The sequence below is a fragment of the Pelodiscus sinensis genome, chromosome 30 (genome assembly GCF_052426305.1).
Source record: "Pelodiscus sinensis isolate ZL-2025 chromosome 30, ASM5242630v1, whole genome shotgun sequence".
Classification (NCBI taxonomy): Eukaryota; Metazoa; Chordata; order Testudines; family Trionychidae; genus Pelodiscus; species Pelodiscus sinensis.
In genome coordinates, this window is record NC_143081.1 from 10452731 (window position 1) to 10522324 (window position 69594).

A 69594-nucleotide genomic window follows, 5' to 3' on the forward strand; every position below is an offset into this window, starting at 1 on the left:
CAGTAAATGTCGGCGAACAGAGTATTCAATGAACACACACAAACTGATGGAAAAGTATTTCCACTGACAATCGCAATTTAAACATAGGCAAAGTTAGAAAAATGCAGCTTGAGAATTTCTTAGAGACCCACCTCAAGGGGCATAAAATGTGTTGGAATAAATGCTGCCTAATTATGGTTCAAGTATTAGTCTTTTACTGGTAAGTGTCAATTTCACCACAGAACACGCAAACCAATAGGGAAAAATTGCTATTGATAATAGAAATGTACAGATAGGCAAAGCAAAAAAAGTACTCCTTGAGAACTCAACGTTTGATGTAAGGTTAGTTACTTTGTATAATTTGGTGGGTGATGCCAGTGCCGGATTAAGACACGCTGATGCCTTAAGCTGTGTCAAGTTGAAGAGGCCCCACAGCATTAGCAAAAAATGAAATTTAGGAAATGTTTTTGTATTTAGAGGCCCCTCATAATCTGAGGCACTAAACTTTGACCCACCTTCCTGCAAGTATGAAAACTGAAATGGTGCCGTTTTAGAGAGGTTGCCATGTTAGTCAGTTTCAGTAAAAACCTTCAAGGCCAACAGATTTATTTGGGCACAAGCTTTCGTGGGCTGGATGCATCTGACGAAGCGGGCACCAGCCCACGAGAGCTTATGCCCAAATACGTTTGTAAATCTTCAAGGTGCCCCAGGACCTTTCCTTGTTTTTAAACGTATAAAACGTTTGCAAACAATCATTAATATTATCCATCGAAACCCAAACCTGAATTCTGCCAACCCTCACTACTCCGGATGTCAGACTAGATGACACTAATCATCCTGAATGGCCTTGAAATTCGCGAATCTGGTAAACCTATCACCAATGCGGTGCTTTCAAAGGCCTAGTCTAGAGGCCTACCTTACTTGTCAGGGTAATGTACGTGTTTCCAGAGCATTGGCTGTTAGGGCTTCTTGCCTTAGCAGAATTTGAAGCTTTTCAAAAGGAGCCTGCGGCAGTTTGAAAATCCTCCCCTTGCTGACTCTTGAAACAGGTCAGCCGTGGGCCGGGCTGGTCTTCATTGTCACAGGAACCACAACAATGACTGGAGCCAGTGGGCACTGAGGAGAAATAGCAGGACCCTCTGTTCAGAACAAAAGAGAGACACGAGCTCCTATGGACTTGAACTTCTGGACACCTGGGCTCAACCTGTGAAACAAATGAACCTTTTTATCACATTCACACCCTGAATTGTGGGTGGAAAATAATCTCCATTCTCTAGATGGCTCCTCTGGGGCAGAACTGCTGGCCCGCAGGAGAATACTGGCCTGAGCAAAACAAGCCACGGGCTCTCCGCAGGGAATAAAGTCGAGCTTTACTGTGCGGGCGGGAGCGTCTGAGAAAATAAATAAACAAAGCCGGGGGCCTAGGGAGTTAGACACTCGACTCCCAAGGAATGAATTTCAATATCCCAGGCTAAATAAATAAAACTCTGATCGGCAAATATTCCAGATTTTACTCATATATTTATTTTAATGGATTGAAAACCGCTGAGTTTGTTCCATCGTGATGCTGCATTTGATTCCTTGTGATTAATTGTTCCACTAGACCATGAGGGTTAGAAACTATTTAGCAAATTTGATGCAAGTTGGCCGGGGAGTAGGTGGTGGGTGGGGAGCTGTAGCACCAGGGAACAGACACAGAGCAACTCAGAGTATCAGTGTGTCAAAGAAGTGAGCAAATTGTCCCGGTCTACCCAGGCTTGGTAATGACTTGTGGCCAGAAATGACTTGTAGCCGGTAATGACTCGTAGCCGGGAGACCCTCCCCACTACAGACATGACTGAGAGTCTGAGGGAAACTTTTCGGATGAAAAGTGGAAAATGGCCTTTGTGCTGCCCGCACTGAAGTCGGCCAGAGTGCTTTTCAGGACTTCTCTGTGCAGCTGTGAACCACAGAGCTCCATGGCTTGTCCAAGGAGCCGAGAAAATTTCTAATGTGTTTCTGGCATGGTGATGACAGTCAGAGAACTTCATTGTGTTAGGAGATTTTGGCACCATGTTTGGGATTCCCTCCACCTCTCCTCATTTGACATGAAAATGCATTCCCAGCCATCTACAGAAAATGCTGAAACAACTTTACACTAGAGAATGTTTCAAGTAAAAATAATGTCACCTCCTCTACCAACCTGCGCTGCATCTCAGACACCTTGTTTCACAGTGTCCCATAGAAGAGTGGTTCCCAACCTTTTTTATACCGCAGACCAGCAAACTTATTCACAAACTTTTGGCAGGCTGGCAACATTTTTATTTGCATTTGTACATATTTGTTATGCAAATAATGAATATGCAAATGCAACGTTAGCCCCAACCCAGCCCCTTGATCCCCAGTGCCTAACAGTCTTTGACCCCACCCCTACGCCCTGTGCCCTTTGACCCTTTAACCTCTGACCCATATAGCCCATGCCAACACACTCTTGACCCATGACCCCATCACAGCCTAATACAACATGCTTTTGCCCTTTGACCCCACTCCTCTCTCATGCTCCCCAGAGCGAGGCTGCCCCCCTAGGAAGCGTGGTTGTTACTGTTGCGTGGGCGGGGGAGCAGCCTTTGGGGGTGCATTCACACCTGCTCCTTCATGCCCCCTCCATCCCCAAGTGTGTCCAACTCCCCCTCCAGTCAGTGGAAAGAGTCCCATGGATTCCCTGTCTTGCCACAGACTTCCTGAGTGTCCTCTGGCAAGTCACTTAAGATAACATTTTCACAAGTGATTGAGGCACTTAGGAGTCGCCGACCTACCGACTCTCAGTGACTCCTCGGTCACCTCCGTGCTTGTGCCTGTGTGCCCCTCTGCGGTACGGAGGGGTGGAGCCCCAGTGGGGCCGCCATCTTACCTGGGTAGGAGGGAGAGGTGGGAGGGAGGCACCTGCTGCTCCCCCTCCTCCTGCCACCTCAGCCCCAGCATCGCCACCGGGCAAAACCTCCGGCAGCCACTGCAGCCTGGCAGCCACGGTTCACGGACCAGCATTGGTCTGCGGACCAGCGGCTGGGAACCACAGCTATAGACTCTGGTCATCCCACTGAGGTGAGAAGTGCAGGTGGAAAAGGCCTTTTTCCTCCCAGTGGTGGAAGGGATTCTCAGATGGGGGTGAGGATACTGATGGAGGCTGGCAGTGTTAATGGAAACTGAGGCGCGTGGGGTTAGAGAAGAGGTCAGAAGACTAATCAGTGTGATCGAAGTACAGTTCCTTTGGGGCTGCTGGGAGTGAATTCGGACAGAAAGCGTATCTTTGTATGATGTAGCAAGCCTTTCCGCAAAGAGCAGGCTGCTAGCTGGAGAGAAAACCTGCCATTTATACAGGCTGCCCAGTGCAGGGCTTTGCATACCACAGGAGAGAGCACGGACAGAAGACAACATCTGGCAGCCATCAGGCCACCAACAGAAATATAATTGCATGGCCCCTAACAGAAACGGTCCTGTCCCCAGCCAGGAGACCGGCCAGCAGCCGGGGCAAGAGGGCAGAGCTGTAGCAGGTCTCCAGGCAGGATAAGTTGCCCAGGAAGAAGTACTTGGGGGTGTGACGGTGCCGATCGACCACAACTAGCGCAGCGAAGAGGGTGTTCCCAGGTTTGGTTACAGTGTAGAAACAGCAGGCAGAGAACACTTGCAATTCAGGAAAATTCCTGAGTCCCCAGAGGATCAATTATATAATGATTATTTCCTCATCCCCTTCTCCTTTTTTTAGTAGATGCATCTAGGTAAAGATCAAACAAGCACATCTCAGAAGTGGAATTGCAAAGACACAGATAGGAGACATTAAGCTTCAGTTGACTTACTTAATTGTTGAAGATATTAAGGAACCTACTGCAAAAACAGCTAGATGCCTAATGCTAATATAGCTCTGAAAATCTGACTCTTAACTAGTTACAGATAGGTGCCCAGGGGGACTTTGAAAGGCACTGAGATGCCTGTAAAAATCTTACTAGACATCTATCTTCAGGCACCTACATCCCTTCACAAGTCTGGCCCCATGTGTCTTGCTGAATGAGCGCCTTAAGCTATGAAAATCATTATTGTTCCTTTGTTTCACATAAAATGTTGACTTTTTGTGAAACCATGGGCAAATTATTTTATCATCCAAACTGAAAATGTTCTAGCCAAAGCTTAAAGTTTGGGGGTTTGACCATTTTTGCCCAGTTTTAGTCTGAAAATTCTTGATGATGAAAATGTGGCATTTTCCATACAAAGTTGACATTGGCTCCTGAAAGACTGTTTAAAATCCGCTTTTCCAGAAAAAAAGCAAAAACTGTTTTGATGGACAATCTTCAACCAGCTGCTGAAGAGCAGGGAAAGGGTCCAGAGTATCCTAGGCAAATTGGAGGGTTGGGCCAAAAGAAATCTGATGAGGTCAAACAAGGACAAGTGTAGAGTCCTGCACGTGGGATGGAAGAATCCCAAGCATTGTTACAGGCTGGGAACCTAATGGCTAAGTAGCTGTTCTGCAGAAAAGGACCTGGGGGTTACAGTGGATGAAAAGCTGTAGATGACTGAACAGGGCACCCTTGTAGCCAAGAAGGCTAATGGCAAATTAGGGTGCATTAGGAGGAGCATTGCCTGCAGATCTAGAGAAGTGATTATTCCCCATTTTTCAGCTCTGGTGAGGCCACATCTGGAGTATTGTGTCCAGTTCTGGGCCCCCCACCACAGAAAAGATGAAGGTCCAGCGGAGGGCAACCAAAATGATGAGGGGGATGGAGCACATGACCTATGAGGATAGGCTGAAAGATTTGTGTCTGTTTAATCTGCAGAAGAGAAGAGTGAGGGGGGATTTGAGAGCAGCCTTCAACTCCCTAAAGGGGGTTTCCAAAGAGGATAGGGAGAGGCTGTTCTCACTGGTGGCAGATGGCAGAACAAGGAGCAATGGGCTCAAGTTGCAGTGGAGAAGGTCTAGGTTGGAGTTTAGGAAAATCTATTTCCCTAGGCGGGTGGGGAAGCACTGGGATGGGTTCCCTAGGGAGGCGGTGGAATCTCCATCCCTAGAGGTGTTTAGGTCCCTGCTTGACAAAGGCATGGCTGGGATGATTGAGTCGGGGTTGGTCCTGCCTTGGGCAGGGGGCTGGTCTCGATGGCTCCTGAGGTCTCTGCCTGCCCTGGGATTCTGTGATTCTATGATTCTGTTGTCAGAGCATCAAGATAGATTAAATGACCCCCAAAACCACCCCCCAAAAAACAAATGTTGAGGTTTCCCTTCAGGGATGGTGCTGTAAGCAGACAGGAGGGATTTCTGATGTTGAGTTAGTTAACCCAATTCCCAGAGAGGTGGTGGTGCTGGTGGGAGAAGGGACGTAACTTAACAGAGGGACCACTACAGCTGTGCGGGGTAGACCACGTCTAAGTGAATGGCTAGGGACATCAGCAAGAAAAGAATGTGCAGATTAGGCAGGGAGCTGGGGGCCTGAGGGTGCAGGAATCAGGGCTGGAGTGAGGAAGGGCCCAGGGCAAGGGGCTGGGAGGTGTGTGGGGCTGAGGGCAGGGGGCTGGGAGGTGTGTGGGGCTGAGGACAAGGGGCTGGGAGGTGTGTGGGGCTGAGGGCAGAGGATGGTAGGTGTGTGGGGCAGAGGGCAGGGGGCTGGGAGGTGTGTGGGGCTGAGGGCAGAGGATGGTAGGTGTGTGGGGCAGAGGGCAGGGGGCTGGGAGGTAAGGTAAGGACCATTGACAATTGTCCTGGTTCAGGGACAGGGGTCTGTTCAGGGCATGATGCACAATTGGGAGGCTTTATTTTGTCCTTAAGGACCTGGTTAATAATACTCAAATGAGGGCAATTTAGAAATGGCCATTGTTGAACAAGTGACAGCCATGCCTTAGGGGTTACCTTTGTTTGGGTTTTAAGTGGTAAGCCCCAGTGGAAGTCAGTAGGTCTAACTTCAGTGGCCTGATGTCAGTGTTTAGCTTCTTTCCCACAATATTCCATACAAACTTTAACTCAGAGGACTGTGTATTCTTTGTCCTTGTAGTGTTCATGTTGTTACAATAAATAAAATAATTATGTGTGAATGAGGGGCGGCCCAAGGCCGTGTATTTCCCATTGCTATTAGTGTATTTTTGTTCTATGTATGTGACTCAAAGTCTGGTTTCATTGACTGGAATCACTGTTTCTTTTATAGGACTAAGCATGGTTTACAGATGTTTAATTGTTAATAGGAACCTATGCAATTCCATAATTCTTGAGGCCTGTTAAGGCATCAGGTACCAATGAGTAGCAGGGCAAGTAGCTGTTATTGCAATGGTGAGGTTACTAGTTTCCTCATTGTTGTGGGCATCTTTACTTAAACATGCTGATGTCCCACTTGCCCGTGTTGTTTCTTATAGATTTTTTATCATCTCTGGCTAAACCATTTTTATGGCTGGTGTGCAAATTTGCAGAAGCTAAATATTTCATTTGTGTAGCCATTAAAGCAAAACCAATCCCACTGGTGTCCCACTCCCAGTCCTTCTGTTCACATGATGCACTCCTTGCTTCCTTCCAGTTCCTTTTTTTTTTTACCTGTGGAGACATTGTTAACATTCTCCTAGCCTAAACAATTACTAGAGCCCATTTTTCCATAGGGAAGAGCTGATTCTTTTTAGTTATCTTTCGTGCCTCCTCTCTATCTATAATGATGTATAGCCCATATGGGGCTGGGCATAGAGAGGAGTGAAGGGGTAATGTGCCAAATTCCCCCCCTAAGCTTGGGAGAGGTGTCACGTTGCTGAAGTGGAGGGAAGCAGCCAGATCGCTGCTGCACCCCTGGGTGGGGGTGTTGGCCCCAGAAATTGGTATGGGGGGATTGAATGGGGATTGAATTGTTTGCTGATCTTATGTACGCTATTTATGTGAATGTATAATGTCTATGTGTGTAGGTAGGAATCTGTAATCTGTGGGGAAGCTGAATATTTCTGTGAATGTGGTTAAGCATGGCTATGGACAGGCTGGGTAGCAAAGCCCTGTGGAACAATGGCCCTTGATGGCCCAAAGACACACCTAAAGAGGAGGGCGGAGACCCAAGAGCTGCCAGCAGAGAGAGGCTGAGGACCAGGTGACCAGCTGAGACCAGAAGAGGCCAGGAAGGAGTATAAAGAGGCCATGTGGTCGAGGCCATTTTGGTTCTCAGCTCAGCACTTCATCCCAGAGGCAGCACTGCAGGGATTGAAGAGCCCGGAAGACCTGGGAACCCATCCTGATCGTAGGATGTGCAATAAGGACGTTTAACCAGCAGCTGCAACATCTCTGCTAGAGCCTGCATCGAGGACTGGGAGATTCGGTGCATGTAACGTACTGTACTTTAATAACCTTACTCTCAGGCTTTTCTTTCTTGTAATAATAAACCTTTAGATATAGATTCTAAAGGATTGGCCCAGCGTGATTTGTGGTAAGGTCCAGAGGGTAAATTGACCAGGTATCTGTGGCTGGTTTCTTGGAACCGGACAGAACTTGTTCGGGGTAGGTGGGATTGGGTGCTAGGACCCCCCACCTGTGTATAGGCCCGGGGCCATCTGGGGCACGGATATTGCTGGGGTGTCGGAGGGGTTTTGCTCGGGAGGCTTCAGGCAGGCTGCTGAAGCGCTCTGTGAGACTGGTTTGTGGCCTGTTTGGAGAGGTCGCCAGTCAGGGGGACTGTAAAGAGCCCCGGATTTGAGCAATTCGCCCTGAGCGGACGCCCTAAGCTGTGCCCAGACACGGCCCGGTCCGTCACAAGAGGCGGCACAGTTGATATGGGTGCGCCAGCTGAGAAATCTTTTCCTCTTACTTCTCGTGCATTCTTTTGGCACAGAGGCACTGCTGCTTGTAAGTTACATTTCTTACCATAGGGAGGATTTCTTTTTGCTTTTCTGAGCTTCAATTTCATCCTTCAGGGCTTTAATTTCTTTTCTGTCAATCTGTTAAATGCTTACAGGTCCTTGGACCATGATGCACGTACATGTAGTGGGTGCCTTTCTGCGGTGTGGGGGTATGCTTAGACTGATCCCCATTCATTTTAGTCATTCAGGGGAGTATCCTGTCCACTCCTTGTTCATTCAGTGGCTTATAGGAAACTAAACCTACACACTCCAAAGAAGGGGTCTGCTGGGTCTAGACCTTATCAGCAGCTTATGAAATAAGGGGAGTCGTCACTCCCTCACATATCCGCTCGGTCTCGAGGTTCGGCTGACCTCCCCTTGCATTTAAGACCTTGTCAGCGGCATTCACTCCTCATACATCAATTTGCATTCATTCAGATGAGTGATTATAAATGTGGTTTTCAACATACTATCAGTAGGAGGAATAGGATTACCCCTAGCAGGAAAAGGAGCACTCCCTGGGATTGCTCCAAATCCCAGTAGTTATTTAAAACAGCCCACGGATTGGTGTATTCAGTCATTGGTTGCTGGCAATCCTAATCCCTAACAAATACTGACAGGGTATGACATACAAACACACAACACTCGGTCCAGAGAACGCAGAGGTTCAGCGGGTCACACTTTCCAGCTGTAACAGCTACAGCTCACTTCTAAACCTTCCCAGTCTCTCCGGACAGGTGCTGGGTTCCTTCTCCTCCAGCCCAGACTCGGGTGCTTTGGCTCCCGATCTGGCTAGGGCTTATCCTCCAGCCCGGGCTCGGGCACCTTGCTCTCGAACCGGCTGGGGCTTATGGAGGTTGCGCGCGGTTTTCTCCCTGCTTTTCTGCTACCTCCTCGGGGATTCCACACACGGCTTAACTGTCCCTCTTTAGCTACGTCTTTCGGACGCACTCTTAGGAATCAGCCTTTACCCCCGAGATTCCGTGTGTGGCTTATACCGTACGGTCTTTGCACCTTGTAGCACCTCTTGGTACCTTCTCAACTGCCGGTGGGGAGTTGCACTATGCGAGAGTGTGTACGTTAAGTGCCTGTTGGGGGGGCGTCCACCAGGTCTTACAATGTTATGTGCAATGAGAGAATGGGTCACTAGTTCGTGCTGCCTGCTGCCTTGTGTACTCAGCCAATCCCGAGCTTAACGTACGGTTCAATCACTCCCTGGTGATTTATCCAGTCTCTCTGTAACAAGCCCCTTAGTTTAAACAGTACACAACCCTCTTGTGCTTATTCCCTGGGGGGGTTAGATGTTCCTCCCCTCCTCTTTCAGGCCTGCCTCATATGCTTGGTTCACCTATGTCCAAGTATCTCATGCCTCAAATGGTAACGGAACCAGGATGTGTCTGAAGGAAACCAGAGACGTCGACCCCTAGACCTAATGAGGTGGTAAATTAAATATACTCACCTCTCTTGGGTTTTAGTCTCCGGCTCCCGATCAGCTCACAAGCCTGTATCCTGGACGAGCCCGCAATTTGTTGGAAATAAGCCAGGACAATCTGGATGCAGGTGAAAACAAGCGGAGGATTTATTATACACCAGCTAATGGAGTGACACGGAGGGTGAACACTTGTTAATTAACACAATACAATAGGACAATGTAGCACTTTAAAGACTAACAAGATGGTTTATTAGATGATGAGCTTTCGTGGGCCAGACCCACTTCCTCAGATCAAATAGTGGAAGAAAGTAGTCACAACCATATATACCAAAGGATACAATTAAAAAAAATGAACAAATATGAAAAGGACAAATCACATTGCAGAACAGAAGGGGGATGCGGGGGGGTGGGAAGGGGGAGGAAGGAAGGTAAGTGTCTGTGAATTGCTGATATTAAAGGTAGGGAGAGTGGGATGTTTGTGAGTTAATGGTATTACAGGTGATAATTGGGGAAACTGTCTTGGTAATGGGTGAGAAAGTTCAAAGTCTTGTTAAGTCCTTGTTGGTAAGTGTCGAATTTTAACATGAATGACAGTTCAGAGGATTCCCTTTCAAGTGCAGATGTAAAAGGTCTTTGTAGCAGAATGCAGGTGGCTAAGTCATTTAGAGAGTGTCCTTTCTGGTTAAAGTGGCAAGAAACTGTTTTCTCTTTGTGATCTTGTCTGATATCTGTTTTGTGGGCATTAATCCTTTGGCGAAGTGTCTGAGATGTTTGTCCAATGTACATAGCAGACGGACACTTTCGGCACATGATAGCATAGATTATATTTCTGGATGCGCAGGAATATGTGTTCTTGATCTTATAACTCACTTGGTTAGGTCCAATAATGGTATCAGCAGAATGAATATGTGGACAAAGCTGGCAACGGGGTTTGTTGCAAGGGAAGGTACCAGGGTTGGTATTAGTGTGGTATGTCCTGTGGTGGTTGGTAAGAATCATCTTGAGGTTAGGTGGTTGTCTATAGGAGACTATGGGTCTGTCTCCCAGAGCCTCTTTGAGTATGGTATCCTGTTCCAATATAGGCTGTAGTTTATTGATAATGTGTTGGACAGGTTTAAGTTGGGGGCTGTAGGTGATGACAAGTGGTGTTCTATTGTTGGTTTTCTTGGGTCTGTCTTGAAGTAGATGGTTTCTAGGTATTCGTCTGGCTCTTTCAATTTGCTTTTTTATTTCTCTGGGTGGGTAGTTGAGATTTATAAATGCTTGGTAGAGATCCTGAAGCTTCTGGTCTCTGTCAGTGGGGTTAGAGCAGATGCGGTTGTATCGAAGGGCTTGGCTATAGACGATGGATCGTGTGGTGTGTTCTGGATGGGAGCTGGATGCATGTAGGTAACTGTATGAGTCGGTGGGTTTTCTGTAGAGAGTGGTGTCTAATTTTCCATTGTTGATTTGTACGGTGGTGTCCAGGAAGTGGATCTCTCGTGTAGAATGGTCCAGGCTGAGGTTGATGGTGGGGTGTAGGTTGTTGAAATCTCTGTGGAATATCTCCAGTGTTTCTTGGCCATGTGTCCAGATCATAAAGATGTCATCGATGTACCGTAGGTAGAGGAGGGGTGAAAGGGGACGGGAGTTGAGGAAACGTTGTTCTAGGTCAGCCATAAAGATGTTAGCATACTGTGGGGCCATGCGTGTACCCATGGCTGTGCCGCTGATCTGGAGGTATAAGTTGTTCTCAAACTGGAAATAATTGTGGGTGAGAACAAAGTTACATAGGTCTGCTATCAGGTTGGCAGTAGTGTCCTCTGGGATAGTGTTTCTAATTGTTGTAATCCGTCTTCATGTGGGATGTTGGTATATAGAGCTTCTACATCCATGGTGGCAAGGATGGTATTATTGGGGAGGTTATCGACGTTTTGTAGTTTCCTTAGGAAGTCAGTAGTGTCTCGGAGATAGCTGGGGGTATTGGTTACGAAGGGTTTGAGAAGAGTGTCTACATAGCTGGATAGACCAGTAGTGAGCGTGCCAATACCAGAGATGATGGGACGTCCGGGGTGCCCAGGTTTATGGATCTTGGGAAGTAGATAGAACAATCCTGGTCGGGGGTCAGAAGGTGATTCTGTGAGGATTTGTTCCCGAGTAGCTGTGGGGAGGCTTTTAAGGAGACAGTGTAGTTTCTTTTGGTAGTCCAAGGTGGGGTCAGAGGAGAGAGGTTTGTAAAATGTGGTGTTCGAGAGTTGTCTGGTTGCCTCCTGGTTATAGTCAGCCTTATTCATAATGACCACAGCACCCCCTTTGTCAGCTGGTTTGATTACAATGTACAGGTTGTTTTTGAGACTCTGGATGGCATGGTGTTCAGCGCGGCTAAGATTGTGTGTCGCTTGTTGTCGTTTGCGAATAATGTCAGTCTGTGCGTTGTTGCGGAAGCTGGCTACGTCTACACTGGCCCCTTTTCCGGAAGGGGCATGTAAATTTCATGAGTCGTAGTAGGGAAATGCGCGGGGGATTTAAATATCCCCCGCGGCATTTAAATAAAAATGTCCGCCGCTTTTTTCCGGCTTTTAAAAAAGCCGGAAAAGAGCGTCTACACTGGCCCCGATCCTCCGGAAAAAGTGCCCTTTTCCGGAGGATCTTATTCCTACTTTGAAGTCAGCAGGTGGATGGAGGAAAAATGATTTGATAGGTCGAGCAGCAAGAGGAAATGAGCACATAAGCCAATAGAACTCCTAAAGATTACATAATATCTCTACCCATTGCAAAGTAACAACTCATTAATTAATACACAGGTGGTTATTGTTCAAATGCCAAAACGTGTCAGCAAAACAGTAATAACATTTTAGTCTGCATAGATGATGCTGTTTCTACAGCAGGTGGGTATGGCCTTGAGTTGGTGCAGAGCTTGGTTCTCAGGCTTATTATCTAGGGGTGTGTCTAGACTACATGCCTCCTTCGACGGAGGCATGTAGATTAGCCAGATCGGAAGAGGGAAATGAAGCCGCGATTAAAATAATCACGGCTTCATTTAAATTTAAATGGCTGCCCCGATCTGCCGATCAGCTGTTTGTCGGCAGATCGGGGCAGTCTGGACGCGACGCGCCGACAAAGAAGCCTTTCTTCATCGGCACAGGTAAGCCTCGTGAAACCAGGTTTACCTGTGCCGATGAAGAAAGGCTTCTTTGTCGGCGCATCGCGTCCAGACTGCCCCGATCTGTCGACAAACAGCTGATCGGCAGATCGGGGCAGCCATTTAAATTTAAATGAAGCCGCGATTATTTTAATCGCGGCTTCATTTCCCTCTTCCGATCTGGCTAATCTACATGCCTCCGTCGAAGGAGGCATGTAGTCTAGACACACCCTAGGAGTGAAGCAAGACAGGTTAAGCAAATTTTATGAATGTTATCTTAAGCAAAATGTGTTACGCTATGGTGCCCAGGGTCTTTTACTCCCTGCAGCTCTTATCCTGACTGTTGTGTTCCCAGGCTTGATCCCAGGATGGAGTCATGCTGTTTAGAGGCTCACTAGCACATTTAGGGCTGCCTCAGTTTACCCTACGTAGAGGACTTCTTAGCTGGTCTCAAAGGCTGTGTCCAGACTCAGGGGTTTTTTCGAAAAAAGTAGCCTTTTTTTGAAAAAACTTCACCTGCGTCTACACTGCAGCCGCGTTCTTTCGAAATTAAATCGAAAGAATGCGGCTTTTCTTTCGACGGTGGTAAACCTAATTCCACGAGGAAGAACGCCTTCTTTCGAAAGTGCTCTTTCGAAAGAAGGCGTTCTTGAAAGCAAACAGGCTTTTTAGAAAGAGAGCATCCAGACTCACTGGGTGCTTTCTTTTGAAAAAGCAGCTTGCTTTTTCGAAATTCCGCGTGCAGTCTAGACGCTCTCTTTCGAAAGAGGCTTGCAGTCTAGACATAGCCAAAGGTGCGCTAAATACCATCGACAGATACTGGAGGACTGCAAAATTCGATTCGAACATGAAATTTGCTTGTGACGTGTTCACATGCAGGAAAAAAAACGAATCGTTCATTAGGTATTTTTTTTACAAAATTGATACCTGTTCTCAATGACTCCGCCCAATCCCCGAACTTCACGTTTCTTTTGCAGAAAAGGGCAGCAATAGTTATGTGGTAGGTGCTTTAGAATGTGCTCGCGACTTGTACACCACTATGTCAGCATTGCCCCATGTCAGGATTCCTACCGAGGAATTAACTCGACACATTCTCATATGGCCTCAAAAATGGGCTAAAAACCTGCCACGCGTAGTCGAGGACTACTCAACTACTTTCGCACACGAGGTGTCTTTCCGACGTTCTTACCTGCATGGGGAAAAAAACCCCTAATCGTTCCCTAGTTCTATAAAGTCATCTTTACAACATTGAGCCCCGTTTCAATGACGCCTCAACAATCAAGTTTCCTTTAAAAAAACGCAGCGCAGTTTATGCTGTATGTGCGTCAGAATGCTAGGACGCTTCGGGCACCACATTGCCGAATGTAAGTATTACTAGCTGACATTGTTTCACACCAATTCTTATATGGCTTCAGAAATGCGCCTAAAACCGGGACACACGGACTGGACGACCGCAGAAGTACATTCGCACACCCCATTTACTTGGGACGTTCTTACATGAAGGAAAAGCACCTAATCCTTCATTAGCTCTCTAAAGACATGCTCTCCAAGCTTCATGCTTGTTTTCAATGCCCCCTCAAAGAGCACTTATCCTCTCAGGCGTTACGCAGCACTGTCCAAACTACATCTGCGTTACAATGCGATCCTACTTTTAAACCAATAGCTCAGCATTGCCCACTCTAAGGAGCAGAAGCAGCATAGAATGTGCTCCGTTCTGCTTCAAAAGAAACTTGATGTATACGGAGAGGTGGGGGCTTTGATAACAGGATTGCATTAGTAAATCATGTCTTTACAGTGCTAGTCGAACGATTCGGTGATTTTCGTGCATGTGAGAACGTCGCAAGGCAATCGCGTGTGCGAATGTAGTTCTGCAGTCTTCCAGCACCTGAGGCCGGTATGTAGCAAATGTCTGAAGCCATATAAGAATTTGTGAGAAACGGAGTCTGGCTAGTAATAGCTCTATTGGACAATGCTGAGTTAGTGGCGTTCATGTAGTTAGGATATTCGGAGGCAGAAACTGCGCTGCTAAGTTTTGGGACAGTAGAAGGCTCTTCTGTGAAGCTGCATAAGAATGGGCGTGCAACAGTGTCTAGCTAGGGTTAGCTACACTCGGTTATGCTGAGCTTACAGAATGCTGGGATTTGTAAATTGTTACCAATACTTGTAGGCCCGATCACCGTCTTGACCAATATCAGTAATCCTAGCAAAACACGGTTTTGGAGGACTTCTTATCTGGCCTCAGAGGTGCGCTAACTACCATCGAATGATACCGGAGGACTTTAAAATTCGAGTCGTACACTTGATTTGCTTGGGAAGTGATCACGTGCAGGAAAAAACCCCGAATCTGGAACCACAGTGAGGAGAAGCCGGTTTGAGCGAGGCAGAAACGTTTCCCTGCAGGGACCGGAGAAGCCGTTTGCCGCGGGGGGCGCCCAAGGCCCGGGAGTGAGAACTGGCTCGGGGATGAGAGACGCGCCGGCAGCAGCGAACCCTTCGAATTCTCACGTTCTGCCCCCGCCCCGGTGCGATTGTTGCGACAGAGGGACACGAGCCCCCCCAGGCCAGCGCGTTCCTATGTGAGCCCCTCCCCCTCCCCCGCTCTCCCGGAGACAATGGATGAGCGGGGGGAGGGGGCAGATCCAGAGATGGGGGGGGGGGGAAAGGAGCAGTGTGAGGATCTGGCCTGACTCCCTGTGTAACACCGGCCACAGATCCCCCACCGGCTTCACTGGGGTTCAGCGCAGGCCCCTCCTCCATTCCCCAGGCTGGGATCCCCCCTCCTGTCACCCGGCCAGACCCATCCCAGCAGAGACTCTGATCTCTCCGCTTTGGGCACTAACTCCCCGCTCCCCAAACGCCTTTGTTTGCTTCCCTGCGCTGCTTTGCTGCTTTGTCTGTTTCTCGGGTTGGCTGAATAATTCCCATCCGGACCGGCTTTCCCGGCAAAGAGCATTTTCCTAGGATCAAAAGATCGCGGTTTAAATGAATAAATTACCCCACCCAATAGTCATTCTCTTCTTTTAACATGAATGCGAAGGGAGCATCAGTGTGTGGGGGGTGGAGGGGGCTGCAGAGTCCTCCTCTCCAGTCCCCCAGTAGGGGGCGCCAGTGAGCGAACAGCCCCGCCCATCCTCGGGGACAGAATGAAAAGTAGCGAAGTGGGGCGGGTGGAAAACAACATTTTAACTCTCTGCCAATGGCCCCCCCCCCCCCCGGGCGCGGTAACAGCAGCCTAGAGGCTCCACGTCACCCACCGAGTGGAACGAAGCCTTCAGGCCCGGACGCGGGGGAAGACTGAAGAGCTGGGGTCAGGGCGTTAAAGGCCCAGGGCCCACTGAACTTGCCTGCCATCTGGGCTCTGAATCCCCCACCAAAGCCGCAGCAGAAGGCGGATAATTTTTCCCTTCCAAATTTTCCTTCGGCCCTAAGAAGGCGCGTCCCGCGCTGACATTTCACTGGGAGGGTTCAATGACCAAACGCTGTTTCTCTAAACTTAGTTCCCAGCGTCCATCTACCTGCCTCAGGCGGTTGCTCACTTCGCTGAGCTGCTCTCCCTGCCTGGGGGCGGGGCGGGTTGTGTCGCACGGAGCGATCCCCACGTGCAGGCAGAGCGCACGCGCTGTCCGCTTTTGTATCGATGCTGGGACCCGCCCATGCAAATCCCCGCCCGCCGGGTTCCTCTTCAAATACAAGCCCCGGATCGGAGGAGCCTCGGTGTGACGGCGCGTTGGGGGTCCCCCGTCTCCTGCACCCCCGAAATGGCACGAACAGACTGCACCAGCGGGTGGAATAGAGGAAGTTTATTGCCTCTCCAGGATACAGCACAGCACAGATGTAATCTGGTCACAGAGCTGGGCTAGGATGCCTCAGGCCCCCTTGAGATGGGGGAGACTGGGCCCCTAAACTCCAGCCCCTTTCCCTAGGCTGTCTCCTCCATGCTTCCAGCCAGCAACTCACTAACCCTCTTCCAGCCCTGCCCCCCAGCCAGGGCAGCATTCCCCCTTCCTTTGTTCCTCTCCATGGGGGGTGTCTGGCCATACTGGTTTGCATAGTGACTCACCCTGTTTTGCTGGGTTGTGGTACCCACGGCAGCCAGTGGGGGTTACCCCAGAGCCAGCAGCATAGAAACCAGTCAGGTACCCCCACTACGTCACAGTTCTCCCCCCTCCGAGAGCGAACTGAGCAGGGTCACTCCGCTCGTGACCTAGGGAAGTTCGGGTCCTCTGCGTGGGAACCCGCCCTGGAGACATGGGTGCTCCCCTTGACTCAGGCCGGCCGTGGCGAGGCCCCACATGAGCTGGCTTCCCTCTGTCCACTCGCCGCCCCGCTCCAGGGCGACTGGCACAGGCCTGTCCTCGGGGGTCACACCCACCCTTCCGCTGGCCTTGATCTCTGGCCAGGGTCTCTCGGGCCGGGGCCATGAGCCCAGTGAGCCTTCTCTGGACAGCCAGGGTGGCTTCCACCCCCGATGCTCCATCCAGGGAGGTCTTCCCCTCCCATAACTCTCTCAGCAAGCCCAGAGGGTCCTCTATCTGGGGTAGAGACCCCCAAGCCGCTTTCCTCCTGTCTTGGGCCTTCCCGCCCCTCTGGCAGGAGTCACAGGACCGGCAGTACTGCTGCACGGCTGTAAAGATTCCCGGCCAATAGAAGTGCTGGAGCAGCCTCAGCCGGGTGCTCCGGATCCCCCAGTGGCCCCCAACGGGGACGTCGTGGGCCAAATACAGCAGCTTGAGGCGATACTCTCAGGGGACGACCAGCTGCCGCTGGACCCCCCATGCTCTCGCCTTCCTGGGGGGAAGCCATTCCCGGAATAGGAATCCCTGCTCCCACAGGAATCTCTCCTGGCCACCTCTCCCCCGGGGCTGAGCTGCACGGAGGCCAGCCTGGTCCCTCAGCCTCTGCAAGGAGGGGTCTGCCTGCACCTCAGCCTGGAATTCAGCTGCTGAGGCAGGGATTGGGACCTGTTCCCCACCTCTGCCTAGGTCCGGAGTCCCAGCCTGGCTGGACCCCGTGTCCGCTGGGATGAGACCGTGAGGACTCTGCCGGGAGTCCTTCCCTGGACCCACGTTGTCAGCCCCCCGCTGGCTCTGGCTCCGGGTGGTGACTAGAGCCCGCTGGGATTCATGGGGCCACTCCTCTAGGTCATTCCCCATCAGCACCTCGGTGGGCAAGTGCGGGTGCACCCCCACTTCCTTGAGACATTCCTTGGTCCCCCATTTCAGATGCACCCTGGCTACAGGCACCTTAAACGGGGACCCGTCTATGCCCTTCAGGGTCAGCTGGGTGTGGGGTAGTATCCGCTCTGGGGCCACTATGTCGGATCGGGCCAGAGTCACCTCCACCCCTGTGTCCCAGAAGCCCGTCACCTTCCTACCATCCACCTCCAGGGGTATGAGGCACTCGCTCCGCAGGGGCCGTCCTGCCCCCACCTGGTACACGGAGAAATCCGCCTCCTGAGAATCAGACCTCCCAGGGGAGGTGCACTGAGCACCCTTCCCCTCTCTCTGAGCTGAGGTTTGCCTGCCAGCCCCTGACTCTGGGGCAGCCTGCCCTTCCTCCCGCCCCAGCCAGTTAACCCTGGAAAGTCCCCTGTCCTGGGACCTGGTGCACAGAGCCCTCTTGTGGACTTTTTGCCCACAGCGCTGGCAAGTTAGGCTTTGGGCTGTCTCTGTCCAGGCCCTGGCTGGTTCTCTGGGGCACAGACAACCTGTTCCTTGGTCTCGCCCCATAGTTGACTCCCTCCGTCGCTCAGCCAAGATCCGGTCTCTGTGCGGTTCCCTTTCTCTCCGGGACTCCCGTTCACACCCGGATCGGCTCTCCGTGAACTCGTCCGCCAGCCTCCCGGCCTCCTGGGGGTTCTCTGGTCTCCGGTCCTTGAGCCACAGCCTCAGTTTGGGTGGGCACGCTTCATAGAACTGCTCCATCAGGACCAGCTTGAGCAGCTCCTCTGCGGTCTGGGCTCCGACTCCAGACACCCACTTGCGGCCGTATTGCGACAGGCGGGAGGCCAGATCCACATAGTTCTCCTGTGGACCTTTCTGCACCCCCCGGAACTTCTTCCTGTACATCTCGAGAGTCAGCCCGAACTTGTGCAGCAGGGCCTCCTTGACTCGGTTGTAATCCCCTGGCTGTAGGTCCTCCAGCTGACTGAGCACTCCGGCCGCTTCCTGGTTCAGTGCAGGGATGAGCTCCTACAGCCAGTCGGCTGGGGGAACCCGTTGCAGTCCACAGGCCCTCTCAAAGGAGCTGAGGAACCCGTTTATGTCGCCCATGTCCTTCAATTGGGGGGCAGGGCTGGAAGAGGGTTAGTTAGTTGCTAGCTGGGAGAATGGAGGAGACAGCCTAGGGAAAGGGGCTGGAGTTTAGGGGCCCAGTCTCCCCCATCTCAAGGGGGCCTGAGGCATCCTAGCCCAGCTCTGTGACCAGATTACATCTGTGCTGTGCTGTATCCTGGAGAGGCAATAAACTTCCTCTATTCCACCCGCTGGTGCAGTCTGTTTGTGCCATTTCGGGGTGCAGGAGACGGGGAACCCCTAACGCGCCGTCACAGACAGGGCCTGACTCACTCTGTCATTTCCATATTTCTCTCTCAGGGGTCCTCTCCCAAGTGCAGCTGAAGGAAATGGGCCCAGGAGCGGCGAAGCCCAGGGAGTTCCTGACACTCGCACCATCTCTGGAGACTCGGTTTCCAGCACCAGCGCTGCCTGGGACTGGTTCCGGCAGCCCGCGGGGAAAGGGCTGGGATGGGTGGGAAGCACGTGGTACAGACCGAGCAGCTGGAATACAAATTACGCTCCCTCCCTCCAAGGCCAAGTCACAGTCTCTGCAGACACCGCCAGGAACCAGATCTCGCTGCAGTTCTGGTCTCTGACAGCCGCAGACACCGCCCCCTAGTGCTGCGCCAGATGCACAGCAACACAGAGCGCAGCGGGGCCCGTATAAAAAGGGGAAGCGATTTATCCGCAGGGCAGAGATGCCGGGTCCCGGGCCATAGGTCTATTCTAGTGGGATTTCTCTTTTCCCTTTACCAAGGTTATTGTGGACAGATACCAGCTTCCTGGTCCATGGCTGCAGCTACACCCGCACATCCTTGCCCGTGACAATGGCCCGGCTCAGAGACCCTCCAGCCTTTCTGTTCCCCCTGCAGCTCGGACACAGACACCAACCCCTCACATACCCTTTTTATACGCCAATACAAAGACATTACTTGTTCCTGCTCTGAAATGGTGCGTTACCGTCCGCTCCCTTGGGTGGGTTGGTTGGATCAAAACATCCTCACCCTCCCCCGCCCCCACCACTCTTATTTTCCTATCTCCAAGCCAGCTTCTGGCTTTTGCACCACAGCCCTGTATGTGTGTGTGTCGGGCACTGCCCTTATGGAATATGTTGGTGCCCAGGATACGCCCCCTCGGGCCACGGGATAAGCGTCGGGGAAGTGACGTCACCTCATTTCCCCAGTCGGTCAGAGCATCCCCAGGATCTGTGACATACCTTGCTGGTTGCTAGGCTGTGGGTGACCTCCACTGGCTGCTGGCTGCATCACGGCCCAGCAGGGCAGGGGATGAGTCATTATGAAAGGGGGCTTTGAACCTGTATGACGAGTTCTTCCCCAGGGAGCGGAATAATGGGAAGAAGGGGAGTGGAGCCCTGGCTGGTGGGCAGGGCTGGAAGAGAGTGAATTAGTTTCTGTCTGGGAGCATGAAGGAGACAGCCTAGGGAAAGGGGCTGGAATTTAGGGGCCCAGTCTCCCCCATCTCAAGGGGGGTTGAGGCATCCTAGGCCTGCCCTGTAACCAGATTATGTCTGTGCTGTATCCCGGAGAAGCAATAAACACCCTCTATTCTACTGGCTGGTGGAGTCTCTGTCCATGCCATTACGGGGGTGCAGGAGGTGGAAAACCCCAACACGCCATCACAACCTCCCCCCCAAGATTGTCTGTCTGTCTGTCCATTGCTCCTGCTCTACATTGCGTGGCCTGGATCAACCCTGAGCTGTAAAGCAGTGTGAACCCGCTTCTCTCCCCAGTGCTTCCCTCCTGTTGTTCCACAGCTCAGAGTCAATCTGTGGAACTCCTTGCCAGAGGAGGCTGTGAAGGCTAGAACTATAACAGAGTTTAAAAAGAGCTAGATAAATTCATAGAGGTTAGGTCCATAACAGGCTATTAGCCAGGGGGTAAGGAATGGTGCCCCTGGCCTCTGTTTGTCAGGGGCTGGAGACAGATGGCAGGAGACAAGTGGCTTCATCATTGTCTCCAGTCTACCCCCTCTGGGGCAGCTAGCACTGGCCACTGTCAGCAAACAGGATACTGGGTGGGATGGACCTTTGGTCTAACCCAGTAATGGCCACTCTTATGTTCTTATGGTGCCTCCCCCCAGCCCTAGCCAGGGAGCTCAGCGGGACATGCAATCCCAGCCCCGGGGCTACGCCTTAAGAGGGTGGGGATGCAAATCGAGTAAGGGCGTTTGCAGCTTAAAACCTGCGGCTCCCTTCGGGCTCAGAACGTGCCGCTCCGAGAGCTCCCGCGGTGCCCGGCAGAGTTCTCTAGAGACCTTCTCCCGCCAACGCGCCTCATGTTCTTGCTGCTTTTCCTCCTCACTGGGGCAGCTGCCCGAGGTCTGTGCTTCCTGGGGGGAAAGGGGAGGAGGGGATGCAGATCCTCTTGGTGTTTAATGGTCTGTGGGAGTGTCCCACTCAGCAGCTTTAGCAGCAGGAAGAGGGAAAGAAGCCGGAATCCGAGTAGCCGCAGCAGAGCTAATAAATTTCAGCCATGGCGTGAGCGGGGTTCCCTGAGTTGTACTTGCGCTTTTCTATCCCCAGGGGCTGCGGCTCAGGCCCAGCTGGTGGAGTCCGGAGGGGACACCAAGAAATCCGGAGAATCCCTGCGCCTCATCTGCAAAGGCTCCGGATTCGATTTCAGCCAGTTCGGTTTACACTGGTTCCGACAAGCTCCCCGGAAGGGGCTGGAGTGGGTCTCTGTGATAATCTACGATGGGAGTCAGGCATATTACGCGGAGTCTGTCAAGGGGCGATTCACCACCTCCAGGGACAACTCCCTGAGCCAGGCCTATTTAGACAGGAGCAGCCTGGAGCCAGAGGACACCGCCCGGTATTACTGTGCAGCCGCCACAGCGAGTGAAAACCAGCCACAGCTCAGACAAAAACCTTCCCCGGCAGCGGCACGAGGCTGCTCCGCCAGGTGGCGCCCCAGGCCCGCGAGTGAGAACGAGCCGTAAGAATCCAGCTGTTCAGACACTGACCGGCTTCTAAAGTCTCCTCCCCTCCCCCTCCACAGCCCCCAGTGCCTCCCCCCCTCACCCGTCCCTTCCCCGCCAAAACTCACCAATCCCGGGATGTTCTGTCCCAGGGAGCGGCCTCTCCCCTGCGCACCTGCAGGCCGTGCTGCCCCCTGTGTGACCTCTACCCTGACCCACACCCCGCTGCGGACACGCACACCGCGCCCGTAAGCTGCCAGCGATGGGAATGAGCCCCGGACTCAGTGCTCCGGCCGGCGTTGGTGCGCCGGGAATGGGGGCGGGAGTCTCCGCCCGCGCTGGAACAGGAATGGGATGGGAAGTGGGATCGGGAGTGTGCGGGGGATCAGGAAAGAGAATATGAACAGGAAGAGGAGTGTTAACATCAGCCGGGGTGTGGAGGGGACGGCGTGGGCTGGGGACGGGATGTGGAGTGGAACACGCGTGGCCGTGGGAATGGAATGTGGCTGCAGCGAGATGGTTCTAGTGCCTGGGAAGTGAAGTGTTTTATTGTTTGTTATTTTATTTTGTTTGTATTTAGTAGCACTAGCGCTATTGGAATCCCTCAGTGTTACTCCGCGGGGACGGGCTCTGAAAACCGCAGTTTTCCTGCCGCACAAGGACAAGGGGGGTTAACACGACAAGGAGAAAGCTTCTGTCTACACTTTGCTGCTTACTAACCATGAACTGAGGAAATTCCTTGATGTTGACGCTCACACGACCCCTCTTTCCCCTCCCCCTCCCCCCCTCCCCTCCCCCCCCCCCCCCCCGCAGCTGCTCCAAGGCAAGAGCCCGGCTCATTAAGGACACTTTCCGGCACAAAACCTCTTCGCGCGGCGGGAAATCTCCCCTCCCTTGCGGGGTCCTAGCCAGCTGGCTTCGTGGGCGCGGCCAGTCCTCGGTTAGTGAGCCACCGCCCGGCCCTACCAGGCCCCTCCGCGCATGGCAGGGGGGCTCAAGAGACCACTCCCCCCAATCACCCGAGAGGCACCAGCCCCTCAGTCCCTGTGTGAGGAAACACAGTCACTGCAGGGAGCTGTTCAGTCCTCCAGGTCCGAAAGTGTCAGGAGGATCCCAGCGCCCCATGCCCGGCTCTGCACAGACACCCAGGCCGGGGCAGTCTGACCCCTGCACCCGGAGCCCCGGGGCGAGTCAGTCAGATCTCTGGCAGGAGCAGCGCGTGTCTCTTATAAGGCGGGGTATGCAAATGAGGGAATCGGCGTCCTGTTTAAATCTGCCCCTCGCTCTGCCCAGGCTGCACCCGCAGGGACAATCCGCGTTTATCTCGCAGTCCCCTGAGAACTTTTCCCGCCCACACCCGGGACAATGAGAATTTGGCTCCTGTGTTTCCTCGCAGCAGCTTCGGAAGGTATTTTCTTGTTCTGAATCATTGGCCCAGTTGGAGGAATGGTGCGTTAGGGCTGATTTTACACCGATATTAAGAACCGGTCTGTATTTGCAGGTGTCCGGTGCCAAGTGCTGGTGGAGTCCGGAGGGGATGTGAAGAAGCCCGGAGACTCTCTGCGCCTCTCCTGCAAAGCCTCCGGCTTCACCTTCAGCAGCCTCTATATGGACTGGGTCCGGCAGGCTCCGGGGAAGGGGCTTGAATGGGTCGCTCATATAAACCCCAGTTTATGGACCGCATACGCGGATTCCGTGAAAGGCCGATTCACCATCTCCAGGGACAATTCCCAGAGCACGTTGTACCTGCCAATGACCGGCCTGAGGCCCGAGGACACCGCCCGCTATTACTGTGCGGGAGACACAGCGACACGAAACAGGTTTCTGATCATGCAAAGACTCAGGCTGAGGAATCGCCCTTCCCCCCGCCAGTGTGAACCCTCAGTTCCCGGCACTGACCCGCCTGCAGCCCGCGGACCCCGTCAGCTGCCGCGGCGCCGGACACCGGCAGGAGAAGCCGCTGGGAGCTCAGACACAAACCTGTGTCACAAAAACGGAGCGGTTTCACTTTTTGCCTATACACCTGAGGCCAGGTCAGAGGCAGGAGCACAAGCCACGGGAATCGCTCCCCCGTTTCTAGTAAAATCTCCTGGAGTGAACGTGCCGCGTGTTTATCAGCAGGTGGCGCTGTTGCTCCAAAGGGGCCGACTAGCCCAGAGAAGAGCCCCCTGCCGGTACAGAGATCGATGCGCTCCCGAAAGGCCTCGGGAATGTGAAGAAGCCCGGAGAGTCTCTGCGCCTCTTCTGCAAAACCTCCGGCTTCACCTTCAGCAGCTACTGGATGGGCTGGGTCCGGCAGGCTCCCGGGAAGGGTTTAGCCAGATTCACGGCTCGACCACATAGTATAGTGACTCGGTAAAAGGCCGATTCACCGTCTCCAGAGATGACCCCAACAGCCACCTGCAAATGACCGGCCTGAAGGCCGAGGACACCGCCCGCTATTACTGTGCGAGACACAGGCTGGTTGAAATACTCAGGCGGCAGAATCGTTCTTCCCTGCGCCGCGCGGGGGCAGCACTTCCACTGGGAATCCTGCGCCAGGCGCAGCAACAAAGTCACCAGGCTCCAGCTCCTTATAGTCTGTGTGATCAGGTCTGAACTTGCCAGTGCTGGGAGCGCAGATCTCTGCTGTATCCTCGCGGGCAGCAGGAAAACATGAGCAGAGAAGAGCAAAGGGCGTTTACAAGTGAAGTGCGGAAGCTTTGGGGGGATTGGAGCCAGTTCCCAGGTCCAGCTGACCCAATCTGGAAGCAAGCATTTCTGGAAAAGGGCTTTTGCCTGAACGGGAACATCAAAGCATTTCCGCAAGAAGCACTGATTTCCGGCAGTTGAAGGTCATGCTTTTGCGCAAAATCAAGCGGCCAGTGTAGACAGCTGGCAAGTTTTTCTGCAAAAGCAACCACTTTTGCGGAAAAACTTGCCAGTCTAGACGCAGCCCTGGCCAATATAGTTGCTCTCTCGTGCAAATACTTTATTGCAAGAACTCTTGAGTTAAAGAGTATTTGCGCAAGATCATGCCAATGTAGACGTAGCATTTCTGTTTGACATATATTATTTAAAAATAAATCCTGGCCAACAAACCCCCAGCTGGGGCCAAGCCTCCATCTGGCTGCAGCATCATAATGCTCTGGCACCCCTCCCCCAAACCTGAGCCTATCATACACTGGAGCTTCTCACATCCTCAAACTCCTGCACCCCCACATCCTCAGTTTTCTGTCACAACACTCCTCCACCATCTAAAACTGTGTCCTGAGCACATCATACTCCCCAGCCTCCCTGCCCTGAGCCCCTCATGCACCCCAGCCCAAACTCCTGCACCCTCACAGCTACAAGCCTGCATCTTGCTCACAACCTCAACCTTCCCCCTAATCCCCAAACTGTCCAGCCTGGGGACCCCTCGGCCAGCATCTTCTTCTATACTTCCTTCTGCATCCAGATTCCCTACCCGAGCTTGCACCTCTTACCCCTTCCTGGTGCATTTTTGTGAGGTACAACAGCAGTGGCGACAGCATGAAGAGCCAGGGCAAAGTCATTAAGCTCCCTTTCCCTCCCCTTTCCACCCTCCCCCGCAAAAAGGGGCCCGGGGAAAAGTTATTAACCAAAGCAAAACAACAACAAAAAACCCACAATCCGTGCCCTGGTACGGATATACTATCATCTATTTTCCACCCGAACGGTGATGGTTTATTTTTTTCCCAACAACTTTGTGTCAGCACTTCACACTGCTATTGTGGCTCCTTGTCTGGAATGGTTTGGCCACCCCGGTGTACTGTCTTCTTGGACTGGACACATGCATCCTGCTGGGTTGGCTCTCAGCGCAGAGCTGGCCCAAGGCACAGGTCGCACAACAAACACCTGCACCTCTTTCTGAGCTCAATCTTTCCAGATCTTTTCATTTTGTGTAGACACCAGTTCATGCCCCTGCAGCCTGTTGGTACGTCCCTGGGGCCATCGGCCACTGGTCCTAAATATCACGGAGCGAAGGTTTTGAAAAGGTCCCTGCACCCCCATTGCTCCCAGGGCTGTGACTCTGCAAGCACAGGGCAGGAAGGTCAGAGACACAAGTGGAAATAGAACCTTCTATTTGGTAGGCTTTGACTCTAGCCCTACCCTGGCCCATGCTGCAGCTATTCCATTTTCACCTAAGTAAGCCAATGGGCCAGTATATTGGAACTCTTAATTTCCTGCATCTTTTGCACAGGGTCTCCTGAACCTCCCTGTTTCTCAGGGCGTAGATGAGTGGATTGACCAGCGGTGTCAGGACGGTGTAGGAGACCGAGAGAACTTTCTTGAAGTCACTCAGGAGGTCGGTGGTCGGGAACATGTAGGCAGCCAGGATAGTTCCATAGTAAATGCTCACCACAATGAGGTGGGAGGAGCAGGTGGAAAAGGCCTTTTGCCTCCCGGTGCTGGAGGGGATTCTGAGGATGGTGCTGATGATGCAGATGTAGGATAGCAAGATGAGCAGGAAGGGGACCAGTATTAAAATCAAGCAGGCTGCGAATGCCAACGTGTCCATCAGCAGAGGGTCATTGCAGGAGAGTTTTACAAGGGGAATAAAGTCACAAAAGAAATGGTCGATACCGTTGGGGCCACAGAAGGTTAACTGGGATATTGACACTGTGACTATACCACAAGCAATGAAGCCACCTAGCCAAGATGCCCCAGCAAGCTGGAGGCAAGACCTGCCCCTCATCTGGGCTGCATAGTGCAGCGGGTTGCATATGGCAAGATACCGGTCATAGCACATCACTGATAGAAGAAGGCATTCTGTGGTGGCCAGAGCACAACAGAAATAATATTGTGAGAGACACCCGGTGAAGGAAATTGTCCAATCTCTAGCCAGGAGCCCGGCCAGCAGCTGGGGCAGGAGGGTGGAGCTGTAGCAGATCTCCAAGCAGGACAAGTTGCCCAGGAAGAAGTACATGGGGGTGTGAAGGTGCCGATCTGCCACAACCAGCACCAAGATAAGGCTATTCCCAGCCATGGTCACCAGGTAGATCATGAGGAATAGGAGGAAGAGAGGAAGCTGCAGGCCAGGAAGATCCCCAAATCCCAGAAGGATGAATTCTGTAACAGATGTTTGGTTTCCTTGTTCCTGGTTTTCCATGGGGTGTGTCTGTGAGACAGAAACAGGGTCACTGCGAGCAACATTCATTACAATATGGCAGCCTTGTCTTCATCGCCTGCCTCTGCCAGCCCCGGCACGGTAGCAGAGTGAGGAATGGAGGGCAGGGGAGGGAATCACCGTCTCTGGGCCCCAGGGACAGGTTGAGTACCTGAGAGAGGGTGGGTGAAACAGACAGTGTCTCTCCACACCGGGAATGTCTCAAGAGATAGCGCCGAGCACTCAAACCCTGCGGAGCTGGGCTTGAATAGGGGGTACAGATGCTGTGTCAGACAGTCACTGCCTGGTGGGTAAAAGCCAAGTGAGGGAGGGGCCGCTCCACTGGGGATCTAGGCCAGGAGGGGATATTTGACAGGGGACTCTAGCAGAGAAACCAACCAAGCAAATGGTCCTGGGACCTGTAAGGGCTGGTGTGAGGGGTTTTCCCGTCGGCCTGGTCCCTGATTCTGCTCCTTTAGGCAGAAAGCAGCAGGGCACAGTCTGAAGAGCAGACAGTGAGACTTGTATTGGGCCATCGTACAAACAGTGGGTTTTCCAAGCCCTGTGCACCAGTCAGGCACATCTCTGTGGGCTGATAGAGTTTTCCCTCTCCCCCAGCTACCACGATTCACCCAATAGACCCCTTCCTGTAACCCCCAGCCGCAGACACCAATGGGCTCCCCCGTCCCTCTGCTATGTTTCAAACTCCCATGCTGCAGAGCTCTGACTGGTTCCCTCTTCCTCATTTCCCTATTCCCAGTGCCCCATCCCCCCATTCCCAACTCCTTTCCCACTCCTTCTTCTTATTCACAGGCCCAGAAACACCCACCGTGCACCCCCCAGTCACACCTGCTAGACGCCATGTTCCATTCGGAGGGGCCATGAGTTAGGATCTGCATCCCACCGTGGGAAGGAGAAGGAGGGAGGCTGAGTGGGTCAGCATTTCTCTGGTCACTGAGTCTTTGAGCTCCCCGCCAACTTTGCCCCTCCCATGTGGCTGCAGGGCCTGAATCTGAGACACAGACGTGGGGCAGTCGGGCAGCGCCATCCCACCGGTCCCTGTCACACTGTGAGCTCTGTCCCAGGTCTGCCTCGTGGGCCAACAGGCTCCGCCTGGTGGTGGGAACGTGGCACCACATCACTTTTGCCTTTGTCCCGCACACATCTGGGGGGAGGGGGGGATGCGAGTGTCTCAAAAGTTAAACCCCCAAGAATCTCTCAGACTCACAAACTGGCTCAGATGCTAATGGGGGGGGGGGAGAAACCCCTCCTTGAACTAGGCAGCAAACAGCAGCTCCCAGTCCTCCCGCCCTTTGACATTTACAGTCTGTTCTAGGGTGCCGGGTATTGAAGACAGTCTAGTGGAGAACAACCAAAATGATCAAGGGGCTGGAGCTTCCTCCTCCTCCTCCTAGCCCTGGCTCTGGATGGACCCTGCCCTGGGCTAGATCAGCTGCCATCCCTGCACCTAGCCCACGATGTCGTGCCCTCCCCCTCGGTGTTGCAAGGGACTGCTATATCTCTGCTTTCACAGGTGGGGTCTCCTCACAGCCCCGTGTTGGCACTGACCTACCCATCCCCACAAAGGTAAACAATTAAACTGGTTACAAATGGGGAAAAGACATAAAATCAAAGATTAGTCCATAAGATTGCAGGAAATCCTTTCCGCCAGACTGGCCCTAGCCAACGTCTCCTCCCTGGCCTGAGACAGCAGCGATTCTCAGCTCTGCATTCCCTGCCTCATCCCACCCCCTCTTCATGGCCCTGCGAGGGCCACCAGGCAGGGAAGGACTGTCACTGTGCCGCAGGGAGGGGAGTGGAAAGCAGGCCCAGTGTTTGCAGGGCTGCCTTGGGCGCAGGATATCAGCTGGGAAACTAACACAGAGAGGCACAGACTAGCCAATAAGTTCTTGGACTGCACTGAAGATAACTTTTTATTTCAGAATGTTGAAAAAGCTACTGGGGAAGCTGCTCTAGATTTGATTTTAACAAATAGGGGGGAACTGGTTGAGAATTTGAAAGTAGAAGGTAGCATTGGTAAAAGTGGTCATGAAATCATAGAAATCATGAATCTCAGGAATGGTAGAAAGGAAAACAGCAAAATAGGGACAGTGAATTTCAGGAAAGCAGATTTTGGTAAGTTCAGAGTAGATAAGGTCCCATGAGAAGCAAAACTGAGGTGAAAAACAACTGAAGAGAGTTGGCAGTTTTTCAAATAGACATTATTAAGGGCCCAAAAGAAAGCTATTCCACTGCATAGGAAAGATAGAAATTACAGAAAAAAGACCACCTTGGCTTAATCAGGAGATCTTCCATGATCTAAAAATTAAAAAGGAGTCACATAAAAAGTGGAAAATAGGACAAATCAAATGATGAATATGAGTAAGCAATAGAGCTATGCAGGGGCAAGATTAGAAAGACAAAGGCACAAAATGAGCTCAAATTAGCTGCAGACACTGGCATGATTTTCCGAAAATGCTTTCAATGGAAAATTTTCCATTAAAAGAATTTTTGGAAATGCGCGTCTAGATTGGCAGGATGCTTTTCCGCAAAAGCACTTTTTGCAGAAAAGCGTCCGTGGCCAATCTAGATGCGGTTTTCCGCAAAAAAGCCCCGATCGCCATTTTCACGATCGGGGCTTTTTTGCAGAAAACAGTACTCTGCTGTCTACACTGGCCCTTTTGTGGAAAAGTCTTTCGGAAAAAGACTTTTGCCTGAATGGGAGCAGCATAGTATTTCCAGAAAAGCACTGACGATCTTACATGAGATCGTTAGTGCTTTTCCAGAAATTCAAGTGGCCAGTGTAGATAGCTGGCAAGTTTTTCTGCAAAATCATGCGATTTTGCGGAACAATTTGCCAGTCTCGACACAGCCAAAGGGAAATAAGAAGACTTTCTATAAATATATAAGAACCAAGAAGAAGACCAAGGACAGGGATGGCCCATTGTTCAGTGAGGAGGGAGAAACAGTAACAAGAAACTTAGAAATGGCAGAGGTGCTTAATGACTTCTTTGTTTGTCTTCACCGAGAAGTCTGATAATGAAGGAATGCCTGACATAGTGAATATTAGTGGGAATGGGGTAGGTTTAGAATAGTGTTTCACATCCAGTGGTATAAGTACCCTCAGGGGTACTTGAGAGAAGTCTGGGGTGTACATCAACACAACTGTAATCTGGAGAAAACCAAATACAAATTAGATGGGGCTACTCTAAGGTGGGTGCATAACTGTCTGGAAAACTGTTCTCAGAGAGTAGTTATTAATGGTTTACAATCCTGCTGGAAGGGCATAACAAGGAGGGGGCGTCTGTTTTGGGACTGGTTCTGTTCAATATCTTCATCAACAATTTAGATACTGACATAGACAGTATGATTATTAAGTTTGCAGATGATATGAAGCTGGGAGGCGTGGCAAGTGCTTTCGAGGATAGGGTCATAATTCTAAATTATCTGCATAACCTGGAGAAATGGTCTGAGGTAAATAGGACAAATGCAAAGTCCTCCTCTGAAGAAGGAACAATCCGTTTCACACACAGAGAATGGGAAGCGACTGTCCAGGAAGGACTCCTGCAGAAATAGATCTAGGGGCCATAGTGGACCATAAGCCAGTGTTGTCTTCAAATCGTCATTGTCAAGTCCACGTCGAGTCTCAAGTCACAAACAATGAACCCGAGTCAAGTTTCAAGTTGAGTCACCTAGGCAATTTAAGTCAGACTTGAGTCAACAACTCTGCCACGAGCTAAATATGAGTCAACACTATGACAGTGCTGCAAAAAAGCAAACATGATTCTGGGCTCATTAACAGGAGTATTGTGAGCAAGATAGGAGAAGTAATTCTTCCACTCTACTCTGCCGTGATTATGCAGTTCTGGGCACCACAGTTCAAGAAAGATGTGGAGAAACTGGAGAAGATCCAGAGAAGAGCAGCAAGAATGATTAAAGGCCTTGAGAACATGACCTATGAGGGAAGACTGAAATAACTGGGCTTGTTTAGTTTGGAAAGGAGAAGACTGAGAGGAGACATGATAGTGGTTTTGAGGTATCTAAATGGGTGTCACAAGGAAGAGGGAAAAATTGTTCTCCTTTCCTTTGAGGATAGGACAAGAAGCAATGGGCTTAAATGGCAGGGTGGTTAAACACTGGAATAAATTGCTTAGGGAGGTTGTGGAATCTCCGTATCTGGAGATATTTAAGAGCAGGTTACATAGGCATCTATCAGGGATGGTCTAGACAGTACTGGGTCCTGCCATGAGGGCAGGGGACTGGATTCGATGACCTCTTGAGGTCCCTTCCAGTTCTAGTGTTCTATGATTCAATTATTCCCATCCTGGCTTTGCCCCTAGCTCTCTCTGGGACTCATTGGGTCATTAGAAAGGCTCTGCCACTGCCCGAGAATGGGCTTGTTGGCAGTGTGGGATACTACAGCATTAGCTGCCCAGACACCTCCAGAGATCAGTCCCTCTGTGTGTGATACACCCTGCTGCCAAGCTGGGCTGGTGGCAATGCACTGGGGCGGCGGAGGAGAGACACGTTCCAGAGAGTGCGGTGCCCAGATACCAGGGTGACAGAAGCAAGGGAAGTTGTGAGCTGAAAGCTCTTGGCTGATCTGAAATCCTCTCCTTTTGGGTGGGAGGGTTGCTAGAAACCAGCGCCCCGCGCCCCATGAACATCCCCCCCCCCACTAGTGTCCTACCAAACCCACGTTGCTTCCCAACCCTGAAGCGCCAGGGAGCCGGGAGGAAACGGCCGATTTACCTCCAAGGCAGGTCAGGCAGCAACGGGATCCCGGCTCCCACCTCCGCACGCAGCGTCTCAGGGCCAGAGGCAGGTTCCTCCGTCCATCTGCTCTGCCCTGCGCATTCCCCTGCACCCCGGCCCAGTCAATGGAACGTCAGAGCCCAGAGCAGCGACCGAGGCTCCTTCGCTCTGTCCAGTGATGCGCCGCAAGCCTCAGCCCTGCGCCAATTGTGGAAAATCTTCTCCACTGCACTGTATAGCCTGCTGCGGGCAGGGGCCACCTCCCCAGGTGCCAGTCCCACGGGGAACATCACCGGTGAGGAAAGTTGGTGTTTGGTCTGTTTCTAGATGACATCAGCAGATGCAAACTTCTAGTCTCAGAGGCAAAATCCCAGGGAGGGGAGAAACTTTGAGCTCTAAAGCAGCAGAGCCATGGCAGACTCCAGGGATGGAGTCACCCGGGCGAGTCGCCTGTCCAAGCGGGACTGAGTCCCTTCCAAAGAGAAACCACGGCAGCCGAGCAAGTCCAAGGCTGCACAGGAAACCTCAGGAGCTGTGACTGGGGCTTAGTTGGTGCGGCCGTGCTTCCCAGGCGAGGCATGAGACAGGCCCAGAGGTTTGCGCAGCAAACAGGCCCGTAGGAGGGAGGCGGCTAAGAACCCGCGCGGCTCATGCGTTTCTCCCTCTCAGCCGGTGTCGCCTCCGCCCGGCTGGAGGTTTTGCGCTTGGTCTCGGGGCTTAAGCCCTGAGGCCGAGGCCGTGGCGCGGATGCTGGGAGACGGGCTCCTGTGACATGGCACGGCCCCTGAACCTTGCTGGCCACAAGGTGACCTCACTGAGGCCAAGAGGGATGGCTTGGAGGCGGCAAAAGGGAACCAGCTCACAAGCGCCAGCCAGCCAAGTGCAGTTATGTCCCTGGGTGGGTTTGAACCACCATCCTTTTAGTTAACAGCCAAACGCGCTGACCCATTGCGCCACAGAGACCTCACCTGTTTTTTCGAAATGCTGCCTAACAGCCTGCTCCTCTGCCTGCCCGTGTGTCAGCCGACGGTCAGGGCAGTGTGTGTGTGTGTATGTTTCCGAGAAAAGGTTTAACGTCCGTGTCTTTATTGCTAGGAACGGGGTCCCGTCGCAGAGGGTGGCCTGCAGGCTAACAGACGCCCCGTTATATAGGAAGAGCTTATTACACCTTAGATTTTAGCTGCTAGAACACAGGGGCTCCTTTGCAGCGGGCAGCCTAGGAAAGGCTGAAAAGTGCCCCAACGGATCTGTCACCTGGGAGTGACACAGATCCAAACGCCCAAGCTCTTCCTATGTCTGTCCCTTTATGACCGGCTGAAGTTCTTTTAAATTGTGCTTGGTTCTATTACAGCAACTGAAGGAGTCAGGTTAAAGCTTAAACAGTTACAGGTTTATTAAAGAAGCTTATAAATCATATGGTTACAATGGCTATTGCTCTATTTCTTAAATGCTAGCATATATATATATATATATAGGTCTTAAAAATGATTACAGGAAAAAGGTAAAGATAGAAAATAGAAAGAATGGTACCAAGTGACAGCTTAATCTTTAAAGAGCTCTGACACTATGTATATATATACTTAAACAAAGGACCACATCCAGGTACAATTTTTACCCCTTTCTGTGCCTCTCGACTCCAGCATATCAGGCCAGGGCCAGTCTCTCAATTCCTAGGAAAGACGAATACGAGGTGGGCGTCCCCTCTGGAACCTCAGGAGATCAAACACCTAACCCGACCAGCAGATAGATGGTAGATTGACACTCAGAGAAAATGTGCTGCTGGACCCATCTATATACCCCTGGGGGCCCGTATCCTCTTTCTTATCTAAGAGGCCAAATTGTACTGCTCCGTTTTGTGGCGCCAGTTCTTACAAGCAAGTTTCAAATTAATTGACACTTGCAAGAGAGAGAACTAAATTGTGAGTACTAGACATTTTTTTACTGGGCGAGAGATTCCTCCTCCCGCGGACGGCTGTGTGTTCGTATCAATATGGGTTAAGTCAAGGACACTCCTTGGCAGCCTCTTGGTCAGCAATTGGCGTATCTCTGTTTACAGCCATTCACGGTCACACAGCCTGGGCCTTCTGCTCTGTGTGCCCTGCATGCTCCAGGCAAGCAAAAATGGATGTTACACAGGGGTTCCTGTCAGGCTACACTGTGCCAGGGCAGCCCAAGTGCTAGAGTGGATTGCGGGCAGGGCAAGCCAAGCCAAGCCAAGGCAAGCCAAGCCAAAGGGAGCAGAGTGGCGCAGCAGAAGCGTGCTGGGCCCATAACCCAGAGGTCAATGGATTGAAACCATCGTCTGCTATGTGCGGGCCAACCTCTTTTGACTCTCACTCCAAGCTGCAAGTAGCTCAAGACCAGGGCAGGATGCTGCCTGCGGGGAAGCTCTTGGCAGCCCCCCCCCCCCCCCCCCCCGCTTTCTGCATGGGAGGCACGGAGGCCTCCTCTTCTGTCCTCAGGCAACAGGAATCCCTCCTGCCCTTTTCCCACCCACAAGGGCAGCTGGGACCTGCTCAGGGGGGCTCTCCAGACGCTCGTGGAACAAAGCAGTTCTGGACCACGCTACCCACAGCCTTTGTTCAGGCCAAAACGCCTAGACAAAGAGCTGCCACAGCTCCACGCTGGCCTTGCTGTACTACTCCGAGGCACGCCAAACCCCTCACAAAGAGAACTTCTGCCTTCCCCGTGCTGCTGAGCAACAGGACACGCCAGCAGTTCCCTCAGGCGCGCCGCTTCTCCCGGATCGCCAACACCAACGCTCTTTAGACACACGCCAGCTTGCCCAAACCCATCTCATCCCATCAAAAGCTTCTGCCCATCCCAAGAGGACCGGCTACATTCCCGGCTCAACACCTGCCCAGGGAGAGCGAAGCACGCGCTGCATTTTTACTAGGTGGGAGGGAAGGGGCAGCGCGCGGTTTCTGTTTCCACCTTCCCCCCCTTCCCCCAACAGGCTCCTGGGGTCGGTGCTAGACGCTCTTGGAACCTTGACACGGGACCTTCTGTGACTGGAACCTCTGCCCTGGGCCTGGAGCCCCGCAACCCCCGGGCAACGTCACCTCCCGCTGCGAGCTGGGCCCCGCGCAGACACGGCCCCGGTCCCGAGCAAACCCCCGTCAGCGACAGCTGGAGAGATGGGTCAGGGCTGGGATTTCCGAGCAGACCCACCAATCAAGGTGCCCCCCATCCGTGTGGAGATCCACACCCAGCCCCTCAGCTGTGGGGGATGCGGGAGGTTCAGCACAAGGCCCAAAACCCACGATGCGAAATTCTTCGCACAAGGATAAACAGCCCAGCTGCGGCCCCGCCTCACTCGACTCTCTCCGGGGCTGGCCCCGAGGCCGGTTGTGGGACCTAGAGGCAGAGACCAGCGCAGCGGGTTGGAAAAGCTCAGGGAGAGACCCCTGCGCATGCGGGATCCGATCCCATTGGTGAGGGGTCAGGGGTCCCTGGGCCGGAGCGGGCAGGGGTGGGGTCTTGCCTGCTGGCTGCTGCTCATTCTACTTTAGCGTCCCTAGCGGTGACCGGCCCGGGCCTCTGTCTCTAGCGAGGGCGGCCCGGCCTTTCTCACATTGGCTCCCACCTCACGGCCAACTCCCTGTGGGGCGATTGCGGCCTGAGAGCGGGAGACCGGTGTCCACAAACCCCTGACCGCGCAGGCCCGGACAGCCGCATCCTCATCTGCCTCAGTGATTGTTATGCAGAGAGAGAAAGCGCCTCCCCTTTGCTCAGACCTGTGACCGCTCGTCTCTGCCCGCTGCGGGGCTGTGTCGGTGTCTCAGCTGTGCCCGATACACGTCACAGGAGCCGCAGTTGGAAGGCTAAAGATTCACAGACCCCTTAGGCCGTGTACCGAGCCCCCCTCACACTCCGTGGAAAAGCGTCAAACGCGCCAGGGAGCGCTTCAACCCGGCCAGAATCCGGGCTGGTTTGCAGGGGAGGGAAAGGGGCTTCCGGCTCCCAGCTCTGTGGGAAATCTGCCCTCCCCAGCTGTTTCCCAGGCCAATGGCTCCCTGGGGCACAGCCCCTCCCCCACACTGAGCCAGGGACCGGCTCTTCCTGGCCCCTCAGAGCATGGCGGAGGGGGGGAGGGGAAGAGAGTCCACAAATGACTTTCCTCTCCCCTCCATCACTTGAGAGTCACCAGCCCCTCAGTCCCTGTGTGAGCGGACAGTCACTGCAGGGAGCTGCTCGTTCATGCAGGTCCCAAAGTGTCAGGAGGGTCCCAGCGCCCCGTGCCCGGCGCTGCACAGAGACCCAGGCTGGGGCAGTTTGACTCCTGCACCCGGAGCCCCGGGGCGAGTCTCTCAGATCCCTGGCAGGAGCAGCGAGGGGCTCTTGTAACGCGGGGTATGCAAATGAGGGAGTCAGTCTCCTGCTTAAATCTGTCCCTCCCTCTGCCCAGGCTGCACCTGCAGGGAGAATCCGCAGCTCCCTGGGTCTGGGCAGAGACCAGCCAGTCCCCGGAGAATTTTCCCTCCAGCACAGAGACAATGAGACTTTGGATCCTAGTAATGCTGCTGTAGCGGCTTTGGGAGGTATTTTCTTCCTCTGAATAACCGGCAGAGTTAACACAAATCTTGCTTTTTTTCTACTGGTATTTATAACCGGTCTGTGTTCCCAGGTGCCCGGTGCCAGGTGCAGCTGGTGGAGTCCGGAGGGGATGTGAAGAAGCCCGGAGACTCTCTGCGCCTCTCCTGCAAAGCCTCCGGCTTCGCTTTCTCTGACTATACAATGGAGTGGATCCGGGACGTTCCCGGGAAGGGGTTTCAGTGGGTCGGTGGTATAAACACCGGATTAGTTGCCGCATACCAGGATTCCGTGAAAGGCCAGTTCACTATCTCTAGGGAGAATTCCCAGAGCGCGCTGTACCTGCAAATGACCGGCCTGAAGCCTGAGGACACCGCCCGCTATCACTGTGCTAGACACAGATACACAGTGACAGGGAACCGGTCTGCGACCGTCCAAAAACCCAGGCAGCGGAGCCGCCCCTCCCCCGGCAGCCGCGAGGGGGCAGCATAAGGCCACTTCCCTCCCCCACCGCAGTGACAATGAGACTTCGGGCCGGTGACTCCCTGGAGGCGGCTCGGGGAGGGAATATCTCTCCGCAAACCCACCGCCCAAGCAGGAGCTTCTCGCGGGGTCGCTGCGGTGACGTCACACGTTTTGTGACCCTCCTTGATGGCTGTTACCCCCCCTCGTTCACTCCGCCGCTTGGCTTGCTCAGGGGCCGGGCACGGGCTGGTCTGACCCAGTCGGGTCCACATATGAAGACGCCCGGTGCCGGTGGCTCCACGCAGCTGAAGTGCCCTGAGCTGGTTCGCGGAACTGGTCATAGTCCGGCGCAGATCAGTACCGGCGGGGAAGAGGCTGGTGGGGCTGGTCAGCACCACACTCGGGGACAGCTACAATCGCTGTTGTGAGAGCAGCCAAGGCCGATCCGCAGCCTCCAAGGGCAGCTCCCATCGTTCCTTGCAGCAGTCCGAGCCGCCAAGCATTAGCATTTCTCTTGTACGCAGGCCCGAAGGCCCAAATTCAAAGGGGGCTGCACCCTACCACCCATCCAGACCTCCCATCCTCACCCTCTCCTACACCCCCACCTCCTGCCCAGATCCTGCATCCCCATCTCTATCCCACTCACTGGTAGCCCTGGCCCAGACACAGAACCCTGTATTTTTGTCCCCACCCAAGAGCCAAAGGGGGAGGGTCCACAAAATCTACCAGAACCACAGAAAAAGCAACTAGGACTGCATCTGAGGGAGTGGGGTCTTTGCCCACGAATACTTATGCTCCAATATACCTGTTCCTCTATAAGGTGCCACAGGACTCCTCCTCGCTTTTGCAGATCCAGACTAACAGACCCCTTAACAGACCCCTCTGATACTTAACCCCAGAAAAGTAATTCTGGCCTACTTTTATAAAGCCGTTGGCGAACGCAGTTTTTAACGGGGATTGGACGCTCAGGATCTATTCACCCTCCTTAATCCGGCCCCTGGCTTTCAGACCGGTGCGGGAAAGATTCATGGAACCAATCACTGGCATCGTGTGACTGTTCCATGTGCTTCTGTCATAGGGTGCGTGACAGGCAGACACAGACACACAGACCCCCTCCCTCTGTGTTTTCCAAGCAGAGTAAGACGGAGGGGGAGGAGATAGAGGAAACAGCAGCGGGACATTCTGTGTCCAGCCAGACTCTGGAACCCCCCTGCCAGGAGACAGAACAGCGCGATGCTGCGTCACACCCGCCTGGGTCCCCCCGTTCTACTGGCCCCGCCCCCGGCCCATTTCCTTTCAGCTCACAAACAAACAAACAAACAAAACCCTTCACCGCTGTAGGGAGGGTGACTGTGTGTATCCGATAGCGACGCTGAGCAATGGCTGGGAGGGGCTCAAAGAGAGGTTCTACCGTGGCCTCCCTGAGCAATTACAACATTTAAGAAAATTGTGGTTGAGAAGCAAAGCTTAACATCACTGTCAGGGTGCACGAGTGGTTTAAGAGGCCAGATACAAAAGCCTGTTATTCTCAGAAGTGGGTATTCTGGCCTCCGAAAGGATACGTGGGATCAATTCCTCCCTCCCCCCATATGGGCCCTGTTTTCCATGTGGAGAAGTGACCTCATTTCAGCGTCTCCCCATAGCACCTACTTAAGGCTTCCGAAGTGGCAACAGACGTTGGAGTGATTTCAAATATCTTCAGGAACTCCCCGTTCAGGGCGTGGGGGGTAGTTCTGGAAATCTTGAGGGAAATGGGGAATGTCTGCACTTTGGAAACAGAAGGGTTTGTCTTGGATCATAATCTAGAACAGTTGGATGCTGTTTTTCCAGCAGGGCGCTATGTCTTAGCTTGCCAAAGCGCTGCCTGGTAAGTAGGAGATTCAAATCCCACTGGTGCCTTTTTGTAGCCTTTGTTACCCTTTGCTCACCTTTTCCAATGCCCTTCTGGTTCGCTGTGGGGAGGCAAAATCCAGTGCCTGTCTCTGGGCATCCCGCCGGGGGTGGCTACTGCAGCCCAGGAGAAGACGGGGATTCCGGGGAGAAGGGAAACAGGCAAAGCTTTGTCCCGAATGGGCACGAGCCAGCGCTCTGTTTGGCCGAGCTGAGTGGACGATGTTGGGCTTGACGGGCTCCCTGTCAGCCTTTGCGGCTTCCCCGGGGTGTGATTCGTGGCTTTGAATGGGGGTGGGGATGGAACAGGCTGTGAGCAACAGGGATCCACGAAGCCCCCACCTGCCCTTCTGGTGCAGTCCGAGGAGCGCATCCTAGAATGGAATGTCTGGGACCTGACCCAGCGCTATTGGCTGCCCAGCTGTTCTCAGACTCTCCTGGACAGGCTGGTGCAGCCTTTCACCCGCAGGCGGCTCCCAGGCCCTCTGCCCTTATCGCTTCTCCACAGCTGCTGTGTCCCCGAGACTCCCTCTCTCTTCCCTTGGCTTCCTCAGCTCCCGGCCCCGCAGCGCTTCCCGCCAGTCGGAGACTGCACTTTCCAGGCCCGATCCTGTGGATCTGAGCTTCCCGGCAGCTTCCTAAGCCCCCACCCCCTCAGGAAAAAGAGAATTTCCTTCAGGCAGTGGCCCCACAGGCTGGGAATGGGGGTGTCGCTCCGGGCACAGCCAGGATTCATTGAGCTCCTAGTGCACAAGGAAAGTTAAAAGCCACCTGCCCGGACACCTGGGCTCCCGGGTTAACAGCCTGATGCTCTGCCAGCTGCGCTGGTGGGTGACCTCAGAAAAGGCTCCAGGCTACTGGTAGGAGAGCGAAATACTTCGCGCGCAGCAACGCGACAGAGCCACAAGGGGGCAGCAAAGTGTCACGTGGGAGCACGAGGCGTTTCTTCCCGCAGACTGACCCTGGGCACAGGCTCCGGGAATTCCCGCCCCAGCGCCCAGGGCTGGATTGTCCCAGGGAGGGTCCGACCGCTCCGCCCCCTTCCCCGTCAGCACAAGGGCAGCGCCCAGGGCCCCTCGGAGGGTTCGGCAGCCGCAGCGCTCGGGCCCGTTTCACCCGGGCGGGGGGAGCCCTCGGTTCTGTTCTGTCAGTTTCCTTCCTATCGCCTGTTACATTCTGAGTTCACAATAGGAGGAATCTTCCTGCTGAGTCCCCCAGTTAACTCCGAGCTCAGACCCATGTCCACGTGCGTCAGTGTCTGCCGGGATCGGGACCCGAATTTCATTCGTGTGTTTAGTGCCCGCCAGGACCGCGCCCCGCTCAGTTCTCCCGGCGGCTGTTTGTACAGGCGGGTGACGCTGAGGTTCAGGCAAGTGACGTAGCGGTGCCCACATGCAAATGAAGAAGGAAAGTGACTGATAAAGGCGAACACGCGGCCCTCCCTGAACAGCTGCTTCCCAGCCACGGGTCTGAGGCTGAAAATGCTCCGTCTGGGCGTCTTTTTCTTATTGGCAGCTTTCCCAGGTAGGTGGATGGATTCCCTGGCAGCTGCTCACTACAGATGGGCTTGGGGAGGGAAGATGGTTTTAAAGCTAAGCCAAAGCGGAAGCGATTCACGATTGTAAATTCTCTGCCTTTGAAGAAATCATGTAGCTTGGGATTTTGAAACAGCAAAGAGGATTTTAATACCTAAATTCATCATTTTGGGGGGGGGGGGGACTGAGTGTCTAAGGACTCAGGGCCAGCTCTGCAATACCTCTGGCTGAATCTATGCCTCAGTTTCCCTTCTGCAGAATGCGAACAACTGCACCGGCCCACTACGCAGGAGTGTGGGGCCTGTAAATTCCTTTCTACACACAAGCAGCTCCGCTTCCGCAGAGAGGAGGGCAACAGAGGGACTTGGATAATCCTGGGAAGGGGGGGAGAACGCAATTCACTGTATTTTTATGACTGACAGGTGCCAGCTCCCAGGTCCAGCTGACTCAATCTGGAGCAGAAGTCAAGAAGCCCGGAGAGTCCGTGAAGCTGACATGTAAAACCTCCGGCTACACTTTTACCAGCTATGGTATTAGCTGGGTCCGCCAGGCTCCCGGGAAAGGCCTGGAGTGGACAGGATACATCAACACAAATACTGGTGGCACTAGCTACGCCTCGGCCTTCGGGGGGCGAGTCACCATGACCAGGGACACCTCCATAAGCACGGTCTGGCTGCAGCTGGGCAGCCTGCGAGCCGATGACACCGCCACGTATTACTGCTCTCGGGACACAGTGACGGAAACCAGAGCCACAGCCCTTCACAAACCTCCAGTGAGAGAACCCAGGGCTCCTGCTAATTCCTCGCTCACCCTGGTCAATGGTTACCCGTGTGAACCCGGGTCATTACCCCCCCCCTCGCCCCCAGTGACTTAGAATCAGAGACAGCTAAAGGGGTTTAGAGCCCTAAGTGCCTAAATCACTTTTCAGGATAGGCCTGCGTTCGTAGGACACAGTCAGCTCCAGCTGCAGGAGACCGGAGCGGAGAAGCTGGCTGTGGCAGAAGCAAGCGGCAGGAAACGTGGGTCTTTCCCAGGACCGGACCCGCCCCAAGGGCGCTGCCAAAAGGGCTTTAGGAGTCAGGCCCTTGGCTCCCAGAACACTTGGCAACAGCCAGTGTCTCATCCCCTGTGCGAGGAAACAGTCACCGCCGGCTTCGTTCCTTCCAGGGGTCCAAACGTGCCAAGAGGTGCCCAGCCCGGGTCAGTCGCATTTCTGTGACCAGAGCCCTGGGGCGAGTCAAGCCCATCACTGGCAGGAGCAGCTCGGGGCTCTCACAAGCAGCGGGGTATGCAAATAAGGGAACCCGCGCGCTATTTACATGTGTCCCTCCCTCTGCCCACGCTGCACCAGCAGGGACAATCCGCAGCCCCCTGGGTCTGGGCAGTGACCAGCCACTTCCCTGAAAACTTTCCCTTCATCACCAGGGACAATGAGAATTTGGGTCGCAGCTGATTTTTTTTGCTCCTTGTGTGTATCGCTGCAGCGTCTCGAGAAGGTATTTTCGTCCTCTGAATAACGGCAGAAGAATATTAAATCCCCATTGTGTGGACATCAATAGAGATACTTTGTCTGTGTTCCCAGGTGCCCGGTGCCAGGTGCAGCTGGTGGAGTCCGGAGGGGATGTGAAGAAGCCCGGAGACTCTCTGCGCCTCTCCTGCAAAGCCTCCGGCTTCACCTTCAGCAACTACTACATGGGCTGGGTCCGGCAGCGAGGGGAATCCGGACAGGCTGATAGGAAATCTCGAGGCGGAATCGTCTTTCTCCCTTCCATGGAGGATCCCGCGCTAGGCGCAGCAACAGGGTGAAAAAAGGAAGATCCTAGCGGTGAGACGCCAACTCTTTCTGTCAGTCAACGATCATGTCTTTGCTAACATTTACTGGCATGCCCAGTGGGGGGTCTCGTCTGTTTCCAGTAAGGGGGCCGGAGAACCTGAGAAGAAGCTACAATGCACCACTAGGAGCCGAACTCGGACTCTTCAGTTCATAAGGCAGGCGCTTTAGCCAGTTAAGCTACGATCTGACGGTCAGGCCTTCCAGCTGTTCTACTTTATGGTCCAAGACAACACCTTCACTTTCCAAAGCAGAGAGGGGCCTCATTTTCCTCAGCACTTCCACACCTACGCTAAGAAAATTCCGAATTTACCCATCCAGGTGCCCGGACTGGGCAGTTTCGGAAGGTGTTTCAATCCCCTCCAGCTTCTCCTGCCACTCCTCGGAGGGAAGCCCTAAGCACCGGTTCTCGCAGTGTTAGGGGAGACGTGGAAATGAGGTCACTTCTCCACACAAAGACTGTGAAGGCCGTGTCCGGAGTGGGATCGACTACAGCGGCTAAATCAAACCCCTGCGGAGCTACAGGAGCGGCGTCAACCTTCCAGGGAGGTAAGTGCCGTTTGGAGAACGCGGTTCTAAGGGGGAATCGGACCTTCGGGTCTATTCACCCTCCTGAATCCGGCCCTGGCTCAGAAAATCAAACACTCGCACCGCGGGTCTGTTCCCATGAGCTTGTGTCACAGGGTGCGTGACAGACCCAGGCAGACCCCTCCCTCTGCGATTTCCCAGCTGCCCATTGGCCGGCGGGCAGGGGAACCAGCAGCGGGACATTCTGTGTCCAGCCGGACTCTGGAACCCCCCTGCCAGGAGACAGAACAGCGCGACGCTGCGTCACATCCGGCCTGGGACCCCCGTTCTATTGGCCCCGCCCCCGGCCCATTTCCTTGCAGCTCACCACAAACCACCTCACCGCTGTAGGGAGTGTGAGTGTGTGTGTCCATTGGCGGCGCTGAGCAATGGCTGGGAGGGGCTCAAAGAGAAAGACCCCCCCCTTCCTGAGCAACTCCAACATTTAAGAAAGGTGCGGCTGAGAGAAAGGCTTGTGTATCATTGTCAGGGTGGCCGAGTGGTCTAAGGCGCCAGACTCAAGAGCCTTTCTTCTCTCCAAGTGGGTGTTCTGGTCTCCTCAAGGAGGCGTGGGTTCAAATCCCACCCCTGACATGATTTTTATTCTCCACGTGGAGAAGCGGCCACATTTCAATGTGTCCCCTGAGCATCTGCTTAGGGATTCCCTTAGAGGAGCGGCAAGCCAAGTTGGGGAGACTTCAAATATCCTCAGCAGCTGTTCGTTCAGGGCATCCGCGTGCCTATATTTTGCTTTTTCTTAGAGTAGCTCTGGAAGTCCCGAGGGAAATGGGGAAAGTCTGCACTTCGGAAACGGAAGGGGTTGTCTTGAAGCATAAAGTAGCTTATGGAAGGGGTTGTCCTGGCTTAGGTGGGGAACAGAAGAGGCCTCCACTGGCCACCCAAGAAATGGCTTGTTGAGGAAAACGCAGATTGGAGAGGAGCACTGGGAAAAAATGAACCCACAAGCCCGGAGCTGGTGAAGGGGCTGCTGGGACTGGCATGGGCAAGGCAGGGCTCTGACTGCAAGTGCTGGGGTAGGAGAGCCAGAGCCCCACGCCCCTGTGACTCCCTTGGGCTGTCAGTGCCCAGAGACCCTGAAAGCGCAACCTCTGCAGATCGGGCAACGATGGGGAGTTACTCTCCTCTTGCCTCCCTTTGGATGGTCAATGGCAACACAGGAACGTTTGGGAGAAAAGTCCCAGAGGGCGGCACCAGGGCTAAGCTGCCAGGTGAGGTCGAGGGGGGGGGGGACGCAGCTCCCAGTGATGTCTGGGGAAACGTGTCTGCTCTTCCCACCATTTCCTCCACCTCTTGAGGAATCAGGCAGTTCTGCACGTGCCCAGCAAGGCAAATGTTGGCAAAAGATCCCGGCAGTTTCTCGTCGCAAGACTCAGAAGGAAATATGGAGAAGGAAAAGGCCCAGAAACCCATCTGGGGCCAGACGAGGCTTTTCTTAAGGCCTTTTGCTCTCTTGGTGCAGAGTTCCCATCTGCCAGCCTAGTGGTCTTGTGCTCGGTACCTCTCTGTGTTGTCTCAGGGAACATCTGCAGGGACTGTTCAAAGGCTGTGAGGGGATTCCCTCACATGCTACCTGATCTGTGGGGCCACTGAGCCCTGGCTCCCCCCAGCCTGGGCTCCTCTCACCCTGTGATGCCATGACAAACTGAAAATCTATGGCAGGTATTGTCCTTGAAGCGACACCTACAAGTGGGAACTCACCCAATTGAGTCACATGGATGCTTCTCCCTGCCACTCCCTTTGTCTCTCTCCCTGGGAGCCAACTGGTCGGACAGGTTGGGAGCCCCTTGGATAATGACTCATCTCCTGTTCTGCTGGGCTGTGTTACAAATAGCGGCCAGTGGAGGTCACCCACAGCCCAGCATAGCAACCAGCAAGGTACCAACACTACATCACACAGACGCGGTGCGAACTGGGGCGCCCCCGTCCTAAAGGGCGTAAAGGAAGAAGAATCGCACTGAGCGGCTGTGGGATCCAGGCACCGAATCGCATGAAATGACCTTGAACCTCCCGGCCTGGAGCTTCAATTCCCACCGAATCAGACCACACAGAAGCAGAGAGAAGAAATGTTCGCACCTCCGGGCTCACAACAAACACGAATCCCATCCCCCACCCCCATCATCGCACCACGGGAGCTGAACCCACTAGCGCTGGTTAAACTATTCCCCTGCCCCACAGCCGACTCCCAGGCAACCCCTAGACATGAATGGCGAGAATTAATGACGTCATTTCTCATTCTCTCCCCAGCGCTGTGAGAGCCCCATCGAGGAGGGGGCAGATGTGCTATGCAAGTAGCAACGAGGACTGGGAAAGAGACTTCGCCCCCTCCCTCCAGGGCCGAGTCACCGTCTCTGCAGACACCTCCAGGAACCAGGTCTTGCTGCAGCTCCGCTCGCTGACAAATTCAGACAGCGCCCCATAGTGCTGCGCCGGACACACACTGGCGCAGGGAAGAGCCGGGGCTGCACTAACATCGGGAAGCGGGTTTTCAACAGTGCGGAGACACTGGGGACTGGGCCACTGGTCACACTGGGGGCGGGGCTCTGGCTGTGACTCTCCATGGCCTGTACTCGGGGTTGTTGCTCACAACGCTCCCGTGTCTCTGCCTGGCTCAGTTTCCAGCCGGCCTGACGGGCCCACGAGAATGGCCCGGCTCAGAGACCCGTGAACGTTCCCAATCCCCTCCCACGGAGACAAGGCACCGCCTCTGCGCCCCGCTTGTGACACAAGCAAGTCACGTGTCACCCGAGAAGGGGGCTAGTTCCCTCCATCTGCCTTGTACAGGCTGGTTGGATCCAACCATCCCAACCCGCACCTGAGCAGTGCGAGGGGTCGGGGTGTCCTTGTGTTCTCCAGCGCGTGCAGTGGCACCTTAACCTCATACTGCGGTGTTCTGGCACCAGCGCACCTATGGGAGTTGGGAGCCTGGGTGCTTCAGAAAATCCCACCAGGCACCGCGATATCCGGAACAATCTGGCGCGTGGCGCCTTGTACCGGGTGACACGGGGAGTCTGGGACAGAGCAGGCTCTAGTCACTACCCGGAGCCAGAGCCAGTGGGGGGCTGACAACATGGGTCCAGGGAAGGACTCCTGGCAGCGTCCTCAGGGTCCCATCCCAGTGGACACGGGGTCCATCCAGGCTGGGACTCTGGACCTAGGTAAAGGTGGGGAACAGGCCCTGATACCTGCTTCAGCAGCTGAATTCCAGGCTGAGGTGCAGGCAGACCCCTCCTTGCAGAGGCTGAGGGACCAGGCTGGCCTCCGTGCAGCTCAGCCCCGGGGGAGAGGTGGCCAGGAGAGATTCCTGTGGGAGCGTGGATTCCTGTTCTGGGAATGGCTTCCCCCCAGGAAGGTGAGGGCATGGGGGGGTCCAGTGGCAGCTGGTCATCCCCCGAAAGTATCGCCTCAAGCTGCTGTATTTGGCCCACGATGTCCCCGTTGGGGGCCACCGGGGGATCCGGAGCACCCAGCTGAGGCTGCTCCAACACTTCTATTGGCCGGGAATCTTTACAGCCGTTCAGCGGTACTGCTGGTCCTGTGACTCCTGTCAGAGGTGCGGGAAGGCCCAAGACAGTAGGAAAGTGGCTTGGGGGTCTCTACCCCAGATAGAGGACCCTCTGGGCTCGCTGAGAGAGCTATGGGAGGGGAAGACCCCCCTGGATGGAGCGTTGGGTGTGGAAGCTGCCCTGGCTGTCCAGAGAAGGCTCGCTGGGCTCATTGTCCCAGCCTGAGAGACCCTGGCCAGAGATCAAGGCCAGCGGAAGGGTGGGTGTGACCCCCGAGGACAGGCCTGTGCCAGTTGCCCTGGAGCGGGGCGGCGAGTGGACAGAGGGAAGCCAGCCCATGTGGGGCCTCGCCACGGCCAGCCCGAGTCAAGGGGAGCATCCGTGTCCCCAGGGCGGGTTCCCACGCAGAGGACCCGAACCTCCCTAGGTCACGAGCGGAGTGACTCTGCTCAGTTCGCTCTCGGAGGGGGGAGAACTGTGACATAGTGGGGGTACCTGGCTGGTTTCTCTGCTGCTGGTTCTGGGGTAACCCCCACTGGCTGCCGTGGGTACCACGACCCAGCAAAACAGGATGAGTCACTATGCAAACCAGTATGGCCAGACACCTCCCATGGAGAGGAACAAAGGAAGGTGGAATGCTGCCCTGGCTGGGGGGCAGAGCTGGAAGAGGGTTAGTTAGTTGCTGGCTGGGAGCATGGAGGAGACAGCCTAGGGAAAGGGGCTGGAGTTTAGGGGCCCAGTCTTCCCCCACCTCAAGGGGGCCTGAGGCATCCTAGCCCAGCTCTGTGACCAGATTACATCTGTGCTGTGCTGTATCCTGGAGAGGCAATAAACTTCCTCTATTACACCGGCTGGTGCAGTCTGTTCGTGCCATTTCGGGGTGCAGGAGACGGGGGACCCCAATGCGCCGTCACCGCAGGGCCGGCTCTAAGTACCAGGAAAGCCCCCAGTCCCACTCCACTCATGCCTCTGTCAAAAAATAGGGGGGGGGGATTTTTTGCTTGGGGTACTAAAAAACCTAGAGCCGGCCCTGCCTCCTTGCTGCCCCCAGCTCGTCTGTTCGGCTCAGTTTGAACATTTCCTCTCGTACAAAAGTCCTGGGGATGGGAACCGTGTTCGCGGCAGAGAGACGCTGTCCCGTGGCTCAGTGTTAGCAAGTGGCCAATGCCAAGGTGGGAGCCGATGGGAAGGTTCCCGGGGCTCAGAGCAGAGCCAAGGCAGGTGCAGACAACATGCTGAGGACTAGCGCCTCTACAGCCACAGTGGCTGCGGGAAATGCATCTGTCAGAGCCTCTGTCTCTGGCCTGAAGCTTTCTGTGGCCTGGACACTGGAAGGGCGGGGGGAGATGGGGAAGGGCCGCACTTTGGAAGCTGGAGGTTTCTCTGGCACCATAAAGAAGAGTATTTTAAAATTGTTTCTACGGGAGGGCGCCTTGGCTCAGCGCCTGTCTAGTAAACAAGAGATCCTGGTTCAGCTCCCAGTGGTGCCTCTCTGTGGCCTTCCCTCTTCTCCATTCACCTTTTCTAATAACCTGCGAGGAAACAGAAGAGGCCTCCACTGGCCCCTCAAGTAATGGCTTGTCCAGGAAAAGGCTGATTGGAGAGGAGCATTGGGCAGAATGAACCCACGAGCCTGGAGCTGGTGAGGAGGCTGCTGGGACTGGCATTGACAAGGCAGATGCTCTGATTGCAAGTCCTGGGACAGGAACCCCAGAGCCCCACGCCCTTGTGATGCCCTGGAGGTGTCAATGCCCTGAGAGCGCAGCATCTGCCGATAGGGCAGCAATGGAGAGTTACTCTCCTCCACCCTCATTTTTATGGTCAATAGCAAAACGTGGAGCATTTCACACAGGCCTGGGCAAAACACCCATGGCGGGTGGAATCCTCCCCCCCCCAACCACTGGGTCTGGCCCGCCAATGCAGCAGGGAGCTTCACAGACTCCCTGCTTGCCCAGCCCTGCAATCCGCTCGGAAAACCGGCTGCCGAGCACCAAAGGTGCCACCGGGTGCTACTGCCCCGGACACACACCGGGCGGGGGATCGGTCTGAGCTGAGACCAAACCTGCCCCCCGAAGGGCCAGGCGGCGGCGCCCTGGTTCTGCAACGAGACCAAATCCAAAGTGTCTCTCCGATCGCCCTGCTGGGCTGGGGTAGGACTTGATGACCTTTCTAGGGCCCTTCCGGTGCTAGCGCTCTAGGAATCTATGGTCCTATTTTTATTTGTATTATCACTATTATTATCATGGGTATTATGGTAGGGCCTATTGTGTGGAAGTCTGACCTGGCCCCATTTATGCAGCATCCAGCGCGCACGCGCACACACACATAGACAGCCGCTGCCTGAATGCGATACACATCAAATGGCTGAGAATGACAAAAGATGTAATTATTCATGTATAACAAATGGGGAAACTGAGGTACAAAGCAATTTAGTGACACACTCAAGGACAAGCAGAGATTCCTCTGCCCAGACAGGACTTGAAACCAGATTCCCTGTGGGACAAGCCTTTGTCTTAGTCACAACATAACATTCTGCAAATAATTCCCATGGACTATTCAAATGTAGTTGTGTTGAATTGATAGTTTTCAGTTACTAATCACTATAACCACCAGCTGTCCCTGATTTTGCTTCTATGGCAATCCACAGCCCAGAGATTGGAGATGAAAGGAGGTGGCCTATTGCGCAGTAGCAGCCACCTCAATTTTAAAATGGATGTGCACCGTGTGTGAACCGACCTTCCATTCCCGGTTTGCTTTTCCCAGGCACCAGAGTCTGGGCTTGTGGCTCTTTGGACATTGTTCTCCCAGGCCAGTGCAAAGACACCAGCAGGCAGACTCCGGCTGCCCCCCGCAGTGCACGACTGTAGATTTAGCTGAACAAGAGCTCCCACTACAAAACTGGGGCCACACAGCTCAAGTGACCCTGGGACACACAAGGGAACATTTCTAAGTAGGAGAGAGGCGGTTTCGCCTCTGGTGCCAGCACCGGTTGAATACTCTGCCCCTGTCTGGCGTGCACAACTCAAGCCAGGGGCTGATTGCTTGGAGAGGATGCACACAGCAGCCATGAGGATCCTGGCAGTGGAAATCCTGCCCTATAATGATGGATGGAAAGAGTTCAAGCTCTACAGATCTGTTCTTTGAGGCTGAGATTTTCAGAGACCTCTACAAAGTTTGTGGTTCTTCCAGTTCTGATTCATTCTAGTGCAAACTGTCCCTCGGGCAGTGTTGAAAATGTCAGCCTGACAGCTCGGGATTGTAGAAGCATTCCTATGGCAGATAGAGCTCCAGAGAGATACATGGGGCTGTGTGGGGATGGGTGAAGGGAGAGTCACTGAGGCGCCATGTCGATGTATTTATAGGTGGGTTTGAAAACAGATTCACATCCTACACCTGCTGCACATCAACCGGCAGGAGGCCTCTGACCCCCGCTAAGTTTTCTCAGAGCCGCTTTCACCTCCTTGTTGCGCAGCGTGTAGATGGCCGGGTTCACCATGGGCATGACCAGGTTGCCAAAAATGTTCACAGGGGTCACCAGCACTTTGCTCATCTCTGGGTGAGTGTAGATCAAAGCGCAGGGCCCGAAGAACATGGTCACCACGGCCAGATGGGAGGCGCAAGTGGAGGCCGCTTTGCGCTTCCCTTCACCTGTGTTCATCTTCAAGATGCAGGTGATGATCCTGATGTAGGAGGCGAGGATGAGGACGAAGCAACTCATAGGCACCACCCCAGTGTTGGTGAAGACCACGGTCTCCAAGATGGACGTGTCCCCACAGGCCAATTTGGCCACGGGGAAGATGTCACAGAAGAAAGAGTCCACTATGTTGGACCCACAGTAGGGCAGCGTGAAGGTCAGACTGGTGAGGACGGTGGCATGGAAGGAGCTGGCGATCCAACTGCCGGTGGCCAGGAGGGCGCACACCCGCCAGTTCATGATCAGCAGGTAGCGCAGCGGGTAGCAGATGGCCACGTACCGGTCAAAGGCCATGACGGTGAAGAGCAGGCACTCGGTGCTACCTAGGAAGTGAACAAAGAAGACCTGGGCCATGCACCCGCCCAGTGAGATGGTTCTACTGTTGGCCCAGAGGCTGGCCAGCAATTTGGGGACGATGTTGAAAGAGATGCCCATGTCCAGCACGGAGAGGTTGCAGAGGAAGAAGTACATGGGGGTGTGCAGATGGGAGTCAGCAAGGACCACTGAGAAGATGAGCAGGTTGCCCAGAAGGGTGCAGAGGCAGAAGGCTAAGAAGGTGAAGAAGAGGATGGTCTGGAGGCCTTCAGTGTTGGGGATCCCTAAGAGGATGAAATGAGTCACCTGGGTGCGATTCACCAGCCCCATTTGGGTCTCCTTCCTGGGACAAAGAGAGAGAAATAGAGCCAGTGAGTTACAGAAACAAGAAGACTCGTCACCCTCTAGCTACAATGCTCCTTCCATGCACTGTCCCCAGGAATCTCTTTCCTTGTCCTTGTAATGCTAGTTGGGGGCAGGGCCTCACTGTATGGGCACTGAGAAAGGTGTGAAAACAGAAGGGTGCCATGGATATCAGAGTCAAAAGAGTCCAGACAAAATGGATGTGGTGGCGTGTCGGGGTTCCCCCGCCTCCTGCACCCCTGTACTGGCATGAACAAACTCCACCAGCCAGTAGAATAGAGGGAGTTTATTGCTTCTCCAGGATAGGGCACAGCACAGGTGTAATCCGGTTACAGGGCCAGACCTGGGATGCCTCAGCCCCCCTTGAGATGGGGGAAATTGGGCCCCTAAATCCCAGCCCCTTGCTTAGGCTGCCTCCTCCATGATTCCAGACAGAAACTAAACCTCTCTTCCAGCCCTGCCCCCTAGCCAGGTGCTGGTCTCCACCCGCCATCCTTTGTCTCTCCTTGGGAGGCTGAGCCTGGGTGTCTGGGTCAATACACACCTGAGAGAGTCAGTGAGAATCTCCCATCACAGCGCAGGGGGACCCCGGGACACAGAGCAGACGGCACCCCCACTACGCCACAGTGGATCGTCCAATTCTATAAGAATCTCATGTGATCTGCTCTGCGCAGGTTTCTTCTCTTCTCTCTTTGTGCAATTACAATTTCTTGAGTCATGTTCTCTCTAAGCCTGTTCTCCACAGTCTTAAGGAGCCTTCTGTTTGTGGCTAACAGCTGGGGAGTGGTTCTCTCTCACCATCTCTTCAGAAACTGGAAGACAATGGCACCTTAAAGTGCATCCACATAGCACCCTACATTCAAAATAAGATACACAAATAGCTTATTTTGAAACGTGGCTCATCTAAACTGTGCCACATTTCAAAATAACCTCCTGTTTTGAGACATCCCTTAAAGAATGCTGAAGTAACACACCCGTTACTTTGAAATAATAGGTGACTTGTTGAGATGTGAGGTAGCTCTTTTGGATACCTGTGGTATCCCCAAATAGCCATGCAGTGTAGATGCACCAGGGTTTTGGGAGTAAAAATCACTTTTTCAAATGCCTGGTGTCCCGTACACTGAAACAACGGTCACAGAAATACCAGCCTACACTGGAAACCTGACCTCTCTCCTTACCTGCATGCCTCTAGCTTCCCTGCAGGACACATCATATGACCTGTTGTCTACAGTCAAGCCCTAAGGTACAGCTTCATCTTCTCCAATCCAATCTGTTTGACAGTGAAAACACCCACAAGGGCTGCATGTGTTTGATGAAGTGGTTTTTGCCTCAAAAGCTTATTCCCTAATAAATCGGCCGGACTTCAAGGTGCCTCAGGGCTCCTCATTTCTGCAGACACAGAGCAACAGAGCTGCCCCTCGGGGACCTCCCTGCAGAGGGCTGGCCCTGGTGCGCAGCGGAGGGATTGTTTAGGCCAGTGGCCACCAGCCAGTAGATTGGGATCTAGTTGTAGATCTTGGAGCCTCTGACGGGGGATCCTGACTGATTTGGCCCAGAGACTATCAAGTGCCGGCGCTTCAGCTGCCTCTCCCCCCACTGCTGCGCATCTTCTGCCCTTTGCCTTGGAGCTGCCTCCTCCCACAACAGGGAGCCTCCTGCTCGCTGTGCAGGGCAGGGGAGGGAGAGGAGGGCGCTGATGTCACGGTGCCCTGTCTCCCACCCTGTATCCGATCTCCACAGCGCAGGGCGGGGGGCACAATAGGACTTGGAAGGGAGTTTGCTGACTGCTTTTGGGAGTGGTGCAGGGCTAGGGCAGGGGTGAGACTGCTTTAGCCCCACTGCACCACCACCCGGGAGCCACCTGAGGTAAGTGGTGCCCAGTCAGAGCCCACATCCTGAAAGCCCACCCGAGTCGTGAACCACCCCCCTGCACCCTAAGTCCCTGCTCTAGCCCCGAGCACCCCGGCATCCAAACACCCTCCCAGAGCCTGCACCTAGAACCCCTCCAGTACCCCAACTGCCTGCCCCAAACTCAGCTCAGAGCCCTCCTCATACTCAAAATCCCTTAATCCAAGACTAGAGCCTGCACCCCAACCCTCTGCCCCAGCCTGGTGCAAGTGAGGGAGGATGGGGAAGGGATGGAGTGAGCAGGGATGTGGCCTCAGAGATGCAAAGCGATGAATGTGGGAAAGATGGGAGTCGTGGGGCTATTTTGGGGTTGGAGGGAGAAGGAAAAGGGGGCAGCCCAGCCAGGGGGGCTGGATCCAGGGCTGCTGAGAGAGACGCTAAGTTAATGTGGTTCCCTCATACACAGGTTCTCAGTTTGGTTCAGTATGTCTCAGCCCTCTCCCCCACCCTCACTATAGACATTGTTCCAGGCACCACCACCCCCGCTCCAGCTTCTCATCTGCTTGGCTGCGGTCGGCAGGCTGGGCTGTGCAGATGTCACCCCGGATGGGAATTTTACAGTGAGATTTGAGGGGCGAGGGTGAAGTGTCTGGTGGCGTTTCGCAGGGAGATTCCCCATGCGGGAGGGCAGGGCTGCAGGGCAGAGGCTGGTGGTGGGGTTATGGCCGACGAGGAGAGAGAGATCAGTGACACAGAGAAGCAGCCCAGAGGCAGGCGCTGCCCAGACAAGGGCAGGGGGCTGGGTGGATGGTTCTCTGCAGGACACCCCTGGCTGACGAGCCCTGGGAGTGCGGCAGGGCCAGGCCACAGACAGGTGGAGACTGAGGGCAGCACGAGTGGATCGGTACCAAAGCAGGCGCCTTACACTGGCTGCATGGGCAGAGGCAGCTCCAGCTTACTGGGATTCTTCCCTTCTGCCCTGACCGGGACTCCTGTGGCCCAATCCCGTGTCCTTCCCATCCCTGCCCAGCGTCCCTCTGCCACAGCAGCTGGGACCCACCCAGGACCCACCCTAATCCACTGCCAACCTGGCCAGGGCTGCCCCTGAGTCTCGCCCCGTGCTGCTTCCGAGCCCAAAGCTTCCTACAGTCTCCTGGCTCTGCCTGGGCCTTAAATCCCCTCTGGGGCCCTCAGGACCAGCCTTGAACCCCACTGGGCTCCTGGTTGAGCCCTCGGCAGAGTCGCTAAGTAACAGAGTTTCGGCCTCGCTTTGGAGATGCCCAGACACCCCCGGGGCCAGGCACTCAGACCGGTAACTACTGTCCGGGCATGGAGCCAGCAGGGCCCGATCCCCAGCTCCACCCGGCCTGGATTCTGCTGTCGGCCCCCTGGCCTGACTCCTGGGGACTCAGCTGGGTTCACCGGGGCTGTTTCTGCCCACCCTGCGCATGGGTGTGAGTCAGGAGAAACACCATTGGGACTGAAGGAGCCGTGTAATTTTCCAGCAGAGAACGAAGTCATGAGATGCCTGTTCTACACCCTGCACTGTTAGGGGGAGTTGGGACATCGATGCTCGTCTGGGCTCTGCCCTCCTGTGGCACAAGCCAGAGAATCCCTTCATGGGGTGAAATAGCAGGGAGCTGGGCCAGAGGTTGGGCTGGAGGCCTGAGTCCAGCCGAGCTTTCCCCTGGGTGTGTCCGCCTGTTCCCCGGCCCCTCTCTGTGTGCACAGGGATGTGTTCGTGCAGCGGAGTGGGGACGGGTGGGGGTGACATCCCCCGCTGTGCAGGTGGAGACACCATCCATCCCGTACAATATGGCACAGCCCTTGTGGCAGGACAGCAGAGATGCTGAATAGTGTAAAGAACTGAGCCATTTTGGGCAGGACAGCCGCCCCTCCCCCAACCTCCCCCAGCAGACCCTGACACTCTTGTTCTGAGCAGACACAGAGCGAGCCCAACCGGCCTTGCAGAGCTTGTGTCTGAGTGACCCATCGGGGGAAGGGTTCTCCACCTCCACCCCATCTTCACTGGGAGAGACGTCGCTCCGCATCTTCCCAGGCCATGGGCGGGTTCTGTTCCCCTCCCCTTTGCACCGCCAGGATCCAGGAGCAAGGGCCCTTAGCGCGTTATGGCTGACTGGACTCAAGCAAACCTGCTCCCTCCCTAGCCAGGGCAGTGGGGTGGGCACAGGCCTCGCCAGACACCTGCACTGTGCACCTGAGCCCTGGGGTTGGCTCCATGGGGGGACACCCTGTAATGGACACAAAGCCACAGACACCGCACAGAGGGAGGGGAGCGGGACAGACCCCTACATTTGGGGGTTCCAGCAGTGAGCTCATCCAGCTGTTTGCTGGTCTCCCAGCCCTGCAGGTCTAATAAGGCCCCCAGAGATTTCCTTAATTGGTTTCTTTCCCTGCCCTTCCCTGGTGGGCACCTCGCTTGGGAGCTGGGATGCGGGGGCAGATGTAGTGATTAATCTCTGTCGATGTGTTATCCCCAGCACTCCATGGCATTCAAGGGGCTTAATTAAAACTTTGCCATTGCTAACGAGTCCCCGGGCTGGAACTCACTGTGCTGGGTACCAGGGCCAGACGTGACACTCGGCTGGCAGCAGCTGAGTTCTGTGGGTCGTTGGTATGAGTGTCAGAGCTGGACTGAACTGGATGATTTGCTTCATTAATGATTTAGAGAAGGGTTCTTAACCTGGGGTGCAGCACCCCCTGGGGGTGCGACACTGTAGCGGCGCGTCGGGTTTCCCCGCAATTCTGCAGCCCCGTAGCAACCAGAACAGACTCCACCAGCCAGTAGAGTAGAGGAGGGTTTATTGCTTCTCCAGGATACAGCACAGCACAGACCTAATGTGGCTACAGGAGTCAGGGTCAGGATGCCTCAGACCCTTTGCGTCAGGGAATCTATCTCCCCTCTCCCCCCTTAAATCCTCAGCCCGCAGCTCAGGCTGTTCCCCTTGCCTACGTCTAGACTGGCCACAAATTCCGGAAAAGGGATGCAAATCAGGTAAGTCAGCATAGGGAAATCCGCGGGAGATTTAAATATCCCCTGCGGATTTAAATAAACATGTCCGCCGCTTTTTTTCCTGCTTGCGGAAAAGGTAGGAATAAGAGATCCTCCGGAAAAGGGCTTTATTCCGGAGGATCGCGCCAGTCTAGACGTTTTTTTTCTGGCTTTTCCCCAAGCCGGAAAAAAAGCGGCGGACATGTTTATTTAAATCCGCGGGGGATATTTAAATCCCCCTTGGATTTCCCTATGCTGACTTACCTGATTTGCATCCCTTTTCCGGAATTTGTGGCCAGTCTAGACGTAGCCCTCAGGTTTCCCAGCCAGCAACTGCCTGGCTCCCAGACCCTGCCCCCAAACCAGGTGCTCATCTCTGCAAGAGCCTTGTTATCTGGTTAGGCTGGGCCTAGGTGTCTGGGCTAATACATAGGTGGGTGAGTCATTGGGAATCACACAGCACAGCACAGGGGGACACCGGGTTACAGAGCAGACAGCCCCCACTCCCTCACAGAGACATGCCAGATTTGTGTGATGTATCTTAGATTTAAAGAACTGACCTACTTTAAATCTAGGATAAGGGGTGCAGGGTGCACTAAGGTTAAAACCACTGATTTAGAGAATGGCAGAGAGAGGGCGCTGATAAAGCCTGCAGAGGAGATCAGAGGGGAGGGGTCGCGAGTGCTTTGGAGCAGAGGACTGTACTTCAGAACGAACAATGGTCAGACGTAAAGAGGATGAAAATCAATAAGGACAAAGGCAAAGTGCGGCCCTTAGGAGGGAACCATCCAGCCCCCACACAGAAGGGAAATGTTCCCGAGGCGGGGCACTGCCCAAGGGGCCCCTAGTGACCCGTCAGTCAAACAGAAGCCGACAGCCTGTCACTGTTACCAACAAAGCAAACATTTCTCAGGAGTGCTGTGAGCGAGACAGGAGCAGTCAGTGATTATTTCGCTCTTCTCTGCACTGACCAGGCCTCACCGGGAGCGTTGTGGCCAGTTCTGGGCACCACATGTCAGGAACGCTGTGGATAAAATGGAAAAAGTCGGCTCAGGAGCGTTAGTGACACGCACCAGCCCCTGCCCAGGGAAACCGAACAGCTGCTCTCCCAAGGGCTTTGCAGGCAGCGACACGGGGCGGAGCCGGGGCACCCACAGAAAGGGGATTTCCCAGCGCCCGGAGACCTACTAAGGCTGCGGATCTGTGGGGAGATTCCCGTTCTCCTCCCCTGTCGGGGAGGTTGCGTCCCAGGCTGGGATCCCCTTGTGCAGACTCAGCTCCCACCCTGTCCCCTTTTCCAGACTCAGCTCCCACCCTGTCCCCTTTTCCATTCATGCCTCAGTCTCCCCCGACACAGACCTGCCCGGGCCTGGCTGCTGGGCTCAGTTTGCACCTTCACTGAGGATGAACCTGCTGCTGATTTTCCTCTTCCTCCTGGAGCCTCCTTCAACTCCGATGCTTTTGGGGATCTGGAGTGGTCGCTGCTGCACTGGCTACAGAACAGGAGCTGTTCTAGGCAGCCTAAGGCAACGAGGTGCCCTTATCTCAATGGAATTCAATGGCAGTTGGGTGCTTCCGTCCCTTAGGCCCTTTTGGGGTGTTTCATTTTCACATGGTCCTGGCATCCAGGGGACAGGGCCTGGCTCTCTCTGTCATTTCCGTGTTTCCCTCCCAGGGGTCCTCTCCCAAGTGCAGCTGAAGGAAACGGGCCCGGGAGCGGCGAAGCCCGGGGAGTCCCTGACACTCACTTGCAGCATCTCCGGAGACTCGGTTTGCACCGCCAGCGCCGCCTGGGGCTGGGTCCGGCAGCCGCGGGGAAGGGCTGGGCTGGGCGGGGTGCACGTGGTACAGACCGAGCAGCTGGAACACGAACTCCGCCCCCTCCTTCCCTCCAAGGCCGAGTCACCGTCTCTGCAGACACCGCCAGGAGCCAGGTCTCGCTGCAGCTCCGCTCGCTGACAGCTGCAGACAGCGCCCCCTAGTGCTGCCCCGGACACACAGTGACAGGGCAGAGCCGGGCCTGCACTAGGGAGGGAGGCGGGTTTTCAAGAGTGCGGAGACACTGGGGACTGGGCCATTGGTCTCACTGGGGGCGGGGCTCTGGCTGTGACTCTCCATTGCCTTTATTCGGGATTGTTGCTCTCAAAGCTCCAGTGTATGTGCCTGGCTCAGGGCCCAGCCGGCCTGACGGGCCCATGAGTATGGCCCGGCTCAGAGACCCGTGAAAGTTCCTGGTCCCCTCCCAGCCAGACAAGGCACCGCCTCTGGGCCCCTCTTCTTCACACTGACACAAACAAGTCACGTGTCGCCACGCAGAAGGGAAAAGTCCTCGCCCTCTGCCTTGTGCAGGCTGGTTCGATCCAACCATCTCTATCCCCTCCCTGCCACCCTGCCCTGAGCGGTACGAGGGGTCGGGGTGTCCTTGCGTCTTCTCCAGCGGGTGCGGTTCCGCCAGGACCTTGTATCGGGGTGTTCTGGCACCAGCGCACCTATGGGAGTTGGGCGCCTGAGTGCTTCAGATAAGGCCCAGGCGCCTTGCTCCGGGCGACACAGGAAGTCTGGGCCAGAGCAGGGAATCGAGCCTGGACTTGCAGGGTAACAGGTGAGCACCCTGCCCGCTGAGTGATCCTGGCTCGCTCCCTTCTGCATCTCTGCGGAGGTGAATTGGGCTCGTTCAGTGATAAGGTTTTATGTGTCGCAGGGAGGGGATATGCAAATAAGGGAGTGAGTTTCCTGTTTAAATCTGTCCCCCCTTCTGCCCAGAGTGAACCCGCAAGAACAATCCGTAGCCCCCTGGGTCTGGGCAGTGACCAGCCAGTTCCCTGAGAACCTCCCCCTCCAGGACCAGGGACAATGAGACTTTGGGTCACAGTTGTTTTCCTTGCAGCAGCTTTGGAAGGTATATTGTGCCCCGATGAAATGACAGACCCAGAAGCCCAGACAATTATCGGCTGTTTTTTTAAATTTTTTACCGGTGCTTATCCCTTTATTCGCAGGTGCCCGGTCCCAGGAGCTGGTGGAGTCCGGAGGGGATGTGAAGAAGCCCGGAGACTCTCTGCGCCTCTCCTGCAAAGCCTCCGGCTTCACCTTCAGCAGCGACGGGATGAGCTGGGTCCGTCAGGCTCCGGGGAAGGGGCTGGAGTGGATCGGGGAAATACACCCAAGTTCATCTTCCATCAGTTACGCCCAGGCCTTCAAGGGCCGCTTCACCATCTCCAGGGACAATCCCAGCAACCTGCTGCACCTGCAAGTGACCGGCCTGAAGCCCGAGGACACCGCCCGCTATTACTGTGCGAGAGACACAGCGACACGAACCCTGCGGCTGCTCGTGCACAAACCAGAGCTGCGGAACTTCCTGCGTCTGCCGCACGGGGGCAGCAGAGACACGCGCAGAACAGCCCTGCCCTGGGCGCGCTGAGCGAAGGCCAGGCAGGATACAACACTCTGATGTTGAGGATTAACTCTTTCATGTCCTGACTCCATTGCCTGGCCGAGCGCGGCAGCCTCTGTAAACGGCTCCTCTCAGTGAAGCTAAAGGGATCCCAGGGAGCGAAGCCAGGAGCGAGGGGCCCCGTCTCCCTCTGGTTGCACCTGCCGGACAGTGTTTCTTTCTGTCCCTGCACAGGGCAGCGGTGCGGGTCCGTGCTGGACCGGGGATTCATTCCCAGCCTCCTGCCAGAGCCAGGGGTGTCCCCGTCCTAAGGGACCCTGTGAGCCCCGCCCCCAATACAGCCCCCTCCCTGCTCATGTGGCCGGAGCTGCAGAGCTGAGACTCGCCCCAACTTGTGAATATTTATATTTCCAAAGGGGCAACCGCATCGATTGGTTCCGTCTTTCAAACACCACTCACTGGCCGCGGCGGGAGCAGCAGAGCAACACGCCCCGGCTCCATCTGCTCCTCTAGTGGTTCGTTCCGGGGAGGGGACAGGACCACACCGGTGGGAAACCTGCGGCCACGTGACTTCCCCGCAGGTGACAGTGAGCGCCCGGGCGTGTGGCCAGGTGCATCCTCTCCTGCTGCGCCCCTTTGTCCCCCGCCCCGCTACTTTCCCTTAACCCCCCGCCTCTCGGGCAGCACTTGAGAGAGGGTCCTGGGCTCTGTCTATCGGGCGCTGAGCAGCTGAAGAGCCGGGTCTGGCTGCACAGGGGAGAGTGTGGACCAAGAGCAGTCAGGGGCGTGGCCCATCCGGAGGGGCGGAGCCGCGTGTGCACGTATGCAGATGTCTGTGCGAGCGGAGCACTGTGGGAATGGGAGCGGGCTGACGAGCGGGGCTCTAATTTGCAAGCGGGGCTCTGGGTGGGGTCTGGGGACAGGGGTGGGGCAGCTGGCAGCAGCGGGAAGCGGTGCCAGTGGGGTTGTTTGGAGGTGGAAGTGGGAGGCACCGTGATGTGAGAGTTCGGGGCGCTTGAGGGCTGGCGGGGCTCTAGGACGAGAGTTTATACTTACCTGGCAGAGGAAATATCACGCTCAGGAAGGTGGTTTTCTCAGGGTGAGGCCTATCCGTTGCACTGTGGGTACGCTGACCTCTGCGATTTTCTCAAGTACAGGAAACTCGACTGCACAATTTGTGATAGTGGGGGACTGCGTGCGCGCTTTCTTCTGGCATTGTTGTTGAAAAACAGATAATTTTGTTTCAAGAATACAAGATTAAATCGAGAGAAACGGTTCTTCTCTATTCTGCACGCATGCAGATAAATACTGTGAGAGAGATTTCCCCAAAAGCTCACCCTGTCAGAATCTGTAAAGCAGGGCAGTGTCTGATGCTGGGGGTTGTGTTTTCTCCGCTTTGAAACTTGCCCTCGAGATTCAGTTTCTCATCCCCGTAAAGCATCATCAGTTTATTTCCCTGCTGGGTTGGGCTCGTTGCTTGTTTCTGTTCCTTTGTATCCCTCTTGTCGGTAGGACAATGGTCTGACCGAAACCGCGTGTTACTCCGACCCTCTGGGAAGTTCTGGTCCAAGCTGCAAGCTCCCCACCCCCACTCAGCTCTGGGCCTGGCTTGGATGTTGGCCACCCCCGAGTAACGCAAACATTTAGGAAAACGAAGGTCGAAAGAAACTGCCCGGGCCGCTGTCAGGGCGGGGAGTGAGCTAACAAAGCGGCCCACTCCAGGGCCTCTCTGTCTCCTCATGGGTGTTCTGGTCTCCGAACTCAGCCGTGGGTTCAAATCCCGCTCCGGGCACCGCCTTTGCTTCCTCTCCGGAGAAGTAACCGCATGTCCATGTCCCCCTGTCATTGCAAGGGCACGCGCTTAGGAATCTGCCGGTTCGGGGCATCTGTGGCTCGTTCCCCAGAGAGTCCCTGGTTTCTCCATCAGATCTCTGGGCACTAAAGAGCGAACGAACCGGCCCCTGCTTTGCATGTCCCGCGCGCTATGCAAATACGGGTTTTGTTTCCTCTCCAGCACAGACTATTTAGGTCCTCTCGTCCCATGGCCCCTCCCAACGCCCAGCCCGTGTCGCTCCCTCCGGCTCTGTGTGCGGGCGGGGTGGCGGGTGGGGGACAGATGCTGCTGCACATTCTTCCCAGCACACACACGGCAAGTAGGAAATCGGCGCCCCTGGTTGCTAATGTTGCAGAAGTGACCTTGTCTCTCTCCTAACCTGTCACGCGAATGTCCCTGACTCTGTTCAGCTGCCACTGACCCGAACTCTCCGACTTCTAAAGCCCTTCTAGGGAGCAGGTGGAGTGAACAGTTCAATGGTGCACAGGTGTGAACAGGGCATCCCCGCATAAATGACCCCACCCGGTCACACACCCCTTTGTGGCTGTTCTCTCTCTAGTCATTTCCAATGCAGAGACACTTGCGGGAAATGGACTGTGGGTCTCTGCCAAGGAGTCTGTATTATATAATTCACGAGCACTACCCGACCGGTTGGGAGTGGGACGGGAGACTTGCACTCAGCGTGGCCTGGTTTGTTGCTGCAGGTGGGTTGCAGGAGTTGTGTTCAGATTCTGTGCTGGGCGGTGCTGGCGGAGCAGGGTCACATTCCAGGGAATGCCGAGAACGAGGGAGGTTTGGTGTCTATTCATTTATTTCCTGCCAGATACTCGCAGAGACAAACGGGCTGGTGCATTCTGCGCACACCCCACAACTCACAAATGCTGCATCGCCTCCCTGTAAACACCATTCCCGAGAACGCTCCCTCGGTCACTCGCTGGCCAGGGGCGCTGGGGATGGGAAAGGGGCGTTGGTCAGAGGCGGGTCCGATGGGAGCTGGCGGCGCAGCGCTGCGAACGGGCGGTCGGAGTCCGATGGGGTCGGTGCTGCCCTTGGCGTGAGACCCGCTCCCCGTGCGCGGCCATCCCCGCGCGTGTCCGCCGGAAGGGGCGGCCAGTGACTCCGACAGTGGATCGGGACCCATCGCAGTGTCCCCGCCTGGGAGTCACGTCCCGGAGGAGCATCCCGGGGCCGCTGCTGTCAGTGTCAATCCCGCGGGGAGGGGACGCGCCGAGATGCGGGCGGGCGGGGACTGAGGCGGACGAAGCGCTGCCCGGTCAGTGTCCGGGGCTGTGTCGCTGCTTCTCGGGGTGACGCGCTGCCCTGGGGGCTTCCCCACAATCACACGCTGAGGATCGGCCCCTGCTGCGTTTGTCACCGCCCGGGCGCCCCCCCTCGGAAGCGTCCAGCCCCTTGCGCGATGGCTTCCCACGGGCAGGCGGAGCAATGTCCTGCGCGGCGCTGGGGCAGCGATCCCTGGGGACAGCTGCTGTGTGTAAATGGGGCCCCCTCTAGGGGGTGTTTCCCCTCCCCCACTGCAGGGGCCGATCCGCACGCGCTGTCAGTCTCCGGGCGGCTGCGGAATGGCCCAGCGCCCTGCGATTTTCAGCTCCCATGTCCCGTGCCAGGCTGAGCACAAGGCATTGATGCCCCAGAGGCGACTGTTCTGCGCACGCGCAGTGGGGGCTGGTTTCCGCCCATGTCGAACTGCCGGGAAAATCTGGCGGGAATCACCCAGCAGCCCCCACGTGGTGTTGTGATTTCCAAGCATTTCAGCTGCAGTGAGACAAAACAGCCTCTCCCGCCCCCACCCCTCCCGCCTGGTGACGTCACTGTGACATTTCCATCGCGCTCCCAGAGGCCTCTGCGGCCAGCTGAGGGTTCTGAGCGGCACAGAAGCGCTGAACCCCGCAAGCCCGCTGGGTCCGGCTGGGCTGCCGGGCTCCGGAGGCAGCGGTGCTGGGGCACTTCGTACCCGGCTTCCCGCCACGGTACCCGGCCTCGCCCTAAGCTGGGAGCCTGTGGCCGGCCCGGGGTCACCGCGCCGGGGGGTAGTTTCATTGTCTTTGCGCAGTGGCAATATCGTAGCCGATGAGGTTAATCCGAGGTGCGATTATTGCTAATTGAAAACTTTTCCCAATACCCCGCCGTGACGATTTGAAATACAGTCGGTATCGGCAATTTTTGGCGGTCTCTGCGGAGGCTGGACAGCTTTGTTCAATAAAAGAAAGAAATGGTTTTTTCTGTGTTTGTACCAATATTATTTTTTTGTTATATCACTTGGCTTTATGCTCTTTCATGGTTTATTCTGGTTTAATGTAGAGCTTTGTACAGAAAGCTCCAAGCAACATTTCATTTTTGCTGTTCTGTAGAAACTCAGGATTTCCAGTGTGTTATAAACCGTTTCCTGTGACAAATGGCCTTTCATTTTATACTGGTTTATTCTCTTATTGCTACATCCAGGTCATGGCTAAAGATAATAAAAACCACCAGACTCAGAATAAATCCCTGGGGAGCCCCACTAGAGATCTCCTTCCAAGGCTACTTTCCCCTAACACTAAACAACTCAGCAGTTGCCATCAGCACACAGCGTTATCTGAGGCAGCACGGTCATGTCATGTCCCACCAAGATTTTTCCTAAACGTTGTCAAAATCAGTTTTTTGAAAGTAGGAATAAGAAATCCTCGGGAAAAGGGCTCTCCCCTCTTTTCCCTGTTTGTAGAACAGACCTCTCTGGGTCCCAGTGCATTTCGCACGGACAGCTGTCCCTCGCCTCTGTCTGGGCAGAGTAAGTCCGTTTCCTTGCTGGTTAAACCCGGCACTGAAACTCTGATCTCTCATGGCTGAGTCTGCAGACACGAACGTGTGGAGCGGGATGGAACGGTCACAAGACCAGGTGTCGGAGAGGACGGATGAACTCTGCTCCCAGACAAAGCACACGGGCAGCCTCAGCAATTGCCGGGAGGAGCGAGGGTGAGATGGTTCTCCGCCCCTCAGGCTCAGGGGTCATCCAGGTGGGGCAGGGTTTCCAGCTGCCCTCTCTCTTCACTTCCTCCAACCCACGCAGCCATCCCATGCACCTGCGCACCAGCTCCTGGTCCATGACCCCCAGCTCCGGATCCTCCTCGTATTCCTCGTCGTCGTAGCGGTTCTGCTCATTCAGCAGCGAGATCTTCATTAAGGAGGTCAGGTCCAGGCCGGCCCTGCTCTGGGAGCCCAGCAGGAGACCGGTGCCGCCGAAGGGATTCATCCACCCCCACTGGTTCTCCGGGTGGAGGCGCAGCAGCAGCCAGGTTGCCTCGGCTGTGAGGTTGATCATGTACTGCGTCGTGGGGACTGCAGCCTCCTGCTCCGGCCTCGCTGCCATGCCTGGGTTATTGGCGGAGCGACCACAGGTATGGGTTGGGCTCAACCTCTGTGCCTCCTGCGGCGTCTGTAGCTGCTGCTGCTGCTGCTGCTGGGAGGCACAGAGGCAGGAGCTGAGCAAGGGGCTGGTCCCTGCCTGGGGCGCCCCTCATGGATTCCTCTCCCCGGGTGGTGGTGCTGGATTCTTAGGAGCCACCTGCTTCTTAGGCTACACGCGGGTGGTGGCAGGGCCAGCGGCCGCAGCAGCAGGCAGCTGGATGGGCCATAGGGGTATGGCGGTGCCGCGTGACCCCTCTGCTTTGCCCGGGGCAGGCGGAATGGATCTTTCTCCGGTATTGAGATGTGCTCCCATATGAGAGAACAGCGCTGCTGCAACCGGCGGGGGCCCCGGCTCAATAAGTTAGACAGGCGACGGCAGCAGGGCTGAGCCGGAGGAGTGGCTTTGGGGGGGAGGAAGGGGTAGTGGGGCTGTGGAAGCACTCACCCAGGAGGGCTGTGACATCCCCCGGGAAGGCTGCAGCGCCAATGCCTGGGAGAGCCGTGATATCCCCTGAGAGGGGTGCAATGCCACCATACAGGAGAACTGTGCGGGGTGGGCTGGGATGCCACCACTGGAGAGGGCTGTGGCACTGTCACCCACGGGGGCTGTGGCACCACAAGCCGGGAGAGCTGCGACGTCCCCTGGGAGAGCTGTGATGCCAACACCTGGGAGGTGTTTGGCGCTGTCACCCGGGAGAACTGTGACATCCCTTGGGAGGGTTGCGATGCCACCGCTGAAAGGGCTGTGACGTCCCCCGTGCCGGAGTTTGAACACCGCTGAAAAAGAGGGGATGGGTTAAAATACTCCAAGGAGAGACAAGTCTGACAGAGCAAGAGATGTCAAAAGATAATCCCAGAAACGTTCACAAGAACAAACTCTACAGGCAGTCTGAGCAAGGCTGGAGCATTTCCAGCTCTGAAATATTAGAGGGACTTGTAGTTTAGCTGCTAATACTCTGGCACCGACCAGTATTTTCAGCCCCCTACGGCACATACTACTGCTCTTCTACTGCACCCCTTGGTGCATAGGGGAACTGTTCTTTACATTTTAAAACAGTCATTTACACTCAACATCTTTTGATTGTGATTAGTCCACGTGGCTATGTCTACACTACCAGGTTATTTAGAAATAAGTTATTTTGAAATATCTCCTGTTTGTGAAGAATAACTCGTAACTATTTTGAAATAATGGGGGTATTTTTAAATAAGCTTATTTCACAACAGCCTTGGTAGTGTGGATGCTTGCCTTGTTATTTTGAAATTATGCCCCCATGTAGACATGCCCTAATACATGAAAAGTACACTAATTTTATCGTTCAGTTTTTGAAAAGATTCCCTCAACTATTCAGTCACCTTTCTCTTTTGCTATGTCCTAGAAGCACTCCTCACTCTTGCAGTAGCCGCTGACAAAACTTAGCCATTATCCTCGGTTCACCCTCTTTGATAAAACCTTGTGAACTAGTTCAATACATTTGGAACCTTTAAAGGTACATTTAAACCTACATTTAAAGGTACATTCAAGAGAGACCTAAGAAGAGAGACAGACATTTCTTCTAAGGTCAATGCAACTGGAAATTGTGTTACTTTTTCAGCACCTCATTCACACCTCCTTCCAACCACAGCCAACAGCCTCTTTTAAGGACTCTCTCAAGATCTGTTTTCTTTTGTTCCTAAATCTTAGCCTCTACCAATTAGACATGTTAGAGGGAGCTGTTATGTGCTGTAATATCAAAAAGGCTCAATGCAACAATCAAAATGAGATTTTGGAAAAGTAGATTCTTTACCCAAAGAAGAAATAACTCACATCACTATTTTCACAGCAAAATATTATTCATTAAGTTAGCAATAATTCCAATATTCAAATCCAGCCAACCGAATGGATGGCTAAGAGGAAAAAACAGTAAGTCCTTTTTCTTACGCTGCTTCACCATGGGAGAAGTTTAGAAATCTACATAAAATAATTTCCAACCATGAGTGACTGTGACTACAGTTATGTTATACATAATTGTTGCCAGTGCTAAGGGTAGTGAGGAAAAGTGGCTGAACAGCTAGGAGAAGACAGCAGTCAGGGCGAGATTTAAAACTGGTTAGGATGAAGGACTAATTAGTCTGCAGCAGAGACCCATGTTAACATTCACAGTGAGCATGGATAAGATCTCCCACAGGGCAGATAGAAAAGTAGTTAGAAATAAAGTTATTCAAGTAGGCCACAAAAGTAGCTGCATTCTTGTTATAATATGACAATCCACAACAGCCAGTATCTGAATACAGGCCAGTCCTCCACAGAAATATTATGCAAGCCTGTTTGCAAAGGGTGATCACATGACCGTGTAAAAATGTAGCCACCATGCTGTTTTCTTAACAGAAAATACAGACCATCTCCCAGAGATCTGAGTCAACATGCACATGGAGACATGCTTGTTTAAGCTAAATCTGGAGGAGACAGAGCTACTGCTGTTGGAGAGAGTGAAACAAAGAACTTTCAGCCACCTAAAAACTCACACCTAAGGCTGTCTACTCTAGCTTCAGGATCCTCATAGTCTTGTTATGCCTTTATAGCTGAAGTTGGAAAAACTATTTCAACCACAGATTGTCCCTAAAAATACTTTCATAGAAGCTAAGTAAAGTATATTGAGCATATTCCATGTAGCCACTTCATGTACATTAACCTCTCAGGAGCATTTGTTTCAGGATACCAATAAAATTAAAGATGCCTTAAAGCAGAGATGGGCATTAATTTTTGATGTGGATGCCATTCCAAGTGGTCAAGGGCCACACTTCTCTATGGAGGGGATGTGGGGTCTGGGACAGAAATTGGATGCAAAGGGGAGCTCAGGGTAGGGTTCTGGTGTACAGGAGAGAGTATGGGGTGTGAGGGAAGAGGGTTGGGGTGCAGGAGAGGATTCTGGTCTGGAGGAGAGGTCTAGGAGTAGGTGCAGGGTTTGGGATGGAGTTGTGACCCAGGAACAGGAGGGGGGCAGGTAGAGAGGTAGTGACCTGGAACAGGAGAGATTATGACCTAAGGCAAGGAGTTGGGTGCCAGAGTAGGCTCTGACCAGGAGGCACTTCCCTAGATGGTTCCAGGCTAGCTGCCTAATGGAACCCTGTGCCAAATTCCCTGCCCACCAGAACCCCGGAGCTCAGAGTTGCTGCTCCACGTGCCTTTCTGTGGTGCACAGTGGGGGGAGGGGAAGGAGGATCTACATGCATTGCCCAGGCCCCCAGCACAATATCTCAGCTCCCATTGGCTGGTTTCAGGTAATGTGAGCTGTGAGCTCATGCTTAGGACAAGGGCAGCCAATGGGAAGCAGCCAACAGGAGCTGAATGATTGTCCTGCTGTCAGCCGACGGTCAGGGCAGTGTGTGTGTGTATGTTTCCGAGAAAAGGTTTAACGTCCGTGCCTTTACTGCTAGGACCGGGGTCCCATCTCAGAGGGTGGCCAGCAGGCCAACAGACGCCCCGTTATATAGGAAGAGCTTATTACATCTTAGATTTCAGCTGCTAGAATTTCATAATTCCTTCGCAGCGGGCAGCCTTGAGGAAAGACTGAAAGATGCCCCAGTGGGTCCTGTCACCTGGGAGTGACACAGATCCAAACGCCCAAGCTCTTCCTATAACTGTCCCTTTAGACCGGCTGAAGTTCTTTTAAATTGTGCTTGGTTCTGTTACAGCAACTGAAGGAGTCAGGTTAAAACTTAAACAGTTACAGGTTTATTTGAGGAAGCTTATAAATCATATGGTTGCAATGGTTATTGTTCTATTTCTTAACTATTAGCAAAATATAGGTCTTAAAATGGTTACAAAGAAGATAAAGATAGAAAAATAGAAATAATGGTACCAAGTAACAGCTTACTCTTTCTATGTGTACACTTAAGACAGAGGACCACATCCAGGTACCATTTTTACCCCCTTCTGTGCCTCTCGACTCCAGCATGTCAGGCCAGGGCCGGTCCCTCAATTCCTAGGAAAGATGAAAATACGAGGTGGGCGTCCCCATAGAACCTCGGGAGGTCAAACACCTAACCCGACCAGCAGGTAGAGGGTAGATTGACACTCAAAGTGAGTGTGTGCTGGGCCCATCTTTTATAATCATGGGGTCACGTATTTCTCTTTCTTATCTGTAATGCCAAATGATGCTGGTCTGTCTGCTGTGAGACCAGTTCTTACAAAGGAGTTGTGAACTTAATTTACACTTGTAAGAGAGAATTGAGGTGATTAAATTTTGAAGTACTGGACATTGTTTTCTCAGTGGGAAATTCCTCTTCCTGGGACTGTGTGTGTTCGAATCAACATAGGTGCCAGCCGCAGCCTCGAGGCCAGCTTATTGATTTAGCTGCTCTCTATCCACATATCTGTGTTTCAGCTTCTCAGGATCAGATGAGCCAGCATAGACTATGCTGATATTATTGCTCCTTCTCTGTCCTGTATGCTTCAGAGAGGCAAATAAGATGGATAATATGGAGGCAGGCTGTCTGGCCACACCTGCCTGCGGGGCAGCATGCAAAGATTCTTCCTCCCCTCTGCGCAGAGACACAGATGGATCAGCTGTTCAGAGCCCTTGTGCTGCTCCCTGCCTGAGAATCCCAGCAGATGGTCATGGGCCAGATTGAAAGGATTGCTGGGCCATACTTTGCCCGCCCCTGGGCTAAGGAATTGCTCCTCTTAATAGATTTAAACATAATAAAATACCAATAAAATTGCCAGCTCCAGCTATTACGAGGATTGCTAGGTGTGCGGTTTTGAACCAGACAGTCCAGTATTTGAGCTGTTTGGAAAACAAATTGAGAAGCTATAGATGAGAAAATATAAAATGTCTGGTAGTTTCTAAATGAGATGTAATGTAGATTGAGATGTAATGTCAAGTGTGTGCAGTATTCTTGTTGAAACCATATGGCAACCCTACCCACACTGCTGGCTATTACACAGCAGAGCCACGCTTGTCATGTCAAATTGGGACCAGGACCAAACCAGATGATCAAAAATTCCTATATTCAGGAGAGTAGGGAAGTGTGAGGCCACCGCGCCATCTAATGGCCAGGGGAGGATTGCCTGCTGCTGGCCCTGCATGCGCTAGTTATTAGGTCAACAGGGAAAGCTGCACAATGGAAGGCTGGAAAAATGGGGCTCTACTGCACCACATCATCTGTAAGGACTCCAGATAATAGGGCACCTCATATTATACACTCCTGGCAGTGACATACATACACACACACACAGATCCTCAACCTCCTTAGCCACAGGGCAGATAGTTGGGTGTAACAATCCATTCCTGAGAGAATCAGGAACTGCTCAGACCCAACCAATGTAGAGAAGCAGAACAATTCCCAAGCAGATGATACATTCTGGCTCATTTGCTGGGACTTAAAGAGAACAAAGTCCTGAGTCCTCTCCCTATCACTATCCCATCCACTCAACAGTGAGACTCTGACAGGGCAGGAAGCTATGGGAAAAGGGAAACAAAAGACACAAATTCCACTTTCCCCAGTGGTAAGGAACAAAAAGCCTTGGTGGGAAAATAATAGTTCTAATTTTAGTGTTTCCCTCAACCTGCATTTGGCCAGCACCCGATAGGTCAGGCAACATCAGCACCAAATCGACCACAGGCTCTTACCTTCTCTGCAGAGATGTGTCTCTTTTTTCAGAATTGGATTTGTAGAAAACTCTAAGAAGATTCCTCTTTGTGTTCATGTTCTGGGCCTGAGAGCACTCAAAGTAAGAAGAGCAGATCTTGAGATGACTCCTGGCTGCAAAGCTTCAGGAGTCTGAAATTGCTCCAGCCCTGCATCCTGTCCTATCTGGCGGTTGTCATGGACTCTCTGTGACTTTGCCACCTATCAACGTCCTTTAACCAATAAGCAGAGATGCCGAAAAAGGCCTTGTGATGTCACTGCCACACCCTGTCCTGCCCCTGGACATCCCCCTGCATATTTGAGCCTCTCCTCCCTGCATTACTCCTACTCACTCAAT

At 54.1% G+C, this 69594-nt stretch overlaps 2 protein-coding genes, 4 non-coding genes and 1 pseudogene across 7 annotated transcripts; 4 read left to right on the forward strand and 3 right to left on the reverse strand.

Moving 5' to 3' along the window:
* Positions 1-25697: 25697 nt before the first annotated feature.
* LOC149521187 (olfactory receptor 6F1-like) lies at positions 25698-26669 on the reverse strand. Its single transcript, XM_089774377.1, has one exon. It carries the CDS (start codon positions 26667-26669, stop codon positions 25698-25700), a length of 972 nt encoding a protein of 323 aa, XP_089630503.1.
* Positions 26670-32310: 5641 nt separating this feature from the next.
* On the reverse strand, positions 32311-32384 carry TRNAN-GUU (transfer RNA asparagine (anticodon GUU)). The gene has a single exon. It is a non-coding gene; the product is annotated as a tRNA-Asn (tRNA).
* A 10343-nt stretch (positions 32385-42727) lies between these two features.
* TRNAL-CAA (transfer RNA leucine (anticodon CAA)) lies at positions 42728-42836 on the forward strand. The gene is made up of 2 exons: positions 42728-42765; positions 42791-42836. It is a non-coding gene; the product is annotated as a tRNA-Leu (tRNA).
* Positions 42837-49023: 6187 nt separating this feature from the next.
* On the reverse strand, positions 49024-50105 carry LOC149521190 (putative olfactory receptor 10D4). The gene has a single exon (XM_089774478.1). It carries the CDS (start codon positions 50103-50105, stop codon positions 49170-49172), a length of 936 nt encoding a protein of 311 aa, XP_089630604.1. The 3' UTR covers positions 49024-49169.
* Positions 50106-57436: 7331 nt separating this feature from the next.
* LOC149521191 (Ig heavy chain V region 3 pseudogene) lies at positions 57437-60024 on the forward strand (annotated as a pseudogene). Its single transcript, XR_016348093.1, has 3 exons — positions 57437-57898; positions 57996-58358; positions 59903-60024. The product of XR_016348093.1 is annotated as an Ig heavy chain V region 3 pseudogene (transcript).
* On the forward strand, positions 59439-59602 carry LOC149521192 (U1 spliceosomal RNA). Its single transcript, XR_016348135.1, has one exon. It is a non-coding gene; the product is annotated as a U1 spliceosomal RNA (small nuclear RNA).
* A 2259-nt stretch (positions 60025-62283) lies between the features above and the next one.
* On the forward strand, positions 62284-62424 carry LOC142821413 (U4 spliceosomal RNA). Its single transcript, XR_012898187.2, has one exon. It is a non-coding gene; the product is annotated as a U4 spliceosomal RNA (small nuclear RNA).
* The last annotated feature ends 7170 nt before the right edge of the window (positions 62425-69594 follow it).

What these genes read in the sequence shown, in the direction of transcription:
- LOC149521187 (XM_089774377.1), bottom strand. Translation starts at nt 26,669, where the DNA reads ATGGAAAACCAGGAACAAGGAAACCAAACATCTGTTACAGAATTCATC.
- LOC149521190 (XM_089774478.1), bottom strand. Translation starts at nt 50,105, where the DNA reads ATGGGGCTGGTGAATCGCACCCAGGTGACTCATTTCATCCTCTTAGGG.